Here is a 72089-nt window from a genome sequence, read left to right as displayed (position 1 = left end):
TTTAGGGAAACTCGTATCAAATCTGAATCGAGTTGTGCAATCCCGTGACCACATGAATTATACCTTTCTTGTCGAATCGTCGGTCGAAGTCTCAAAGTCGGAATGTCAACTCTGTCAAGATTAATCTGAAATGGGATAATGAATGTGCTATATATATCAAAACACAATTCAACCATCTTGTACAACTCAAGAATCACATTCGGTATAAAATCGACGGCATAACGACGTATTTCTTCGATACCGATAATACAATCTCACTACAACAATATCATAATCAATCCCAACAACTCATGATCTCATCAACACCTCAATACATAGGCTGAATCTATACAATCATAACATAACACATGCTGAAATTCGAAACAATAGCATACGGTATCTGAAAATCAATCCGGTAACGTTTCTATGATGCTCATAATATCAAGAACACATTTCTCAACTCAAAACATAATTTCCCCAACATATGAATTTCGAATCATGCTGGAATTATATAAAACTTACATCCTTTCATAGCCAACGATGCAAGGATCACAAATCTTAACTCGGAATATAAATCGGATGGCTAAATCATTCAAAACCACAAGTTCTAGGTTGAAGGAAATGGAAACTCTCCTTGCAAGCTCTCGGTTCTCTCACTCTGAAAACATGCAAATGAAGTGTCAATCCAAAGTATATATATCCCATGCCATGTGTCACTACGAAAATCAAAGGTGGCAATCTCGCATGCAGACCGCGGGTGCGGTGTCTCAAGAGCGCGGGTGCGCTATGCTCACGGCGACATTTTATTTCCTGAAATTCAATGACAGCGGGTGCGGTCTTTACATGACCGCGGGTGCGGTCTCACACCGCGGGTGCGGTCACGCTACCACCGCGGGTGCGGTGTCTGTTCGCACAATTTCACTAATTTCCTCTCAATGCACCGCGGGTGCTGTATCCTTAACACCGCGGGTGCGGTGTGGCTTCGGCCCTGCTGCTCAAAATCTCATAATTGTGCATTCTTATCTCTACAATTCCAACATCAATAGTATCGATAATTCTCGAGCCTTACATTTCTCCCCCTCTTAGACAGGAGTTCGTCCTCGAACTCACAAGCAATTACTCATGCAAGTATATACAAAATTGTAAAGTTAACACGGGAAGAAAGACTCACATCATACAAATAGCTCGGGATGCTTCTGTCTCATCTCAGACTCTGTCTCCCAAGTTGCTTCCTCGATGCCATGACGACTCCATTGAATCTTCACTAGCGGAATGGTCTTGGTTCTAAGCCGTTTCTCTTTCCGATCAAGAATCTGTATCGGTCTTTCAACGTAGCTCAAGGTCTGATCTAGCTCGGCTTCGTCAGGTTGAATGACATGAGAATCATCAGGCATGTATCTGCGCAACATCGATACATGAAAAACATCATGTATACCGGACAGTGAAGGAGGAAGAGCAAGTTTGTAAGCTCGATCGCCAATCTTCTCAAGAATCTCATACGGACCGACGTATCTAGGAGACAACTTTCCTCGCTTGCCAAATCTGACAACGCCTCTGAAAGGTGAAATCTTCAGAAATACTCTGTCTCCCTGTTCGAATACTAACGGTCTGCGTCTAATAATGGCGTACTTCGCTTGCCTATCATGTGCCATCTTCATTCTCTTCTGAATGATCTTCACTTTCTCAGTCATCGCACGAATCATATCAGGCCCCAACACTGGTACCTCAGAAATATCATCCCAGTACAACGGAGATCTGCACTTCTTTCCGTATAAAGCTTCGAACGGTGCCATCTCTATGCTCGTCTGATAGCTGTTGTTGTATGAAAACTCACACAACGGCAATGAATCCTGCCAACTAGTACCAAAGTCTAGTACTACAGCTCTCAGCATATCCTCTAAAGTCTGGATAGTCCGCTCTGACTGTCCGTCCGTCTGGGGATGATAAGCAGTGCTCAGGTGTAAAGTCGTACCCAAAGCCTGCTGCAAGTTGTGCCAAAAATGAGAAGTGAATCGTGGATCACGATCTGATACGATCGACTTCGGCACACCATGCAATCTGACGACCTCTCTGACATACAACTCGGCCATCTGATCATGTCGATAGGTCATCCTGTACGGAATAAAACACGCTGATTTGGTCAGTCTGTCTATCACAACCCAAATCGCGTCACAGCCCCGCGAAGATCGAGGTAACTTCGTCACGAAGTCCATGGAAATGTGGTCCCATTTCCATTCAGGAACAGACAAACTCTGAAGTAAACCTCCGGGCTTCTTTCTCTCTGCCTTCACCTGCTGGCAATTCAGGCATCTAGACACAAATTCTGCAATGTCTGTCTTCATCTGCTTCCACCAAAATTGTGTCTTCAAGTCGTTATACATCTTCCTGCCACCAGGATGAATGCTGAACCGACTACAGTGTGCCTCCGACATGATCTGTCGTCTCAAATCTGAAATCTCTGGCACCACTAAGCGGTTATTCACATACAGAACAGAATCTCTGACCTGATATTCTGATATATGACCAGCTCTGACCATATCAATCGATCTCTGCACGCTCGGATCAGTTCTTTGTGCTTCTTTGATCCTCGAAATCAGATCTGGCTCAATCTGAATCGCAGCAAGTCGCAACGGTCTACTCTCTGTATCAAATGTCAATCCAGACAAGCAACAATCTTCTACTAAACTCGATACACCTATAGTCGACAAGGACAAAGAACATACCTTTCGACTCAAGGCGTCTGCCGCTGCATTCGACTTTCCTGGATGGTACTTGATCTCGCAATCAAAATCTTTCAACAGATCAAGCCATCGTCGCTGTCTCATGTTCAATTCTGACTGAGAAAAGAGATACTTCAAGCTCTTATGATCGGAATAAATCTCGAATTTCTCGCCATACAGATAATGACGCCAGATCTTAAGTGCAAACACAATCGCCGCCAATTCAAGATCATGAATCGGATAACGAGTCTCGTGTGGCTTCAGCTGTCTAGAGGCGTATGCTATCACGTGCCCTCACTGCATAAGAACACATCCTAACCCTCTGTGAGATGCGTCACAGTATACAACGAACTCACCTGTACCTGCAGGAATCGTCAAGACAGGCGCACTAGTCAGCCTCTTCTTGAGTTCTACAAAACTGGTTTCACAATCTTCGGACCACACAAATGGCATATTCTTCTGGGTCAACTGAGTGATAGGCTTCGCTATACTGGAGAAATCTCGAATAAAACGTCGATAATACCCGGCTAAACCCATGAAACTGCGTATCTCAGGCACAGAAGTCGGTCTCGGCCAACTGATCACAGCCTCAACTTTACTCGGATCTACCGCAATACCATCTCCAGATATAATATGCCCCAAGAAGACAACCTGTCGCAGCCAGAATTCACACTTGGACAGTTTGGCATACAACCGCTCATTTCTCAAAGTCTTCAACACAATTCTCAGGTGATCTGCATGCTCAGTCAGACTTTTCGAATATACCAAAATATCGTCAATAAACACAGTCACAAATTCATCTAAATATCTCTGAAAAATACGGTTCATCAAACTCATGAAAACCGCTGGTGCATTCGTCAAACCGAAAGGCATAACAACAAACTCGTAATGTCCATACCTGGTTCGGAATGCAGTCTTCGGAATATCAACATCTCGAACTCTGAGCTGATGATACCCTGATCTCAAATCAATCTTCGAATATACTGAAGATCCCTGTAACTGATCAAACAGATCGTCGATGCGAGGCAAAGGATACTTGTTCTTCACTGTTGCCTTATTCAGCTGCCTATAATCAATACACAGTCGCATCGAACCATCTTTCTTTCTAACGAAAAGCACCGGAGCACCCCAAGAAGATACACTGGGTCTGATATATCCCTTGGATAAAAGATCCTCCAACTGTGCTTTCAACTCTTTCAGCTCTATCGGTGCCATCCTATACGGAGCTCTCGAAATAGGAACAGAACCGGGCATAAGATCTATGCTGAAATCAACCTCTCGAACTGGAGGTAACCCCGGAATCTCATCAGGAAAAACATCTGCAAACTCGCAAACCACTGGCAAATCTGCCAATGCTGGGCTCGACTTCAGTAAATCTACTGAATATACGAGAAAGCCCTCTGTTCCTCTCTGAAGCAATCTACTCATAGTCAGAGCAGATACTAAGGGAATCCGAGATCTGGAACCCTTGCCGTAGAATTTCCACTCATCTGTCATCTCGGGTCTGAATCTGACAATCTTGTGGAAACAATCTACAGTGGCCCTGTACTTGGTCAACATATCTATGCCAACTATACAGTCAAAATCAGCTAAACCAAGTACTACACAATCAAGATCAATCTCATGCCCCTCAAACTGAAGCATACAGTGTCTAACAGTAGTTACAGATATCAAACCACTTCCCAACGGAGAAGCTATAGACACTACTGTCGACAACGACTCAACAGGCAATGAATGTCTCAATGCAAAATGTTCAGATATAAATGTATGAGATGCCCCTGTGTCTATCAACACATATGCAGGATAACCGCAAAGAAAACAGTTACCTGCAATGACGTCATCTGGCGCCTCCTGCGCCTGTTCCTCTGTCAGGGCAAAGACACGTGCCTGCTGTCGGGGAGGCTGACTCACCGTCTGACTACCTCCTGGTCTCTGCTGGGTCTGTGTAGAGGGTGGCTGGAAGGAGTGTACAGAAGATGCTTGTCTCTCCATCTGTGGCGCTGGTGCTGATGATCCTGTGCTCTGGAATCGTTGTGCACCTCTCTGGGGACAAACTCTGGCGAAGTGTCCCTGTTGCCTACAGATGTTGCAGCGTCACATAACTCCTTGACACTGCTCCGTCGCATGTCGCCCTCCGCATGAACCACAGTATGCACCATTATACTCTGACCCCTGACCTCTCTGTCGAGATCCACTCGAACTCGATGAACTACTCCCGGACTTCTTAAACTGTTTGCCCTTAGCCTTCAGAAAATCCTTCTTGCCACTACCACTAGCTCCACTGTCAAAACGAGGAGGAGGTGGTGGAAACTGTACGGTAGTAGGCTGTGGCGGTCTCTGCCCCTGAACACCGTAGGAAGCCCCTCGCTGCCTGATCAAGCCAGCCTCTGCTCCCTTTGCTCGGTTCAGTGCCTCTGAAAAAGTACTATGCCGGCCCGTGTTCACCAAAGTAAAGACATCGGGATTCAGCCCGTTGATGAACTGATTGGCCACTGCCTCGTCGTTCCCGGCCACATGCGGTGCAAATCGTAGCAATGCAGAAAATTTAGCAACATACTCCTCGATGTTCCACTGTCCCTGCTTCAAATTCGCAAATTCAGCTCCTTTGTCTTTTCGGTAGGAGACGGGGAAGAAGCGCTGATAGAACTCATCTTTGAAGACTTTCCACGTAATATCAATGCCTCGGTGCTCCAAGGCTCTCTTCGTCGTCAACCACCAGCTCTTGGCAACCTCCTGCATCTGATGCCCTATCAGTTTCACACGTCGCTCATCAGTATAGGCCAACGACTCAAACAACATCTCGATATCATCAAGCCAACTCTCGCACTCCACTGCACTCTCTGTGCCCTTCAGGGTAGGCGGATGGAAAGACTGAAATCTCTTCAATAAGGTCTCCATCGGCGTAGCGGTAACATCCATCTGTACACCGGACGTGCTACCCTGCTCTGGCTGTGGCACTCGTCTAGGCGGCATAAATCTGATCATAAAACTGATTAGTACACACCCAATGTCATCTGTCTCAGCCCTCCTCTGATCATATACCTCTGATCGAGAATCGGTTCTGATTCAGGCTTGAAATGCTGTAAATCAATTCAGATAATACAACAACATATAATAGGGAAAGCAATAAACCATGCTAGCATCTCAAAAGCAAGGAAGATGACTCGATCTACCCCGCTCATTCTATTCTATCTCAGTCTACAGAACCTACTGCTCTGATACCACCTGTTGTGGGGACCCGGGCTCTAACTCAATTCTTGAGGGATTTAATTGGATCTTTGTTCGAAAATGTGGGTCAAAAATTTGCTTTTAACATTAATTCAAATGTATAGATAAAGCATAGCATGTCGTTAACTGAAATAAACAACATAATGTACATACATATCTGTCTAGTACAACCATACACTAGTGTTCGAATCTCAAATACAAGTAGTTCAAATCTAAACAGAAACTACTGGTAATCTGCTACTACACCCGGCATCACCACGCTATCAACTCTCTCATCCTCGTCGTGACCCTGATCCTGCCCCACCTGTTGCCATGCACACATACAGACACGACAACAGCCGGATAACTCCGGTGAGAACATATCCCAGTATAAAACATGGATGCATGCAATGTAATAAATCATGTACAAATGCATAACATAAATCAAGTAACATGAATATACATCTAAACATGTAGTAGAATACAAATCTGTATTCAACAATTCAAATCTTGACTCGACTCTTTTCTAATCTAGGGATCCCGATGTGAATAAGACGGTCTGTTACCTACCCAACCACTCGGGGCAACGGTACGTCTTATTCCTAGACTTCGGTCAACTCTGTATCGAGGGTCTACACATATAGCAAATCTGCTCCTATGCGTCGATACACCGAAACGTCTAGTTTTGGCAAGTCTACCAATCTCTCCTATCTCAGGACTCGAATATAAATCAATAAACAAGGCATTACATAATCAAATGTAATAACAATCTAGTATGTGATTTAGGGAAACTCGTATCAAATATGAATCGAGTTGTGCAATCCCGTGACCACATGAATTATACCTTTCTTGTCGAATCGTCGGTCGAAGTCTCAAAGTCGGAATGTCAACTCTGTCAAGATTAATCTGAAATGGGATAATGAATGTGCTATATATATCAAAACACAATTCAACCATCTTGTACAACTCAAGAATCACATTCGGTATAAAATCGACGGCATAACGACGTATTTCTTCGATACCGATAATACAATCTCACTACAACAATATCATAATCAATCCCAACAACTCATGATCTCATCAACACCTCAATACATAGGCTGAATCTGTACAATCATAACATAACACATGCTGAAATTCGAAACAATAGCATACGGTATCTGAAAATCAATCCGGTAACGTTTCTATGATGCTCATAATATCAAGAACACATTTCTCAACTCAAAACATAATTTCCCCAACATATGAATTTCGAATCATGCTGGAATTATATAAAACTTACATCCTTTCGTAGCCAACGATGCAAGGATCACAAATCTTAACTCGGAATATAAATCGGATGGCTAAATCATTCAAAACCACAAGTTCTAGGTTGAAGGAAATGGAAACTCTCCTTGCAAGCTCTCGGTTCTCTCACTCTGAAAACATGCAAATGAAGTGTCAATCCAAAGTATATATATCCCATGCCATGTGTCACTACGAAAATCAAAGGTGGCAATCTCGCATGCAGACCGCGGGTGCGGTGTCTCAAGAGCACGGGTGCGCTATGCTCACGGCGACATTTTATTTCCTGAAATTCAATGACCGCGGGTGCGGTCTTTACATGAACGCGGGTGCGGTCTCACACCGCGGGTGCGGTCGCGCTACCACCGCGGGTGCGGTGTCTGTTCGCACAATTTCACTAATTTCCTCTCAATGCACCGCAGGTGCTGTATCCCTAACACCGCGGGTGCGGTGTGGCTTCGGCCCTGCTGCTCAAAATCTCATAATTGTGCATTCTTATCTCTACAATTCCAACATCAATAGTATCGATAATTCTCGAGCCTTACCCATACACCGTTGGAAGGAAGATTATTTTGCAAATATTTTGGGACATGATCATAAGAATGATTGTTTTGTATTTTGTATTTCATTTGAATGATCATGTATTTATTTTGTAAACATTTTATGAAATGTATTTTGAAACTCCTTCCATATTTTAAAGAAAAATTTATTTCCGCTGCGTATTTTTATTGTTACGGGATAGAGGTGTCACAGAAGCCATCCAGGTTGAATTGGATTCGCTAAATAAACGTAATGTTTTTGGACCTATAGTCCTTACACCTGAAGGTGTAAAACCTGTTGGATACAAATGGGTTTTTATTCGAAAGCGAAATGAGAAAAATGAAATAGTAAGATATAAAGCTCGACTTGTTGCACAAGGTTTTTCTCAAAGACCTGGAATTGATTATGAAGAAACGTATTCTCCCGTGATGGATGCAATTACGTTTCGGTATTTGATTAGCTTGGCAGTATCTGAAAATTTAGAAATGCGTCTTATGGATGTTGTTACAGCTTACTTATATGGATCACTTGATAGTAATATATATATGAAAATCCCTGAAGGATTTAAGATGCTTGAAGCACAAAATTCAAAACCCAGAGAATGTTATTCTGTGAAATTACAAAGATCATTATATGGGTTAAAGAAATCCGCCCGAATGTGGTATAATCGGCTAAGTGATCACTTGATGAAAAAGGGATATGTAAATAATTCAATATGCCCTTGTGTTTTCATTAAGAAAACAACATCCGGATGCGTAATTATTGCTGTATATGTTGATGATTTAAACATTATTGGAACGAATAAGGAAATTCAAGAAGTTGTGTCATACTTGAAGGAAGAATTTGAAATGAAGGATCTTGGAAAAACCAAGTATTGTCTGGGTTTACAAATTGAACAAAAAGAATGTGGAATGTTTGTTCACCAGACAAATTATACAGAAAAGATCCTTAAACGTTTTAATATGGATAAATCAAATCCTTTAAGTACTCCAATGGTTGTTAGATCATTAAACATAGAAAAAGATCCATTCCGATCATGTGAAGAAGATGAAGATATTCTTTGTCCAGAAGTACCATATCTAAGTGCTATCGGTGCCCTTATGTATCTTACAAATTGTACAAGGCCTGATATATCTTTTGCCGTAAATTTGTTGGCAAGATTTAGCACATATCCAACAAAGAGACACTGGAACGGAATTAAACATATATTCCGTTATCTACGAGGAACGACAGACTTGGGACTTTTGTATTCAAAAGATGCTAATCCAAGTATAATTGGTTATGTTGATGCTGGATACTTATCTGATCCACACAAGGCACGTTCCCAAACTGGATATGTTTTTACTCGGGGAGGCACTGCAATTTCTTGGCGTTCACAGAAACAAACGCTTGTAACAACTTCATCAAATCATGCCGAGATTATTGCACTACATGAAGCAAGTCGTGAATGTGTGTGGTTAAAATCAATGACCCAACATATCCAAATCTCATGCGGATTATCATTCGACGAGAAGCCTGTGATACTATATGAAGATAATGCTGCATGTGTTGCTCAAATGAAAGAAGGATACATAAAAAGTGACAGAACTAAACATATTCCTCCTAAGTTCTTCGCATTCACCAAGGAGCTAGAGAAGAATAAATGTATTGATGTTCGTCACATTCAATCAAGTGAAAACTCATCAGATCTCTTCACAAAGGCACTTCCTACAACAATATTCAGAAAACACATATATAATATTGGGATGCGCAATCTACGAAATTTGTGAAGAATTGTTCATGTCAACATCAGGGGGAGTTTACGTGACTGCGCTCTTTTTCCCTTACTATGGTTTTTATCCCAATGGGTTTTTCCTAGTAAGGTTTTTAACGAGGAAGTATAAAAACACGTAATGAAAACCATCATTATGATCATCATCACAAGAGGGAGTGTTGAAAAATATATTTAAAATGTGTGTATTGAATATTTGAATGTTGAATATTTGAATGTTGAAAATAAGAGTTGTAAATATTGAAAATTAGTGTGTGATGATGTAGGTAATGATGTATTTATTTTTGGATTATTTGTAAAGATTTCCTATTAATAGATCTCTCATTTATGAAGAAAATCACAATTGACTAGAGAGAAAAATATTATAAAGTGTGTAGTTTGGTAAATTTTGAGAGTTTGAGATTTTTACTTTTTACCATAAATTTTTACTTTTTCACAACATATATATCTATAAAAATGTGATGATGAAAAAGATTTTTGTATTGTGAGAAGTCAATGTATTGCTTATTCATTTAATTGATGTATTTATTTTTGAACTTTTTAAACACATGAGAATCGTAGTAGTTTTTTATTCTTTTAATAGAAAATTGCAACATAACTAACTTTGAAAATAATATTACGTAAAAAATTAAATATATTTGATGATAAAAATATATTAGAGAAATCACATTTTCTTGATACACAAGTCTCAGAAAAAGAAACTTTGAAAAATAATGTTACGTAAAAATTGAATAGATATTTGATGATACAAATACATTAGAGAAACAATATTTTCTTGACACATCATTCTTAGAAAAAATATTTAAAAAATAGATTTTTACATTTAAAAAAATATATTTATCTACTATATTTATAAAAGTGTAAAAAGAATGACAACTTTTTTCATTGTAAATTTTCTACTATCCCTTTAAATTATATATTACTAGATTAATTGCATGAAAATTTTCTATACAATTTTTGAGAAATTTAATAACAATGATATATTAAAAATGAATATATGTTTGATAATAAAAATACATTTTTTATCTATATCTATATAAAAGTGTAGATCATAAACTCTAATTTTCAATTGTCAAAAGATAAAAACGACATCATTATCAATACAAATATAAATACTCAATAAGCATATATATGTAAAATTTAAATTGTTTTAAGGAAAAATAAAATATCAAAATTTTATATTTATTCCACCCAATATATAATTAATTAATAGTCTAAGTATTTCACATAATATATAATTAATAGTCTAACAAATGTTAATGAATTATCACTACAATATACATTGATTATAGTAATGTATATCATCAAGATTAAAATGTAACTCATATATTAATTTTCTCAAATAATTCATCTTTATATTAATTTTAAATTCTTTCTTTTTAATTTTTTTTCTACATGTTACTTTATTCTCCTAAAATATTTAGAAGAATTTATATCAATAATTATGAATGTTAATATATTAATAATATCATAAAATATGAATCTCTTATAAGAATTCGGAGAGTATATCTATAATAATAAATTTAAAGATGTTAGTATCACTATTTTTACAAAATTATATATCATAGTAATTTCAAAATACAAAATTTGGTGGTATTCGAAATATCTACTAAGAATGTTTAAGATTATTAATGTTGCAACTCTATGTATAAACAATATTTATTTTAATTATATTTGAAATTATTCTTTTGGCACATCTTTATCTGTATACACATGCTTGTTGCATATATAAAGTCCTTGAATATATAAATAATATGAGATGTTCATATTCTGAGTATCATAAAACTTATATTTGGAATACTGTATATTCTAAATAGTTCCTAGTCGATTCAGCCACCGTTAAGAAGGATAAAGACCGCTCGAGTTTGAGACTAGTATATGCGATGTGAGTACCATGTTTCATTGGTAGGGGATATTGTAATGTCCGAGCATACAGATAAGTGCTCCTTGTAGACTGCACAACCCTCCATAAAAGACTTTCCAAGAGTTCTCACTTATCGAGTGGAAATGTCCTAGTTTATAGTTGTACATCATTAGTCCTTATGACCCGGGACAACATTGAGACTCTATATGTTAGCATTGTACTTTGACTTGTTTACCGACTCTCATGGGATCATCAGGTGGCAAGGTTGGGTGTTTTGTCGAAACATATAAGGGTCGATGCATTGTAGTCGGAGATTCACTTCTTACCTTCGGGTATGGATATTGTAATGCCCGAGATTTTACATCGTGTTAAATTACGATTATTGATTTTTAATCGAGACGATTATGAAAGGGCTAACCGAGACACAAAATGAGATCGCGTGTGAGAATTGATGTGCGAGGACAGTAGCATCGGCGCACATGCGCGACCGGATGCGCGCACATGCGCCAAAAAGGCAGAAGACCTCGCGCATATGCGCGGAAGATGTCGCGCATATGCGCGAGCCTTTGCAGTTGAGTACCATTAGGCCTCGCGCATATGCGCCAGTAATGTCGCGCATATGCGCGAGTTGCCGAGATCGAGACCAGTAGGTCTCGCGCATATGCGCCAGAAATGTCGCGCATATGCGCGAGACATGCAGAAGAGAAAATCGACACTTGGATTTTGCATGTACGTTGGTATATATATATATATATATATATATATATATATATATATATATATAAACATGCGAATCTTCTTCAGAAAAGAAGAAAACGAAGCCGAGGAAGGAAAATAGCTTTTGATTTCAAAATTCGATTTTACGATCAATCCGTCCGTTAGATTTTAAATCCGACTTCGGTTGTGGGGACCCGGACGCTAATCAAGTTCTTAATCATAAATGGGACTAATTAATCAATTACAAACAGGGTCTAAATTTTTTTTTAAAAATGCGGAACGTAGTGAAATCAAACCATATATACATATCAGTATATATATAAAATACCAGTCCTGTATTTCAACATTTATTCAAACTAGGGTTTAAAACTAAAGTCAAGTGTTTAACCCTCCATCTAGTCCAAGTCCGGTGCCACCACTCTAATCACGATCTAGCTCTTCATCTCCCCGACCCTGAACTTGTCCCACCTGTTGTCAAGTACACATACAGACAAGACAACAGCCGGATAAACCGGTGAGAATATACTCCCAGTATAAATCAATGAAACATGCAATCATATAAACAATATAAAGCATGTAATCAGGTAACATGAATATGTATCTTAATCCGAAACATAAACAATACTCGTAGCTACATCATTTAAGACTAGACTCAATCCTAGTCTAGGGATCCCGGTTTCCAGATGTGGTATTCCTATACCGAATTCCGTAAAGGAGGGAACCATAATCTCTATTACTCGATATAACCAGTGCCCCGGTATTCCTATATCGAATTCCGTAATAGAAGAATTCCAACCCCTTTACTCGATATAACCAAATATGGTGTTCCTATATCGAATTCCGTAATGGATTCCATTACTCGATATAACCATACATCCAGTGTCCTGACCTATCCGTCATGGACTGTAGCCCTATCGCTAGCATCCTATCTTGTGACATCGTGCAATGTGCCGTGGCGATACCACCACTATCCGGCACGGTGTGTCACAAGACAGTTCGACTAATACCTGTCATCTAAATATCAAGAGCACAAGTATCTTAATCAAATAAATGCAAATATCAATGCAATAAATAAAGTATGTGATTTAGGGAAACCCAAGTCCAAGCCGACTCAAGTCCATCTCCCAATACCACATTGACTTATACCTTTCTTTGCAGTCTCGGTTCCTGGCTCAGTCGAAGTCCTCAACTCACAGCCTGTCTGATAATGACAATGCCAATAATCTTATGTCAATATACCAGTCAATTCCATAATAATCTGATCAATCTGGATTTAATTCAAAATCAACGGTATAACGGTACAATTCCAATATCCCCGTCTATACCAATTCACTAGATAATAGTTACAATCTACAACCCATATCCAATACAATCTCTAATCAATCCCTAATCCAAATCTGTCCGGTATCAACTGATTATAATCAGAAAATCATAACAATTCCATAATCAGTCTATTTCTTAATCTGACTTCGATTCTATGATGTCTACTATGTCAAGAACAACATATATGAGTTCCATTCAATTCTGACAATAGCATAATTTCAAAGCATGTCAAAACGTAGCAAAACTTACGTCAAAGTGTAGCCTACGTCGATAGGAACTCGGTACCGAAGTCAGAATCAAAATCAGACGGACGGATTGATCGTAAATCAAATTCTAAAATCAAGGATCCAAAGTTTCCTCTGAATTCTCCTTTTCTTCCTTCTGAGTACGGTTTGCATGTATATATATATATATATACCATCTCGCACTTGCTTAAGCCAAGTGGCTTATTTTTCGCAGCGCACGTCTCTCGCTCGGGCGGACATAAATTTCCGCCCGGGCGAGCAACTCTCGGCCCTCCTGCGCGATTCAGTCTCGCTCGGGCGGACAAAAACTTCCGCCCGGGCGAGCTACTTTCGGCCCACATCTTGGCTCTTCCTATTTCCTGGTCCAATAAAATCTCGGACTGGCCCGGCTATAACCACATTCAGTCATAATCAATAATCTCATATTAATCTCATCAAAATCTCGGGCATTACATTTCTCCCCCCCTAAGATACGATTTCGTCCTCGAAATCACGAGCATTTCATTCGTATCAATAAGGAGTATATACAAACACTGTATAAGAAATTTACATCAGTGAAATAATGCTGGGAATTCCTGTCTCATATCTGATTCAGTCTCCCACGTGGCTTCTTCAACCCCATGACGAGTCCATTGTACTTTCACAAGAGGAATCGTCTTTGTTCTGAGCTGTTTGTCTTTACGATCGATAATCCGGATCGGTTTCTCGACATAACTCAATGTCTCATCCAGCTCAGTCTCGTCTGGTTGAATCACGTGAGAATCATCAGGGAGATATTTCCGCAGCATCGATACATGAAAGACATCATGTATCTCAGATAATGAAGGCGGCAAAGCAAGTCGATAGGCACGATCTCCTATCTTTTCGAGAATCTCATAAGGACCTACATATCGTGGAGACAATTTCCCTTTCTTGCCAAATCTTCTAACACCTCTGAAAGGAGAAATCTTCAGGAATACTCGGTCTCCAGCCTCAAATACCAACGGTCGTCGTCTGATGTTGGCATACTTGGCTTGTCTGTCCTGAGCTGCCTTCATTTTCTTCTGAATCAATTTAACTTTCTCGGTCATATCTCTGATCCTATCAGGTCCAGTCTCAAGAACTTCAGAGATATCATCCCAATACAGAGGGGATCGACATTTCTTTCCGTACAACGCTTCGAATGGTGCCATCTCAATACTCGTCTGATAGCTGTTGTTGTACGAAAACTCACAAAGAGGCAATGCATCTTGCCAAGTAGTGCTAAAATCTAGTACCACTGCTCTCAGCATATCTTCCAGGGTCTGGATAGTTCGCTCTGACTGGCCATCGGTCTGTGGATGATATGCGGTGCTCAAATGTAACTTCGTACCAAGAGCTTGCTGTAAACTCTGCCAGAAGTGCGAAGTAAATCGAGGATCACGATCTGAAACAATCGACTTCGGCACTCCGTGCAATCTAACCACTTTCTTGACATAAATATCAGCCATCTGATCATATCGGTACGTCATCTTGTATGGAATAAAACATGCTGATTTGTTCAATCGATCAATCACGACCCAAATCGCATCACAACCTCGGGAGGATCTCGGCAACTGTGTCACAAAATCCATGGAAATGTGATCCCATTTCCATTCAGGAATGGACAAACTCTGTAACAATCCTCCTGGTTTCTTTCTTTCAGCTTTCACCTGTTGGCAATTCAGACACTTGGCTACAAATTCGGTCACATCAGATTTCATTTGTTTCCACCAATACTGTGTCTTTAAATCATTATACATTTTTCTGCCACCAGGATGAATACTGAATCGACTGTTATGCGCTTCTGACAATATCTGTCGTCTCAAATCTGAAACATTCGGCACAACCAGGCGATTATTCACATACAAGACGTTATCACGTACCTGATACTCTGATCGATGTCCTGCTCTAACCATCGATACTGATTTCTGTACATTCTGATCACCTCGCTGAGCTGCCTTAATTCTCATAATCAGCTCTGGTTCTACTTGCACCGTATAAAGTCTTAACGGTCCATAATCTGTTTCAAATTCTAATCCAGACAAACAGCAGTCTTCTATCAAATTCGATACACCTATCGTCGATAAGGATAGTGCACATACCTTTCGACTCAACGCATCTGCTGCTGCATTGGACTTCCCTGGATAATATTTAATCTCACAATCAAAGTCTTTCAGTAAATCCAGCCATCTTCGCTGTCTCATATTCAGCTCTGATTGCGAAAACAGATATTTCAAGCTTTTATGATCAGAATAAATAATGTCGCCATATCTTCAATGCAAAGACTATGGCTGCCAATTCAAGATCATGAATTGGGTAACGAGTCTCATGTGGTTTCAATTGTCTAGAGACATAGGCAATGACATGCCCTCGCTGCATCAGTATACATCCCAACCCTCTGTGAGATGCATCACAATAAACCACAAAGTCACCAGTACCTGAAGGAATCGTCAACACAGGCGCGCTGGTTAATCTTTTCTTTAATTCAAGAAAACTGGTCTCACATTCCTCAGATCAATTAAACGGGGCATTTTTCTGAGTCAACTGTGTAATCGGTTTGGCAATACTCGAAAAATCTTGAATAAATCGTCGGTAATATCCTGCCAAACCCATAAAACTGCGAATTTCCGGCACAGATGTAGGTCTCGGCCAAGGAATCACTGCCTCAACCTTACTAGGATCAACTGATATACCGTCTCCCGATATAATGTGACCCAAAAACACAACCTGTTTCAGCCAAAACTCGCATTTCGACAGTTTCGCATACAACTTCTCAGTTCTCAGAATTCTCAACACCGTCCTCAGATGATTAGCATGCTCAATCATATTCTTTGAATAAATCAATATATCATCAATGAATATGATCACAAAATCATCTAAGTACTTCTGAAAGACGCGGTTCATCAATCCCATAAATACCGCTGGTGCATTTGTCAAACCAAAAGGCATGACAATAAACTCATAATGTCCATACCTCGTTCTGAATGCTGTCTTGGAGATATCAGAGTCCCTGACTCTCAGTTGATGGTATCCAGATCTCAAGTCGATCTTGGAATACACAGATGAACCTTGCAACTGATCAAACAGATCATCAATACGAGGCAAGGGGTATCTATTCTTTACCGTTGCCTTGTTCAGTTGCCTGTAGTCGATACAAAGTCTCATCGACCCGTCTTTCTTCCTCACGAACAGTACTGGAGCACCCCAAGGAGATACACTCGGTCTGATATATCCTTTGGCCAGTAAATCCTTCAACTGTTCTTTCAATTCTTTCAACTCGATCGGTGCCATCCTGTAAGGAGCTCTCGAAATCGGAACTGTTCCTGGCATTAGCTCAATGCTGAAGTCTATCTCTCGAATCGGAGGCAATCCCAGAATCTCATCTGGAAAGACATCAGCAAACTCGCACACCACTGGCAAATCTGCCAATGCTGGGCTCGTTTTCAGTAAGTCAACTGAATATACCAGGAATCCATCCGCTCCCTTCTGCAATAATCGAGTCATATTTATGGCAGATATCAAAGGAATTCTAGCTCTAGAACCCTTACCATAAAATTTCCACTCCTTAGCCATCTCAGGTCTGAATCGAACAATCTTGTGGAAACAATCGACTGTAGCTCGGTACTTGGTCAACATGTCGATGCCGACAATGCAATCAAAATCAGATAAACCAAGAACCATACAGTCTAAATCAATCGTATGCCCATCGTACTGCAGTATACACGATTTCACAGATTTTACCGATATCAACCCTGTTCCTAACGGCGACGTGACAGATACTACAGTAGCTAAGGACTCAACAGGCAATGAATGCATTAAAGCAAATCGCTCAGACATAAAAGTATGTGATGCACCAGTATCAATCAGTACGTAAGCAGGATAACCAGAAATAAAACAGTTACCTGCAACTACATCATCAGGTGCATCCTGTGCCTGCTCCTCGGTCAAAGCAAAAACTCTGGCCTGCTGTCTCGGAGGCTGGCTCACGATCTGGCCCCATCCTGGCCTCTGCTGTGACAGAGTAGACGGTGCTGGCTGAAAAGTATGCACGACAGACGGTCGTCTACCTGTCTGAGCCGCTGATCCAGACGACTCAGCAGCCTGTGATCCCTGGGCACTCCTTTGGGGACACACTCGAGCAAAGTGTCCTTGCTGTCTACAGATACGACAGCTGTCAATTACTCCTCGGCACTGATCTGTGGAATGTCTCCCTCCACAAGTACTACAGTACGGTCCTGCATAGCTCTGGCTCTGACCGGTCTGTCTAGAGCCACTCGAACTGGACGAAGTAGTCCCTGATTTCTTAAATTGCTTCCCTCTAGCCTTCAAGAAATCCTTCTTTCTGCTACCGCTGCTGCCACCTTCAAATCGAGGAGGTGGTTGCTGTCCCGGTGCTGGAAGCACAACCAAAGCCTCTCTCTGCCTCATCAGGCCTGCCTCGGCTCCCTTGGCTCTGTTCAGGGCATCGGTGAAGTTGTTAGGCCTCCCAGTATTCACCAGCGTAAAAATCTCAGGATTTAGGCCATTTATGAACTGGTCTGCTACGGCCTCATCATGTTCAGCTACGTGGGGAGCAAATCGGAGCAATGTCGAAAACTTAGCCACATAATCCTCAATGTTCAACTGGCCTTGTTTCAGGTTTGCAAACTCGGCTCCCTTGTCCTTCCTATAAGAAACTGGAAAGAACCGTAGATAAAATTCAGTCTTAAACACATTCCAGGTAATTGCCGTACCTCGCTGTTCCAATTCCCTTTTTGTCGTAATCCACCAGTGTTTAGCAACGTCATGCAACTGGTGTATTATCAGTTTCGCCCTCTTTTCCTCCGTATACTCCAAAGAGTCAAACAGTGATTCAATGTCGTCCAACCAACTTTCACAATCCACGGAGTTCTCCGTACCTTCCAAAGTCGGTGGATGAAATGACTGAAACCGTTTCAGCAATTTCTCCATTGCTGTAGGTGTCACATCCATGGGAGGATTCGAGGTACTCCCTTGTTCTGGCATTCTCCTCGGAGGCATATCTGATAACCAAAAGGGTTAGCAATTCCAACAATAATCCTGTTTCAAGCCTCCTCGGATCATCTTACAGCTGATCCATTCCCATAATACACAATACCATATCAATAGCAGATAAGTCAGGTAACATGTATTAAAGCAGTAAACATGCTAGCAATCAAAAGCAAGGAAAGAAAATCTCATTCTACCCCGCTCACTAGCTCCTATCTCAATCTCAAGGATCTATCGCTCTGATACCACCTGTTGTGGGGACCCGGACGCTAATCAAGTTCTTAATCATAAATGGGACTAATTAATCAATTACAAACAGGGTCTAAATTTTTTTTTTTAAAATGCGGAACGTAGTGAAATCAAACCATATATACATATCAGTATATATATAAAATACCAGTCCTGTATTTCAACATTTATTCAAACTAGGGTTTAAAACTAAAGTCAAGTGTTTAACCCTCCATCTAGTCCAAGTCCGGTGCCACCACTCTAATCACGATCTAGCTCTTCATCTCCCCGACCCTGAACTTGTCCCACCTGTTGTCAAGTACACATACAGACAAGACAACAGCCGGATAAACCGGTGAGAATATACTCCCAGTATAAATCAATGAAACATGCAATCATATAAACAATATAAAGCATGTAATCAGGTAACATGAATATGTATCTTAATCCGAAACATAAACAATACTCGTAGCTACATCATTTAAGACTAGACTCAATCCTAGTCTAGGGATCCCGGTTTCCAGATGTGGTATTCCTATACCGAATTCCGTAAAGGAGGGAACCATAATCTCTATTACTCGATATAACCAGTGCCCCGGTATTCCTATATCGAATTCCGTAATAGAAGAATTCCAACCCCTTTACTCGATATAACCAAATATGGTGTTCCTATATCGAATTCCGTAATGGATTCCATTACTCGATATAACCATACATCCAGTGTCCTGACCTATCCGTCATGGACTGTAGCCCTATCGCTAGCATCCTATCTTGTGACATCGTGCAATGTGCCGTGGCGATACCACCACTATCCGGCACGGTGTGTCACAAGACAGTTCGACTAATACCTGTCATCTAAATATCAAGAGCACAAGTATCTTAATCAAATAAATGCAAATATCAATGCAATAAATAAAGTATGTGATTTAGGGAAACCCAAGTCCAAGCCGACTCAAGTCCATCTCCCAATACCACATTGACTTATACCTTTCTTTGCAGTCTCGGTTCCTGGCTCAGTCGAAGTCCTCAACTCACAGCCTGTCTGATAATGACAATGCCAATAATCTTATGTCAATATACCAGTCAATTCCATAATAATCTGATCAATCTGGATTTAATTCAAAATCAACGGTATAACGGTACAATTCCAATATCCCCGTCTATACCAATTCACTAGATAATAGTTACAATCTACAACCCATATCCAATACAATCTCTAATCAATCCCTAATCCAAATCTGTCCGGTATCAACTGATTATAATCAGAAAATCATAACAATTCCATAATCAGTCTATTTCTTAATCTGACTTCGATTCTATGATGTCTACTATGTCAAGAACAACATATATGAGTTCCATTCAATTCTGACAATAGCATAATTTCAAAGCATGTCAAAACGTAGCAAAACTTACGTCAAAGTGTAGCCTACGTCGATAGGAACTCGGTACCGAAGTCAGAATCAAAATCAGACGGACGGATTGATCGTAAATCAAATTCTAAAATCAAGGATCCAAAGTTTCCTCTGAATTCTCCTTTTCTTCCTTCTGAGTACGGTTTGCATGTATATATATATATATATACCATCTCGCACTTGCTTAAGCCAAGTGGCTTATTTTTCGCAGCGCACGTCTCTCGCTCGGGCGGACATAAATTTCCGCCCGGGCGAGCAACTCTCGGCCCTCCTGCGCGATTCAGTCTCGCTCGGGCGGACAAAAACTTCCGCCCGGGCGAGCTACTTTCGGCCCACATCTTGGCTCTTCCTATTTCCTGGTCCAATAAAATCTCGGACTGGCCCGGCTATAACCACATTCAGTCATAATCAATAATCTCATATTAATCTCATCAAAATCTCGGGCATTACATCGGTACTGTGTTCATATCAACGCAGGCTACTACGGGACGTAAGTTTATTACGTTTTGACATGTTTTGGAATTATGATGTTGTTAGAATTGAATACACGTCATATATGATGTTCTTGACATGCTAGACAGCGTAGAATCGAAGTCAGATTAAGAAACGGACTGAATATGGAATTGTTATGAATTTCAGAATGAAATTGACTAAAATTGATATCAGATTGGTACAGTGGTTGATTGTAAATTATTGGAATTGATATAGACTGATATAGTATTATCAGTATCGCAAGATTGTACTGTTGTACTATCAGAATTTGATAAAACAGAGACGTTGTGATTTGATTAGAATATTGATACAGAATATATTGATATTGTCATTGCCAGATTGAACAGTGACAGACTTTGAATCAAGACTTTGATTGTATCAGATCGATAGCAAGAAAGGTATAAATAAATGTTGATTCGGGATTGCACAACTCGAGTTAGGTTTGACTTGAGTTTCCCTAAATCACATACTTTATTTTATTGCATTGATATTTGCAGATTATCAGATTGATATGTTAATGTATGGACTTAGAACAGAGTCAGAATCCGAGTCTAGGGCAGACAGCCTAGCTAGGGCAGAACCGCCGAGTCTTTCTCAGAACCGATAAGACTCTAGACTTACGGTGTATCGAAGAGCCTTAGATGTAGATCGACGTCTATCTCAGACACTCGATACAGAATGCCAAAGTCTAAATTAGATTGGGATCCCTAGAATTGAGATAAGATAAGATTAGATCACGAGTCATTAATTCATGTAATCAGATTAGATACATATTTTGATGTTTGTTTATGCTTTTATATATGTTTTATATGATTGCATTTAATACATTGTTTATACTGGGATATTTATATCTCACCGGAGTTATCCGGCTGTTGTCTTGTTTGTATGTGTGCATGACAACAGGTGGGACAGGTACAGGGTCACAGAGATGAAGACAGACCGAGATTAGAGTGGTGATACCGGACTTGGACTAGAGCTATGGTTTGAACACTTGATAGTAGTTGTTGAACCTGAATATGTATGATTGTATATTTTATCAGATCTATACTTTTATACTGATATGTATAGGAGTTTGATTCCATTACCTTTCGCATTTTAAAAAAAAAAATTAGACCCTGATTATTATAATTGATTTGGTCCCAATGACGATTAAGAACATGATTAGCGTCCGGGTCCCCACAGATATCCTATGTGATCTCATGTGTATGTAGTTTTAAATCTCTGACCAGAGTGTTGGTGGTAATTAAGAAAGGGGTTTCTTAGATTATACCATCGATGCAACTACGACATGACACATAGTATCGATTCTTCGATAGCTCTCGATATATCAATAGTTGTCAAATCGGTCGGGATATATGAGATGAAGGAACTGTACTGTATGCTAACTATAATAGATTGGTTCTTGCAGGCACTATCATTTGATACCTAAGAAATCATGTAAGCGATGCTGCTAGGCGTTTAACATGATTGGTTGGGTACTATCAGAATTGAATTCTGACGTTCTTATTATCAAGGAGTTGATAAGTAAGAATGAAGCAATTGGGGTATGCTCGTATAAGGACATGTTTAGTCCCAAATCAAATTGAGATGTGAACCCGCAGCTAGTTGTATCATTAAACCTTTGAGGGTCACACAAGTGCTAACTTTTTAGATTTCGTTGAGAATGAAAATAGTTCAATGTGTTGAACGGCTTATAAAGGAGCTTATAAAGGAGTTTATAAGCGCAAATAAAATAGAAGTATGAATTCTATAAGAGGATTACGGGGAATGTAACTTTTAATTTATGGAAGTGTTCTTAAATTAAAAGATGGCTCAAATAAATAATGTATTTGAAAATTTTGATTTCATAAACATTATTATGGACTAAATTAAATTAATTCACGTGTTGAATTAATTAAACACTAGTGGACCTAGTAGAGTCCAAATAATTAAATTAATTCAAGTATTGAATTAATTAAATAATGTTGGGTTTTGTAGAGCCCAATTAGAAATAATTATTCAACTAGTGGGCTTGAGTAAATTCAAGTTAAGTTTAATTGGTCTCAAATTTGTTTGAGACATTTAAATTAAAGTCCATGGGCTTTGTAATTGTTAGAAGCCCAAATAAAATTGCATGTATGAGAGGTGAAGGGTTGAAGGCAACTTTTGAGTTAATGGCATGCATGCCTTTGGGATACACTTTTAACTTTTTGCACAACCAAGATAACTCATCCTTATCTCCTCCAAGCTAGTAATGGCCGAAATTTTTTCTTGTATTTTTCCTCAATTTTTACTTCTCAATTGTTGAGGAAAGTATACACTTCTCAAAGAAAAATGCTCTAATTTTTCTAGCACAAAATTAGAATGGATCTACCTTATTAGTGGTGGACCTAATTTGAAGGAAGAAGTCAATTTGAGCAGGAGTCATCAAGAGAAGCTTGTAGATTATCTACCATCAAGAGCTAAGTTGTTTACAATTTAGTTGGAGCCAAAAACATCAATCTTTGTGATTGATAGGTAAGAAATTACTACACACAGTATGTATGAAATTTTGTATTTATTTTATGGTATTTGCTACACACAATAAGTTGGGGTGCTCGGTTTTCTTATAAAATATTTTGTTTTTGAAACTTCCGTTGCGTATCCGAGCACCGTAGCCGATTCGCTTTCATAATTTATCCAAGAATTTCCTACAACCTGGAAGATCGAGATTTCAGCCGAGTTTTGATGTTGCCTCAGAACTTCAAAGAAAAAAGGTTGATGAAATATGATAATAAGTCGTATTCTATTACCTATAAAATTTCATATGCTCTATCTAATGCACATCATTTAGAATTGTTTAGTAGAAATGAGTTTATTGAAATACATGAGATACTTGGAAAAGTGGCTCAGGCAATTTATCTAGAAAGAGTTAAATTTCCCTTAATAATGAAAACATATATCCAAATACAAGACAAATCGATTTTACAGAGGAATCAAGACAACTATCTGTTAGAGTAGGTACCCGTCGAGCCAAGTGTTGACCTAGTGTTCACAATGAAACTCTATGTATAAACAATCTTTATTTTAATAATATTTCAAATTATTATTTTGTCACATCTTTATCTGTATACCCATGCTAGTTGCATAAATAAAGCCCTTGAATATACAAATAGTAGAAAGAATATGAGATGCTCATATGATGAGTATCATGAAACTCATATTTGGAATACTGTATATTCTAAACAGTTCCTAGTCGATTCAGCTGCCGATAAGAAGGATATAGGCTGCTCGAGATCTAGACTAGTATCTACGATGTGAGTACCATGTTTCATTGGTAGGGGACATTGTGATGTCTGAGCATGCAGATAGGTGCTCCTTGTAGAGTGCACTGAACAACCCTCTATAAAGGATTTTCCAAGTGGTTCTCACTTATCGAGTGGAAACGTCCTAGTTTATGGTTGTACACCATTAGTCCTTACGACCCGGGACAACATTGAGACTCTATGTGCTAGCATTTCACTTTGACTTGTTTACCGACTCTCAAGGGTTTATCAGGTAGCAAGGTTGGGTGTTTTGTCGAAACATATAGGAGTCGATGCATTGTAGTCAGGGATTCACTGCTTACCTTCAGGTATGTATATCCTATGTGTATGTAGTATGAAATCTCTGATCAGAGTGTTGGTGGTAATTATGAAAGGGGTTTTATAGATTACACCATCGATGCAACTACGACATGACACATAGTATCGATTCATTGACAACTCTCGATATACCAATAGTTGTCGAATCGGTCGGGATATATGAGATGAAGGGACGTACTGTACGCTAACCATAATAGAATGGTTCTTGCAGGCACTATCATTTGATACCTAGGGAATCATGTAAGCGATGCTCCTAGGCGTTTAACGTGATTGATTGGGTACTATCAGACTTGAGTTCTGACGTTCTTATTATCAAGGAGTTGATAATTAAGAATAGAGCAATTAGGGTATGCTCGTATAAGGACATGTTTAGTCCGAATCACATGGAGATGTGAACCCACGGCTAGTTGTATCAATGAACCATTGAGGGCCACACAAGTACTAGCTTTCTAGATCCCGTTGAGAAGTAAAATAGTTCAATGTGTTGAACGGCTTAAATAAAATAGAAGTATGACTTCTATGAGAGATATGTAATTTTTAATTTATGGAAGTGTTCCCAAATTAAAAGTTGGCCAAATAAATAATGTATTTAAAAATTATGATTTTCATAAACATTATTATGGACTAAATTAAATTAATTCAAGTGTTGAATTAATTATACACTAGTGGGCCTAGTAGAGTCCAAATAATTAAATTAATTCAAGTCTTGAATTAATTAAATTATATTGGGTCTTATAGAGCCCAATATTAAAATAATTATTCAACTAGTGACTTGAGTAAATTCAAGTAATGTTTAATTAGTCTCAAATATGTTTGAGATAATTAAAATAAGTCCATGGATTTTTAATTGTTAAAAATCAAATAACATTGCATACATGGGAGGTGAAGGGTTGGAGATTACTTTTTCAATCTCCAAGGCTTGGCATGCTAAAAGTGTTTTTGCTTTTTACACAACCAAGACTAGTCATCCCTTCCCCCATTCCACTCACCTTGGCCGAAATTTCTTCCCATTTTCTCTCAAATTTTTCTTCATTTTGGTTGAGGAAATTATACACTTCTCAATGAAAAATACCCTAATTTTTCTAGTGCAAAAATAGGGTGGTTCTAGTTAATTGGTGGTGGGCTTAATATTTGAGCAAGAAGTGCTCAAAGGAGAGCTTGTAGATTGTCTACCATTGAAGAGCCTAGTTGTTTACAACTTGGTTAGAGCCAAACATCAATCTCAAGAGATTGATAGGTATACTTTCTAAACACACTATGTATGACATTTTTGTGTTTTGTATTTGCTACACATCATAGTTGAGAGTGTTCGAAATTTTCATGTAAAAACCGAAAAATTTTGTAGCTTCCGTTGCCATTTTGAACACCTTAAAATCGATCCCCTTTCACTATCTTTTCAATTAGATAGAATTACGAGCTATAGGTGGGTAAAAACACATATTCAAGAAACCCAACGGGCACTAAAAAGCTTTTCGACAATAGAAAAGCTTAGATGTCTAGAAGGATGGAAGGAAGTAGAAATAATGTTGGAACATTTTATGTTCGCAATCTTGATTTTGATGTTAACAAAACTTGTTATTTTGTTTCTAATATATTTAACTTAGTGCGCAGGTAGTTGGAACTGATCAGGCTTCGAAATGATCAGTTATCGAGCCAAAACTAGAGCTGAAATCAGTTACGAGCTGTCAAAATCACAAACTGAAGACGTCCAACTGATCGCACAAACTGAACCAGTCGAACTGATATGTAAACGAACAGTTCTACCGATTTTCCAACTGATGGATGGTTCAGCAGAAGATCTTCAGAAGCCCGGCCAGCTGATGAAGTGTTCAACTGATGAGGATCCCAGCTGACCAGTTCAACTGACGATTCAACTGATTTCACCAGCCCAACTGAAGATCAGTTCAGATGAACATCAGTTAGGAATCATTCAGTTGCAGATCAAGACAAGCTTATCTTAGTGGATTCCAGCTACGCACAAAGATTTAAATATTTGTACGATCAAAGGTACAAATAATGGACGTTGCAGCAAAGATTAAATACGAGAGATTCCTGAAGACATGTCAGAAAAGTCAAGACACATATACCAAGGAACGCATTCAAAGCTGCAACGATTACATGTGATGAGTCTTGAAGTAAGGTCTCAATGTCTCTATATATAAAAGCTCAAGAGCTTCAGCAAGAAGTAGAAGAGAGAGCACATACTAGAGTGTGTGAAGAACAACATAAGGGCACGCATATTGCATATCAGCTTACAAGAAAGAGGCAATCAGCCCAGAGGGAACACTTCAACGGGTTATCATCTTAGTTTTAGAAACATATTTCCCTCAGTGTGTGAGAACACCTTTCGGGTAGTTTTCAGATATCAGTTCTCTCACACACACACACTCACCATCACTCAAATCTCGTCTTGCACACATAAGTAAAACATGTCTATGTAGTCTTTCTCATATAGACGTTAAAAAATTGTTGACTGGAAGGTGCTACCTTCAGTCTAGTCTAGGAGTTCAGTTAGACAGTGGGTAAGTCCTAAGCTGGGTGTGTTTGTACAAGTAGTTGTATAAATCAAAGTCTTCTAGTGAATCCTACCCGAGGTGGTAGAAGAGGTGACGTAGGAGCAGTTGAAGTCTCCGAACATCCATAAACATATCTTGTGTACTTAACTATTTAACTATTGTTTTCAAACTGATTTAACCAGTTAGAGCATCTGTTGGTTCAGTTCTCACCATAACTGAACTAATGAATGCAAAAACTAATCTAGTTTTTTGGTTATTCAGTTACACAGGATATACAAATATATCATTGTTTCTTAACGAAAGATTATTTCGAGTTTTTTCCACTTGATTCTATACCAAACTCGATCTAATTTATCTGTGTATACATTCTTAGAACACGAGCTATTGCAGCTCTTGGAGAATATTTTGTTTGAAGCACCTCAAGGTGCTCTGCAAATGATCCTTCAAATAATATTTGATATTACGAAGCAAATGAATCAATTTCCTTGTAATACCATATACTATTTAGAACAACTTATGATAGGAACTTACCAAGGGATGATTAACATTAGAGAATTGAAAGTTCATATCATTCCAGGAAAAGAACCAGATCAATTGGTTCTTGGGATAGAGTTTCTTGAGGAACATAAACCTTGGAATTGTCTAGAATATGGAATGTAGTTTATGGCTGAGAATAAAATGTGGAAAATTCAATGACCACAAGCTCATTCTCGATATAAATTCTAGTAGGAATTTTATACGAAAAATATAAGGCAGAATATTTTGTTTCTTATATTGATTCAGGCGCTAGAATGTGTACAACAAAAAGATGAGTTTTTCCAAATAATTTGGAAGAAGATTTACCTAAGATTGCTGGAACATATTTTTCTTAAAGGATTTTAATCTTATGTAAAGGGATTAAAATGACAGAAATGGTGATTGGAGGTGCTTAACAAATACCTTGGTATAAGAAAATTGCCAATTCAATTTCGCAGCAAGCGTGGTGATGAAAGAAAACTTATGAACCCAAAAATGAAAGATTCAAGATTATTTGGGGAAACAACGCTCCAATTAAGAGCTGATACAAAGCTTCAACCAGAAGAAATAGAATGTGTTAAGATAGTTCTACATCAGAATGAGGTAGAGTTTGAATCAAGGGTATCATTGAAAGATGTCAAGAAGAGGATCCAAGAAAATTATAATGAAGATCCATTTGCATGGCGGGATAAAAATCAATTCAAAACTTGTCTTAAAATTAAGAAAGTAAATAGTATGAATTTGTCCGATGCAAGCCTATCCAATGAACATAGTTGATCAAAGGGATATGCAAATCATAATAAAGGAACATCTGGACCTTGGTTTGATCAAAGCAAGAATTTCACCATACAGCGGCCCAGGTTTTTTGTAAGAAATCATGGTGAAATAAAAAGGAATAAACTCCATAATCTTATTAATTACCAAAAAATTAATAAGATTTTGGAGTTTGATGGGTATTTTATATCTAGTAGTAAACATCTAATTAGCTGCATACGCAATGCAAATATATTCTCTAAATTTGATTGTAAGTCTTGTTTTTATCAGATTTGGATGCAGGTTGAAAGCAATAAATTCACAGCTTTCTCCACACCACAAAGACACTATATCTGGGAAGCATTATCAATGGGATTGACTAATTCATCCCATATATTACAAATGAAAATGGATAATCTATTTAAAAATTATTTCAAATTTATATTTGTCTATATTAATGATGTTTTAATCACATCTAAAAATATGGAGGAACATATTAAGCATTTATAGATTTTCTCTAAAGTTTGTAAAAAGAACTAGTTTTATCTGGAAAAAAAAAAAGTAGTCATTGCCACAAGAAAGATTGAATTCCTTGGAATAGAAGTCAATGAGTATGGAATAATTTTGCAAGATCATATAGTAGAAAATGTGCAAAATTTTCCAAATGAGTTAAAAGAAAAGAAACAACTTCAAAGTTTTCTAGGAGTAGTTAATTTTGTTGGGATGTTTATTAAAAACCTAGCAAAACACATGAAAGTGTTCAGTCCATTATTGAAAAAAGATGCAAAATTTATATGGACGAAAGAATACACCTAAAAACTTAGCCAACTCAAGGAGATTTGTAAAAATCTTCCAAAAATGGTTATTCCCCAGGATGAAGATGATCTGGTATTATATACAGATGTCAGTGATCATTGGTGGGCGACATTTTTAACCAAGCTCACATCAGCCATGCAGATATTATAGTGAACTTTTCTCAGATGCAGAAGCCATAAGATGACATATCAATGGAAAAAAAATTTATGCAGTAAAAAGGAATTTTGGAAAATGACCATTATTTTTACTTACAAAGAATTTACTTTAAAAGTTCATAACACACTGGTAAAATCTTTCTTGAGGAATATAATAGAATCTAAACCCGAAAAGATCAGAATATTAAGATGGAAAGCGTTATGTCGAAGTTATATTTTGATATTGTGATTATTAAATCTCATGAAAATATTCTTGCAGATTTTTTGACAAGAGATGGACAGCAGTAATATCGATGTCATTATAAAAATACAGAGGCATTTGAGGGAACGCATTGAAATGCTTCAAACCGAGTTCAATAAGCTTGTCCTAAATGCAGAAGTTGCGGGTAGGATACAACAAGTCGATAAGAGAATTGTCTCTGATCGAATCACATGATGTTTACAAGCTTATAATCAGCTATGGTCTATAGTACAAAGGCCTATCATCCAACGCATTGAGAAGCCACTGGTTTCTCAAATGGAGAGTTTTCGAGTACATGACTCTATACCTGGAGCAGGGGATTCAAATACCCCTAGCACAAGTATTAAGTCGAGATCATCTCCAGATGAGTCAGCTGAAACAAAAATTGAAACTCTAGATTCATATCTCGAGTCTTCAAGTCAACCCTTCACCTCGGGGATCGAAGAGGGAAAGTTCAACATTAGACCTAATACAGACAAGGGAAAATCTAATGCTGATACTATGAAGCTACAATTTCTCCATTTTAGGTTTATCAACAAATATGAGAGAAATTAAAAACAAGAGTATGCATTAACCCCGTCACAATCAGGGTTGATGTTTCATGAAAATATCCTAAGGTATAAATGAAACCAAATTCATATCCAAATGAAGTAAAAGCCTGGTATGAATTCAGGGCTCTTGCCTCGGTTTATATTACATCACCTAGCTTCCTCGAAATTTCAGGACTACCCAAATGGATTCAGGAATCGGTTCATGAAACATAGGCAAATAATGACTATTTGTCCAGACGAGACATTCTAGAGCTATACTTCTTTAGTAGAGCACCAGAAACACTAGGAAAAGGTTCTCACGAAGCCTTTCGTTTCAATCAAGTTAAGGAGGCAAGATATTAATGTGCAAAAATTTATCAAGGATCTTCTAATAGAAGAAACACCCCTTGTTGCTTCAATAACTGAAAATGACATTTTCACCAGAAGAGCATGGGGTTTATGGGTCTGTCTAACCGAGATGGACAAAGTCAAGTTTCCGTTAAATTTTATCATAAGTCAGTAAACAGATCATTCCTGTTAAATACGATGACATGGAAAATAAGTTTTGCAGAAGATTTATTTGAAAATAAAAGAATTTTTTGTGGAATAGCAAGCTATCGAGAGTAATGAAACTCGTCGGAAATTCTGCAACATGGCTCATGTGGGAAGATGGTCAGAAAAGATCTGCCAAGAATGCCCAAATCAAAAGGAACCAAAATTTGGCAAGGGCTTCAGACCTCGGTCAGATAGGAAGCATCTTTCAGAGACATGACCAAGTGGTGAAGGACCACAGCCACGTTTTCCTCGGAGACACCAAAAGTTTAAGATTCTCCGGAAAAAAATAAGTGGACATGTGACCACAATCACTTTTCCTTGGGGATGTAAGTTTCCCACTAACTAAAAGACTTGGACCCAAATACAACTATAAATACAGAGTAAATGAGAACAAGAAAATCACAAGAATTAAAACGAATTTCGGAACCAAAGAAAATGTATCATACATATTTCAAGGTTTCCAAAAGACAGATGAAGGCAATAAGAAAGCATATGGTAATCTTCAAAGATTTATACAAACTGTTAAAAGAAGAAGAGAATGAGATTTCAGTTGATATGACCCAAACACATATCTACTGGTTATGCCAGGAGATAAAGATGAAAGAACAAGATATTTCTAGATTAATGATCTAGAAAAAGAAAATTCAAGAAAAAAATGGAGGAACCATTCAACCACCCACTCAAGAGATAATGTCAAACACATCTGGAAGACATTAAAGAAAAGCCAAGGTAAGTTTTGAAGTCCGGAATTCATATCCGCAAATGACTTCTATAAATACCAAGATGACTTCTATAAATACCAAGACAGAAGGAAGATGCAAACATTATTCAACCTCTTCATTTTCTTTCAAAATAAATTTTAATATTTTCTACAGGAGGTTACCTTATAATAATAATTTGTATATTTGAATAAAAAGACCAAGGCTTTTGCTCCTCTCATATATTAGTTTCAAATTGAATTACTTTATTATATACCCTGAGGTAGGAAACAAAATAGGATTGTGCTAAGTGTTGTTGAAAGAATCTACGTCAGAAACCATAAATTGTGATTGTGTGGTTGAGCTGTAAGGAGTAATCTGTAAAACTTGGTGGATATAATGCGAAGGCACTCTGGTCAAAAAGGTAAATTGTTCAATTTATTATACGGAAGCATGATGAGCCATTTAAAAAAAAATCGATCATCTGAATATGATATATAGGCTGGAAACCTTGCGTAGCTATATGTCTTGAAGCTATACGCCTTGAAGAACATGCTTGATATGTAAAACAATGCCACGTACCATAATTATGAAGAGTAAGGGTAATTTGGGAAATTATAAAAAAATTGGGGAGTTAAAACGAAGATTTGAGGGGATGGAGAGTCAAGAGAAAGTAGAATATGGAGATGAGATTTATTGTAAAGTTGCCCATATATTATAGACATGATTATTTAATTAAATTGTATGCCTAAAAAGTTATATGTATCTGCTCGTCAAAATCAAACATCAATCAAAACCCTAAATATATAATGCCTGAAAAAGATATATTAATGAACAACTAAAAAACACGGAAGTTATTTCTAATATATATATATATATATATATATATATATATATATATATATGACCTAATCTTTATAATAAATATAAATTATAACGATCATTTATTAGCATTTATCAAAGTATTAGAACTTTTGCACGTGATATTTTAATATTTTGAAATCAAACTAACTAATTCAAAATATAAAAAATAATATTTTTTTTAATGAAAGTTAATTTTTTTGTTATATTTCAAAAATTTTGTTGAAAATCATATCGGTAGTTTAAAATTTATATTTAATAATTATTGACGAGTTTATTTGATTTTATTTGATATTTATCATATAATCTTATTTAAATGTGTATTTCACTACATATGTCGATTTATTTATTATTTTTGTATATAACAATAAATTAATAGTCATTAATATAGTCTAAAAAAATCGATTTTGATACAAAATTAATTATCTATTATATAGAATTTTAAAAAATATATATAAAAAAGTTATGTATGATGTTAAATATTTTTTAAATATAACATTATAGGTTATATTTTACTATTAATATTATTATTTCATTAGTTTTAATATTGTTATAATGAGATACGAAATTTATTTTATATATATATATATATATATATATATATATATATATATATATATATAACATAATTCTTATATTAAATATAAATTATAATGATCATTGATTAACATCTATCGAAATATTATAACTTTTACATGTAATATTTTAATATCTTTATTTAATTATTTTTAAATCAACTAACTAATACAACAAATTCAAAAAATATTTGTTTTAATGAAAGTTTATTTTTTAGTTATATTTCGAATTTTTATAATAAAATTCATACCAGAAGTTTAAAATTTATATTTAATAATTATTATATGAATTTATTTGATTTTATTTGATATTTACGTGTATATAATTATATATGTTGATTTATGGGTAATTTGTAGAAAAATACATATGTCCAAGATTTATTTAAGATTCAGTACCCAACAGTTTTTTTTTGTAATTTAGTACCTGACAAAAGACAAACTTAGTTTTTACTACATATTTCATGCATTTTTACATTTCTACCCTTTTAATTAATAAAAAAGTATATAAATACTTATTTTTTTGGACATCTTCTCTTTCCACTCATCAATCCCAATGCATTTGGATGACATGTATATTTAATTTAAATATTTTTTTATTAAAAAAAACAAATTCACAACTAATTGAATTTTTTGAAATACTTAGTTTTACTTGTGAAATACTTAATTTCAATTTTAAAATACTTGATTCAGTAAATGAAATACTCAGAATGTTTATTAAAAACTGGATAATCGAATATGCATTAAAAAAAAAAAAAACAAATTCGCAACTAATTGAATTTTTTGAAATACTTAGTTTTACTTGTAAAATACTTAATTTCAATTTTAAAATACTTGATTTAGTAAATGAAATACTCAGAATGTGTATTAAAAACCTGGATATTCGAGTATGCATTTAAAAGAAAACAAATTCGCAACTAGTTAAATTTTTTGAAATACTTAGTTTTACTTGTGAAATGCTTAATTTCAATTTTAAAATACTTGATTAAGTAAATGAAATACTCAGAATGTGAATTAAAAACCTGGATATTCGAATATGCATTTAAAAAAAAAACAAATTCGCAACTAATTGAATTTTTTGAAATACTTAGTTTTACTTATGAAATACTTAATTTAAATTTTAAAATACTTGATTTAGTAAATGAAATACTCAGAATGTGTATTAAAAAGCTGGATATTCGAATATGCATTTAAAAAAAAAAACAAATTCACAACTAATTGAATTTTTTGAAATACTAAGTTTTACTTATGAAATACTTAATTTTAATTTTAAAATACTTTATTTAGTAAATGAAATACTCAGAATGTGTATTAAATACTGGATATTTGAATATGCATTTTAAAAAAAAAATAAATTCGCAACTACTTGAATTTTTTGAAATGCTGAGTTTTAATTGTGAAATAATTAATTTCAATTTTAAATACTTGATTTTGTAAATGAAATACTCAGAATGTGTATTAAAAAGCTGGATATTCGAATATGCATTTAAAAAAAATCTCAACTAATTGAATTTTTTGAAATACTTAGTTTTACTTGTGAAATACTTATAATTTTAAAATACTTGATTTAGTAAATGAAATACTCATAATGTGTATTAAAAACTGGATATTCGAATATACAACGCAAGTTCACCAAATGCTCGCATTTCCATCCAAGATCCATTTGGATGACATGTTCATTTAAACAAATTCGCAACTAAGCATTGAACTTTTTCAAGTACTTAGTTTTACTTGCGAAATACCTAATTTCAATTTTAAAAATACTTGATTTGGTAAAAATAGATACTTAGAATGAGTATTAAAATACTGGAAATTCGAATATGCAACGTAAGTTCACCAAATACTCGCATTCTATCCAAGATGCATTTGGATGACATGTTCATTTTATTTAGATATTTTCTTTATTTTTAAAAAAAAAATTCGCAACTAAGCATTGAACATTTTGAAGTACTTACTTTTATTTGCGAAATACCTAATTTCAATTTTAAATACTTGATTTGGTAATTGAGATACTAATAAAAGTTAATAAAATACTGGATATTCTAGTAGGCAATGTAAGTTCACCAAGTGCTCTCATTTCTATCCAAGATGCATTTAGATTACATGTACATTTCATTTAAATATTTTTTTTTAATTTTTAAAAGAAAAACAAAATCGCGACTTAGCATTGAACTTTTTGAAGTACTTAGTTTTACTTGCCAAATACCTAATTTCAATTTTAAAATACTTGATTTGGTAAATGAAATACTTAGAATTATGTATTAAAATACTGGATATTCGAATATGTAACGTAAGTTCACTAAATGTTCAAGGACTTTTCAGCAGCCACAAGACTTTGAAAAAGAAAAAAGGCTTAGAGAGAAGATTTGAAGATTTCCGGACAATGTTCTTCGAGATAATATCTCGTGATTGAAAGCGGACCGGTTACGGAGGCCGGAAACGCAACGGAAGCGAAAAATAAAAATTTTAAGAGCAAAATTTCGGCCCCCAAGATTCTTGTGTAATATTTGCAAAATCACAAAAACATGCATAGGATGTTTGTAGAAATTTACCTATCAACTCCTTAGAGTTGATGAAATGGCTCCAACTAAAGTATGAATACTTTAGCTCTTCTTTGGTAGACAAATCTACAAGCTCCTTCTTATTCCCCTTCAAGAATAAGGCCCACCACTTAGCTATGTAAATCCCCTCAAGTTTTGCACTAGAAAAACTCAAGGATTTTTCAAAGAGAATGATTTTTGCTCCAAGAAAATGAAGAACAAAAAGGAAGAAAAATGTGAGAGAAATCCTCTCAAGAATTCGGCCAAAGTGAGGTGAGTGGGAGTGGGAAGATTAGCCTTGGGTGTTACAAAAGTTGTTCCCCAAAAGTTGCATGCCTTTTGAATATTTTAATAAAAAGTAATCAAGGCTCTTCACCTCCCAAGCATGCAATCCCTACATGTCTCACTTATATATTATATGGTTTTTAACACATCAAAAACCATAGACTAAATTTTATTATCTCAAACACATTTGAGATAAATTAAATATTACTTGATTTTACTCAAGTCCCACTAGTTAAATAATTATTTAAATTGAGCTCTACAAGACTCAATATTATTTAATTAATTCAACACTTGAATTAATTTAATTATTTAGACTCTACTAGGTCTACTAGTGTTTAATTAATTCAACACTTGAATTAATTTAATTTAGTCCACAACAATGTTTATGAAAATCACAATTTTCAACTACATTATTTACTTGGCCAAATTTTAATCTTAGGAACACTTCCATAAATTAAAATTTATATTTCTCTCATAGAAGTCATACTTCTATTTTTCTTTACGCTTATAAACACATTTATAAGCCGTTCAACACCTTGAACTATTTTTTACTTCTCTTCGGGATTTACAAAGCAAGTACTTGTGTGGCCCTCAATGGTTCATTGATACAACTAGCCGTGGGTTCACATCTCCATGTGATTCGGACTAAACATGTCCTTATTCGAGCATACCCCAATTGCTCCATTCTTACTTATCAACTCCTTGATAGTAAGAACGTCAGAACTCAAGTCTGATAGCACCCAACCAATCACGTTAAACGCCTAGCAGCATCGCTTACGTGATTCCCTAGGTATCACATGATAGTGCCTGCAAGAACCATTCAATTATGGTTAGCGTACAGTACGGTCCCTTCAACTCATATATCCCGATCGATTCGACAACTATTGGTCTATCGAGAGTTGTCAATGAATCGATACTATGTGTCATGTTGTGGTTGCATCGATGGTGTAATCTATGAAACTCCTTTCATAATTACCACCATACTCTGATCAGAGATTTCAACCCACAGATACATGAAAAACACATAGGATATCCATACCCGTAGGTAAGCGGTGAATCCCCGGCTACAATGCATCGACTCCTATATGTTTCGCCGTAACACCCAACCTTGCCACCTGATGACCCCATAAGAGTCGGTAAACAAGTCAAAGTGAAACGCTAGCATATAGAGTCTCAATGTTGTCCCGGGTCATAAGGACTAATGGTGTACAACCATAAACTAGGATTTTTCCACTCGATAAGTGAGAACCACTTGGAAAATCCTTTATAGAGGGTTGTTCAGTGCACTCTACCAGGAGCACCTATCTGCATGCTCGGACATCACAATGTCCCCTACCAATGAAACATGGTACTCACATCGCAGATACTAGTCTCTAACTCGAGCGGCCTTTATCCTTCTTAGTGGCGGCTGAATCGACTAGGAACGGTTTAGAATATACAGTATTCCAAATATGAGTTTCATGATACTCATCATATGAGCATCTCATATTCTTTCTACTATTTGTATATTCAAGGTCTTTATCTATGCAACTAGCATGGGTATAAAGATAAAGATGCGCCAAATTAATAAATTGAAATATTATTAAAATAAAGATCGTTTATACAAAGAGTTTCATTGTGAACAGTCGGCCAACACTTGGCTCGACGTGCACCTACTCTAACAATCTCCCACTTGCACTAGAGCCAACTACCTATATACTTTAGACCCATTGATTCGCGATGCTTCTCGAACGATGGTCCTGGTAAAGGCTTAGTTAGTGGATCAGCAACATTATCTGCGGAGCCGACTTTGTCAATCACGACATCTCCTCTTTCCACGATCTCTCTGAGGATGTGGTACTTTCTCAATACGTGTTTGGACTTCTGATGAGACCTTGGCTCCTTCGCCTGAGCTATGGCTCCCGTGTTGTCGCACATCACCGGGATAGGAGCAACTCCATTTGGAATGACGCCCAACTCTTGGACGAAATTCCTAATCCAAACAGCCTCCTTTGCTGCAGCCGATGCAGCAATGTATTCTGCCTCAGTGGTGGAATCCGCAGTACTGTCTTGCTTGGAACTCTTCCAAGAGACAGCACCACCATTGAGCATGAATATGAATCCGGAGGTTGACTTCGAGTCATCAACATCGCTTTGGAAGCTAGAGTCAGTATAGCCTTCCAATTTTAGTTCTCCACCCCCATAGACCAAAAACAACTTATTGGTCCTTCTCAAATACTTGAGGATGTCTTTCACAGCTTTCCAGTGTGGAAGACCAGGGTTGGATTGATATCTACTCACTACACTTAGTGCAAATGCCACGTCAGGACGTGTAGATATCATCCCATACATGATACTACCAATAGCCGAAGCATACGGAATTCGTGTCATCGCCGCTATCTCTGCATCAGTCTTGGGAGACATAGACTTGGATAGGGACACGCCATGACACATTGGTAGATGTCCTCTCTTGGACTCATCCATCGAGAACCGCTTCACGATGGTATCAATGTATGTGGACTGGGTGAGACCAAGCAATCTTCTTGATCTATCTCTATAGATCTGTATTCCCAATACAAAAGATGCTTCACCCAAGTCCTGCATTGAGAACTTACTTGCTAACCATATCTTTGTTGATTGCAACATTCCTACATCATTCCCAATGAGTAGAATGTCATCAACATAAAGAACTAGGAATGTCACAGCACTCCCACTGACCTTCTTATATACACAGGGTTCCTCAGGATTCTTAGTAAAACCAAACTCTTTGATTGTACTATCGAATCTGAGGTTCCAACTCCTCGATGCCTGCTTAAGACCATAAATAGATCTTTGAAGTTTGCATACCATATGCTCACTTCCGATGGATGTAAACCCCTCAGGCTGAGACATGTAAATTTCTTCCTTAATATCCCCATTAAGGAAGGCTGTCTTCACATCCATCTGCCATATTTCATAGTCAAACCATGCAGCTATGGCTAGCAATATCCTAATGGACTTGAACATCGCAACTGGAGAAAAGGTTTCCTCATAGTCAACACCTTGCCTTTGAGTATACCCTTTTGCTACCAATCGCGCCTTGAAGGTCAATACCTTCCCATCCGCCCCAAGTTTCCTCTTGTAAATCCATTTACATCCTATGGGAACAGTTCCCTCAGGTGGATCCACAAGATTCCACACTTGGTTCGAATGCATGGAATTCATCTCAGATTCCATTGCTTCAAGCCATTTGGATGAATCGGCATCCGATAACGCTTCCTTGAAGGTCCTTGGATCACATCCAAGATTAGGCTCATCATGGCCCTCTTCAAGAAGCAGACCATACCTCATAGGTGGTCTCGAGATCCTCTCGGATCTCCTAGGAGCTTGTATCTCCTCACTTAGCTCATTGGGTGTGGGTTCTACAACTGTGGGTGCCTCTCGAACCTCTTCGAGTTCTATCATCTCGCCTTTTCTATCTAATAGAAATTCCTTTTCCAAAAAGGTTGCGTTCCTAGAAACAAACACCTTTGTTTCTTGGGGATGATAGAAATAATATCCAATGGAATTTCTTGGATATCCCACAAAGTAGCATAAAATGGATCGACTATCCAATTTATCTCCCACTGTCTGCTTCACATAAGCAGGACACCCCCATATTCTAAGATAAGAATACTTGGGAGGCTTACCCATCCATATCTCATATGGAGTCTTGTCAACTGCCTTTGTATGGACATTGTTCAACAACAGTGCCGCTGTTTCAAGCGCATATCCCCAAAAGGATGGCGGCAACTCCGTGAACCCCATCATAGACCGAACCATGTCCATCAAAGTCCGGTTACGACGCTCCGAAACACCATTTAACTGTGGTGTAGCGGGCGGAGTCCACTGCGAGAGAATCCCATTCTCTCTAAGATACTCTTGGAACTCGGCACTCAAGTACTCACCACCTCGATCCGATCGAAGTGTCTTGATGCTTCGTCCCAATTGCTTCTCTACTTCACTTCTGAATTCTTTGAACCTTTCAAAGGCTTCAGACTTGTATTTCATCAAATACACATACCCATACCTCGAATGGTCATCGGTAAAGGTGATGAAGTAGGCATGTCCATGCTTAGTGGTGATGCTAAGCGGACCGCACACATCGGTATGGATCAAATCCAATAACCCTTTGGCTCGCTCCGCATGGCCCTTAAAGGGAATTTTGGTCATCTTTCCTTTTAGACAGGATTCACAAGTCGTGAGAGCATTAATATCGGACATATCAAACATGCCAACTCCCACTAACTTGTTCATCCTTCTTAGGGATATATGACCTAATCGAGCATGCCATAATTGTGCCGAATTAAGAGTATCTTGTTTGCGCTTATTTGTTGTTGTTATCGTTTGGACATTGTTAAGTGGAATATCTTTTAATTTTAAGGTGTAGAGATTGTTTTCAAGTTCACCGGTACCAACTAAACATTCATTCTTGTAAATATTGCAAACACCTTTGCCAAATAAACAAGAATATCCATCAATATCAAGCATAGGAATGGAAATAATGTTTTTAATCAAGTCTGGTACGAACAAAACATCTCTTAATACAAACTTAAAATCATTGTTCAAAATTAAACAAATATCTCCTACGGCTTTGGCAGCAACTCTTGCTCCATTGCCCATCCTTAAGAAGGTCTCACCCTCTCGGAGCCTCCTACTTCTTCCCATCGCCTGCAAGTCATTACAGAGATGTGAGCCACAGCCGGTATCCAATACCCAAGAAGTAGAGTTAATCGAGATATTTACTTCAATAAAGAACATACCTTTGCCAGAACCCTTCTGCGCAAGATATTCCCTGCAGTTACGCCTCCAATGTCCAGGCTTCTTGCAGTGGTGACAGATGTCAACAGTCTTTTCAGCCTTCACTGGCGCGGCTGCCACAACGGGACTCGGACTCTGCCTCTTCAAGGGCACGCTCTTCTTGGTACGCTGGAAAGAACGCTTCTTTCCCTTCCCAGGTGGACCGGTCTTCGTGCCAGATGAAGAGCCCACATAAAGAACCTGCTTCTCCTTTTTGATGGTGGACTCAAAAGTAACAAGCATGTTCACCAACTCTTCAAGGCTGGGCTCGAGCTTGTTCATATTGAAGTTCACGACAAAAGGATCGAAAGAGCTAGGCAGCGACAGCAACAATACATCCGTGGTCAACTCCGATGGCAAGATCAAATCCATGCCCACGAGCTTGTCCACGAGCCCAATCAACTTTAGGCCATGCTCATGGACCGAAGTCCCATCTCGCATGCGTAAAGTGATGAGCTCCTTTACTGTTGCATGCCTCAAAGGCCGAGTCTGCTCTCCGAAGAGCTCCTTGAGGTGCATATGAATGTCAGCAGCATTCTTTGCATCCTCGAATCGCCTTTGCAGCTCATCGTTCATTGAAGCCTGCATATAACACTTCGCCTTCAAGTCATGGTCGCACCAATCCTTGTAGGTCTGCAGTTCCTCGGGACTGCAGTTAGTCGGAGCCTCATCAGGGGGCGACTCAGTCAGTGTATATGCGATTCTCTCCGAGTTTAGGACGATCTTTAAATTTCTTAGCCAAGTGATATAGTTCGGTCCGGTTAGTATGTGTTTTTCGAGAATGACCGAAAACGGGTTGCGAATTGATGACATGTCAAAGATTGTACTGAAAAGTAAAACAGATAAATGTTAATGACTATTTTAAAATATTTAATAAGATATAAAGTTTGGACTTTTACTTTATAAATAATCGCTCCCACTGTTTTGACATTTTCACTACCCTCTAGTGAAAACGGGAAACACTTTCCTCAGAAGGTACGTAAGGTCCAATTAGCGAATTGTGATCCCGAATAATATCGGCCATCACAATTCCTAAAAGGTAGTTTCCAATTGCATTGCCATGCAACCCTCTACGTAAACTTTTGTCTCACGTTTGATTAGGACCCAATAATATGACGTCGTTCATCTTTACGTGTCAAGCCTAACCCATCGATATTGAACCTTAATGGACGGTCGCCATGAGTTCCCTCAATAATATGAGCCGAAATCATGGGAGTTCCACGTAGTTCACATCACCATGTCAATGGATGTCACAGCTTTCCGGCACCCAGGGCCCCCTCAATAATATGAGCCGAGCCCCGAGTACGGGTAGCGTTCATCATGCATCCATTGTCGATGGAAGACAAGGAAATTATAAACAACTTTATAATTCCCCTTTTCGGACTTGATATTAATTTTGAATCTTATTCAAAATGAGGGTTTTTAATTTTGAAAGGTCTCATCATTAATTTTATTTTAAAAGCTCGCCATGTTTGATCGTATGTTTGCCGGATTCATGCAACTTTGTTATTATAATAATAATAACGCACATACTCATTATTTATAACATATCATGCATATATTATAAATAGAAAACAGTACAAGGATGATCAATTGCCCCAAAACTAATGGCCCGTGTGAGCCAAACACGGGCCTAGGTCCAATCCTAGGGTAAATGCACGGGATGCAATGCAACTATACTATTACATTAGCATCCTATATTACATGTCTTCGATCTTCATAATCACCAAGGCCACCATCTTCCAATCTTGATCTTCCCCTATTCTAATATTTACAATTAAATATCCATGGCACATAGGGATACATCTCATGGGGGGTGGGAACGGGCCATAAACCAAGCCCACTTTATAAATTGATAATTATTACAATCATACAACACAAATATCCTAGCATACACCTAGCAAATTGGGCTTGGGCTTTTGATCATCCTTCATGCATAATATCACATATCATACACCATCAATTAATTATCACTATAATTAATTGATCCAATATTATATATCTTGATCCAATCACTAACCGCCACAATTATAAATTAAATTAACAAAGTATACAAACACCTTTGTCTACTTTCAAATTAATTTATTTATAATCGAATTTCTTGTAAATCACAATTTACTATAAATAATTAAAGTCCAACTTCAATTATTTATTTTATGAGAAAATATGTGCAACAATTGTAAATTTAAACTTAAGGGCCCAAAAACCATTTTTCACCAAAAATATTTAGGCCCATTTAAATTTCACAAATTATGTTGGCCATCCAATGGCCCAACATCTCAAGGCCCATGACACTAAGATTGTCCAAAACACTTTTGGAAACCCTAGCCGTCATCGCCGTCGCCGGAGCTCCGTCGCCGGATTCCGGCAACAACAAAATTTTTTTTTTTTATTTTAAAAGCTGGACTTATTCGGGCAGCCCCTCGGGCTGCCCTTTGCTGCCCGAAATTTCAGGGCAGCTCGGGCAGCCCTCGGGCAGCAACATGCTGCCCGAAAAATCATTTTTTTTTTTTTTGTTTTTCTTCAAAATTTTCGGCCCTTTGATTTTCTTGCACAAAAAAATCTCAAACGGTTAGAAATCGATCTCAACATAATATTATGCAAATATTACACAAAAACCGTAACCTTAGCTCGGATACCACTTGAAAGCGGACCGGTTACGGAGGCCGGAAACGCAACGGAAGCGAAAAATAAAAATTTTAAGAGCAAAATTTCGGCCCCCAAGATTCTTGTGTAATATTTGCAAAATCACAAAAACATGCATAGGATGCTTGTAGAAATTTACCTATCAACTCCTTAGAGTTGATGAAATGGCTCCAACTAAAGTATGAATACTTTAGCTCTTCTTTGGTAGACAAATCTACAAGCTCCTTCTTATTCCCCTTCAAGAATAAGGCCCACCACTTAGCTATGTAAATCCCCTCAAGTTTTGCACTAGAAAAACTCAAGGATTTTTCAAAGAGAATGATTTTTGCTCCAAGAAAATGAAGAACAAAAAGGAAGAAAAATGTGAGAGAAATCCTCTCAAGAATTCGGCCAAAGTGAGGTGAGTGGGAGTGGGAAGATTAGCCTTGGGTGTTACAAAAGTTGTTCCCCAAAAGTTGCATGCCTTTTGAATATTTTAATAAAAAGTAATCAAGGCTCTTCACCTCCCAAGCATGCAATCCCTACATGTCTCACTTATATATTATATGGTTTTTAACACATCAAAAACCATAGACTAAATTTTATTATCTCAAACACATTTGAGATAAATTAAATATTACTTGATTTTACTCAAGTCCCACTAGTTAAATAATTATTTAAATTGAGCTCTACAAGACTCAATATTATTTAATTAATTCAACACTTGAATTAATTTAATTAGTTAGACTCTACTAGGTCTACTAGTGTTTAATTAATTCAACACTTGAATTAATTTAATTTAGTCCACAACAATGTTTATGAAAATCACAATTTTCAACTACATTATTTACTTGGCCAAATTTTAATCTTAGGAACACTTCCATAAATTAAAATTTATATTTCTCTCATAGAAGTCATACTTCTATTTTTCTTTACGCTTATAAACACATTTATAAGCCGTTCAACACCTTGAACTATTTTTTACTTCTCTTCGGGATTTACAAAGCAAGTACTTGTGTGGCCCTCAATGGTTCATTGATACAACTAGCCGTGGGTTCACATCTCCATGTGATTCGGACTAAACATGTCCTTATTCGAGCATACCCCAATTGCTCCATTCTTACTTATCAACTCCTTGATAGTAAGAACGTCAGAACTCAAGTCTGATAGCACCCAACCAATCACGTTAAACGCCTAGCAGCATCGCTTACGTGATTCCCTAGGTATCACATGATAGTGCCTGCAAGAACCATTCAATTATGGTTAGCGTACAGTACGGTCCCTTCAACTCATATATCCCGATCGATTCGACAACTATTGGTCTATCGAGAGTTGTCAATGAATCGATACTATGTGTCATGTTGTGGTTGCATCGATGGTGTAATCTATGAAACTCCTTTCATAATTACCACCATACTCTGATCAGAGATTTCAACCCACAGATACATGAAAAACACATAGGATATCCATACCCGTAGGTAAGCGGTGAATCCCCGGCTACAATGCATCGACTCCTATATGTTTCGCCGTAACACCCAACCTTGCCACCTGATGACCCCATAAGAGTCGGTAAACAAGTCAAAGTGAAACGCTAGCATATAGAGTCTCAATGTTGTCCCGGGTCATAAGGACTAATGGTGTACAACCATAAACTAGGATTTTTCCACTCGATAAGTGAGAACCACTTGGAAAATCCTTTATAGAGGGTTGTTCAGTGCACTCTACCAGGAGCACCTATCTGCATGCTCGGACATCACAATGTCCCCTACCAATGAAACATGGTACTCACATCGCAGATACTAGTCTCTAACTCGATCGGCCTTTATCCTTCTTAGTGGCGGCTGAATCGACTAGGAACGGTTTAGAATATACAGTATTCCAAATATGAGTTTCATGATACTCATCATATGAGCATCTCATATTCTTTCTACTATTTGTATATTCAAGGTCTTTATCTATGCAACTAGCATGGGTATAAAGATAAAGATGCGCCAAATTAATAAATTGAAATATTATTAAAATAAAGATCGTTTATACAAAGAGTTTCATTGTGAACAGTCGGCCAACACTTGGCTCGATGTGCACCTACTCTAACAGTGATAGGAACAAGTAACTTAATCCATGGATTTAAAATTTCAAGATAAATATGAAGTCGGATATACGTCGATAGTCATAGTTCAGTAGGTTGAAAGCTAGTGGATTTAATAAAACGACATGCAATTCACCCTTGATAAATAATTAAAGAGATTTAATTACTTCACTGAGTTGAATTAGTTTGGCATAGCTTGAGAGGGTGTGTACAATTGGATATGAAATCTCGTCGAAAGCATAGATCATTGTCGAACGAATTAAGTAGATTAGCGAGTGGTAAATGAAATACTTAGAATGTTATATTATAATACTGGATATTCGAATATGTAACGTAAGTTCACCAAATGCTCGCATTTCCTTCCAAGATGCATTTAGATGACATGTTCATTTCATTTTCAAATACTTGATTTCGTAAATGAAATACTCAGAATGTGTATTAAAAAACTGGATATTCGAATATGCATTTTAAAAAAAAAATTAATTCGCAACTAATTGAATTTTTTGAAATACTTAGTTTTACTTGTGAAATACTTAATTTTAATTTTAAAATACTTGATTTAGTAAATGAAATACTCATAATGTATATTAAAAACTGGATATTCGAATATGCATTAAAAAAAAAACAAATTCGCAACTAATTGAATTTTTTAATGTATTTGTTAAAATTTCAGAATGTGTATTAAAAAGCTGGATATGCGAATTTGTTTTACTTATGAGATACTCAATTTTAATTTTAAAATATTTGATTTTGTAAATGAAATACTTAGAATGTTGTATTAAAATACTAAATCAAGTATTTTAAAATTAAAATTAAGTATTTCACAAGTAAAAACTAAGTATTTCAAAAAATTCAATTAGTTGCGAATTTGTTTTTTTTTTTAAATGCATAGTCGAATATCCAGCTTTTTAATACACATTCTGAGTATTTCATTTACTAAATCAAGTATTTTAAAATTAAAATTAAGTATTTCAAAAGTAAAACTAAGTATGTCAAAAATTCAATTAGTTGCGAATTTGTTTTTTTTTAAATGCATATTCGAATATCCAGCTTTTTAATACACATTCTGAGTATTTCATTTACTAAATCAAGTATTTTAAAATTTAAATTAAGTATTTCATAAGTAAAACTAAGTATTTCAAAAAATTCAATTAGTTGCGAATTTGTGTTTTTTTTTAAATGCATATTCGAATATCCAGCTTTTTAATACACATTCTGAGTATTTCATTTACTAAATCAAGTATTTTAAAATTAAAATTAAGTATTTCATAAGTAAAACTAAGTATTTCAAAAAATTCAATTAGTTGCGAATTTGTTTTTTTTTTTAAATGCATAGTCGAATATCCAGCTTTTTAATACACATTCTGAGTATTTCATTTACTAAATCAAATATTTTAAAATTAAAATTATGTATTTCACAAGTAAAACTAAGTATTTCAAAAATTCAATTAGTTGCGAATTTGTTTTTTTTTTAATGTATATTCGAATATCCAGATTTTTAATACACATTCTGAGTATTTTATTTACTAAATCAAGTATTTTAAAATTGAAATTAAGTATTTCACAAGTAAAACTAAGTATTTCAAAAAATTCAACTAGTTGCGAATTTGTTTTCTTTTAAATGCATACTCGAATATCCAGGTTTTTAATACACATTTAATACACATTCTGAGTATTTCATTTACTAAATCAAGTATTTTAAAATTGAAATTAAGTATTTTACAAGTAAAACTAAGTATTTCGAAAAATTCAACTAGTTGCGAATTTGTTTTTTTTTCAATGCATATTCGAATATCCAGTTTTTAATAAACATTCTGAGTATTTCATTTACTGAATCAAGTATTTTAAAATTAAAATTAAGTATTTCACAAGTAAAACTAAGTATTTCGAAAAATTCAACTAGTTGCGAATTTGTTTTTTATTTTAAATGCATACTCGAATATCCAGGTTTTTAATAAACATTCTGAGTATTTTATTTACTGAATCAAGTATTTTAAAATTGAAATTAAGTATTTTACAAGTAAAACTAAGTATTTCAAAAAATTCAATTAGTTGCGAATTTGTTTTTTTTTAAATGCATATTCGAATATCCAGTTTTTAATAAACATTCTGAGTATTTTATTTACTGAATTAAGTATTTTAAAATTGAAATTAAGTATTTCACAAGTAAAACTAAGTATTTCAAAAAATTCAATTAGTTGTTAATTTGTTTTTTTTAATAAAAAAATATTTAAATTAAATATACATGTCATCCAAATGCATTGGGATTGATGAGTGGAAAGAGAAGATGTCCAACAAAAATAAATATTTATATACTTTTTTATTAATTAAAAGGGTAAAAATGTAAAAATGCATGAAATATGTAGTAAAAACTAAGTTTGTCTTTTGTTAGGTACTAAATTACAAAAAAAAACTGTTGAGTACTGAATTTTAAATAAATCTTGGATAAATGTATTTTTCTACAAATTACCCTTGATTTATTTATTATTTTAAAATTATATTTAACAAGAAATTAATAGTCATTGATAAAGTCTACAAAAAATCGATTCCGATATAAAGTTAATTATATATGATATAGAATTCTAAAAACGAAATATATAAAAGTTCGTAAGAGTTTAAATATTATTTAAACAAAATATTATGAGTTATATTTTACTATCAATGTTATTATTTCATTAATTTTGATATTATTTTGATGAGTTACAGTAGTATTTTAAATTGATAATTATTTATCATTAATATACTTTAATTATGTAAATTATGATTTATATATTAATAAAATATATAAATTAGTTAATTTTTAGGTTATTATAATGAAATGGATTCAACAACTTAGAATTTTAATTTGGGAAACAATTTTAAAAGTAATTATATAAATTCTTAATTAATTTATTTGATATAACAAAAAATTAAACTAAGATAAATAACAAAATGATTTAGAAAATCAAAATTTTAATTTTTATTATATAAATGATATTTACGTGCTTCATATTACTGTAAAAAAATCCTAAACTGAACTACATACATGAAATATTTGGATGCTACATCCCAGAGCAGAAAGACTAGAAATAAATTTATACAGATTACGAATGGAAGAAACAAATCTCCGAGCCGAAAAATTTGAGTAAAACTTCCTATTTTCCAAATCATTCACATCCATATTTAATGTTGTTCTACAAAGCAAACCAAAGCTTTTATTACAGCAAACTAAAGTTGTAAAACATACGAAATGAGATGGTCTTGTTCAGTTGTTCCTGTCTCCTGCCAGAACTTGATACTGTGCGAAGAACAAGATATCTGCACCGATTATCAAGTAATATACCAAATATCAAATCCGTGTATATACATACACGTTTACAAGAAGATAAATGCAGGAAATTTAGATGCATACCAGCTGAATTATTCACAAGCAATTTTCGTGTCAAAGTTGCTAAGACATATGGCAAAAGCCTGGAAAGCTGATATTGGAAACCGGTAGTCCATAGAGAACACATCTTTCCCGACTTTTCCGAACTGAAGGATGACCTTACCATGTTCCGGTCCAACTTGCCCATTTTCTGGAGAAGCAACCAACTGAAAGTTTTTTACTGATGCAACAGTGACGCGACCATGGAAGTTCAGACACCAGCACTGGAGCTGCTCATGCCATCTGGGAGCTTTATTCCTCAAAATAAGTGAACCATCTCCTTTGCTACTTGAAAATCCAGATGATGTTTTATCCATGCAGTTCGATTTAGAACGGAAAAATGGGAATGAAGGATGGGACTCGAGACTGGTGCTAGGAAAATACATCTGAGTGGGAGCAACTCCTCCAAGTCTAATTGCAGAAGCGGGTATCGCATCCATAATACAATGCATTCTTCTTGGCCCTCTGTTTACAAAAATACGATTAATTGGACTAGAGAGTACAATTTCATCTCAAACGCCAATAAATCATGCATTCTTCTTGGCCCTCTGTTTACAAAAATACGATTAATTGGACTAGAGAGTACAATTTCACCTCAAACGCCAATAAATCATGCAACAATAGACATTTTCTTCTTACCTAGCTCCCAGTACATTCAACTCATATGAGATGTGAGCTACCGGATAGCTGCCAGTAGTAACTCGTGAATATGTTTGTTGAGTGGGCTGACTTTTTGACATTTTGGGTTCAGAATGATGGGACAAAGCATCGTACACAATAAACTTTGTTCCCAAGAAATTAGATCTGGAGAAATAAAAACCTTGAGTCTTTTATAAAAACAAGAATTGTAAAGCACTAAGCGTCTGCCAGATAGTAACGTTTTACTTTTAGCTCAAGCCTTTTGTAATTCAGGAGTCCAAGTGTCACGTTTTACTCACTATACTGTATAGGTAGACATATACAGGACATTCCCAAGCAATCTCTTTCCCAAAATCTTTCTAATTTGCAGCTTGTGGGAGGGAATAAAAAATGTGACCTTGACTCTGATTTTAATTGCATGACTGAGCACTTGATCCAACAAATTTTGATATTCGTATTACTCAAGCTCTAGAAGTAAACTGCACCTTAATTTTCCCACATACGCGCTCCTTCCTTTCTGCATATCATTGACTTGTAGTGAGATAACGTAATCAGTACACGTGGCTCGTCTACACTTACGAGCAGCAAGAAGAAACTTGCCATCATCAGCCAGCGCTGCCACACACAGCAAACATAGAAATCTAGGTGAACGATGTGTACCTACAAATAGTCAGCGACACAAAGTTGAGAATACAACAGCTATGTACCTTGACTTAAACTTGCAAAAAGATTATATGTTTGAGTGTCACGATTCCGCTTTATAAAACACTGAAAAATAGACTCCCTCGGGCCAGGCTGCAAGAACAGAAAAGAGTTACTTAAGCAACATCCAAAGTCGAATCCCAATCTCGGTCACCATCCCCCTACGACCAGAAATTAAAATTCTATACATGAAAAAATACATCCAAATATAAGCTTTTTATCTCTTGATGTTACCCTTATCCACAAAAATCATTATGTTCTGGTGAAAACCGTGAACAAAGTTGGAACACAAATTACATTCATTGTCTACCAAAGGCATAAGATGATCAAAGCAACATATCGACATACAGAACGTGCAATCCACACTAACATTATTTTCGACTATGAAAAGTTACAACCACACAAAAACTGGTAAAGAAAACTAGAAAACTCAAGAAATCAAATCAACCATGCATAACCAATAATCAAGAGCTAAAGTTACAGAACAAACCAAACGATGAATCAAGAAACAAGCTTTATACCCCAAAACCAGACCTGCTTCACAGAAATTGGAAAAGTGATTCTCCCAGAAATCTCAGGGACTTTAACCAACTCCTTCATCACCTCCCTCCAGCTTCTACACACACCAGCACACGCCACTACGTGCTTTCTCCGGGGCCATTTGGATTCAGACTCCTCGATTCTCATCAACACTTCCCTCAATAGCTCCGGCGGCAGGTCGGACCAAAAATTACAAGTTTCCTTCTCATTCTCGCCCGCATGGTTTTTAATTATATCAGATTTTGCTTTCTCAATCCCAGCAAACGAGCTGTCCTGGACCACTCTACGTGACCTTGTTTTCAATCCCAGTATCATTGCATAAACTCAATTTCTTCGAATTCATTAATTTTCTAAAAATCCCACCAAAATCAAGTGTGCCTTCTACCTATATTCCTACTCAGTGAAGGGCTTCACAGAGCACAAAGAACAAGACTCAGGCTCTTGGGAAAATCCACGAAGCAACGAACTAATCTTCGAGAAAATTCAAGGGAAAATCAAGATCCCACAAGCACACGACCAATCTGGATCAGAAAAGGGAAAATACAACCCAAAAAAAACTGCGCTTGACAGGTGGAAATCCAACATTCAAAATAAGGATTCAGACTTCCTAATTCTTCTCATAATCTGATGCGAAATGGAAGCAAATTGGGTCTGACAGACAAGAAAAAGTTGGTGAGATGTGATTTCGCTAAGCGAAAGGATTCGAACCAAATTTTTATGGTATTCGTTGAAATATTAAGATACATATCAGATAATATATTCAAGCGGTAAGTGGATATGGATCATCACGATGGGACCCACTTCGAATAAAATATATATATATATATATGTGTGTGTGTGTGTGTGTGTGTGTGTGGTAATTTAATTGTTCTCTTGCTGATAATTGGCTTATTGCACTTCAATAAATTATAGTTTAATTTTTTTATTTTACTTCTTAATTTCAATATTTTTTTTAGAAATTATTTACAATTTTATGATTAATAAATAAAAAATTCTGAAAATAATAATTCTATCTTGTAACAAATCCAAATTTGACTTGTGAATAGTGATCCTAGCTAATTAGACATATAATCAAAATTTTCAATGATAAAATTTGACTGGAAAATGTTGAAATGTCCAATCAAAGACTCGATTGTTTATGAGCCATCATTTTTAATAAAACTAAGTCATTAATTTTTGTTGTTAATTATCAGGTTCACTTTCGAACAAGTTTTTATAAGAATTTAGAATTTAGAGTGAGTCTCCTATGAGACCGTCTTATGGATCTTAATCTGTTAGATTGGTCAATCCTACCCATATTCACCATAAAAAGTAATGCTCTTAGCATAAAAAATAATATTTTTTCATGGATGACTCAAATAAGATATTCGTTTCACAAATACGACCCGTGAGACTGTCTCGTCTCATACAAGTTTTTGTCAAGAATTTAATATTAATTGTTTTATATATAATTCGAGACTTGATTATAACGAAATCAGACGTTCACAACTCAATCAAGGTGCTCACCAACGTACGCCATATAAACATTTAAACTTTCTTTAGTTAATTGTGGTTAAATAATTGATCGAACATTTAGAATAATATTTCACATTTATTCTATGGAATAAAAATATAATATCCTAAGATTATTTTATCTCACTTGCAGAAAACGTATTAAAATAACAATAATTATTTGATACTCAGAAATTTAAATGATATCAGTGTTCAATAATTAATTTGGTGCTGGAAGTAAGAACGTGCCAAATATAAGTAAGTTGGAAGGCAAAATCATTTGTTGAATATATAATTATTATATCCTTTCGGTTTCTACTAATAAATTCGTGACTAATGTAATAATATGTAAATTATGTTATTAAAATAAATCGTCATTAAAATAAATCTCATATGACAATAGAATCGAACTATTAATATAATCGATGATGTGCTTGGTTAAATCAAATAATCTCAACGGCAAATATACAATATTCTTGCTTATTACGTTGAGGCATAAAATTGTAAGTCATATATTTCATTTTCAAAATCAATTATAGGAATTGACACGAAACCCACATTTTGCTAAAATTCAATTTGAGTGAGTCTCGTGTGAGATCGTCTCACGGATCTTAATTTATGAGACGGGTCAACCCTACCCATATTCACAATAAAAAGTAGTACTCTTAGCATAAAAAAATATACTTTTTCATGGATGACCCAAATAAGAGATTCGTTTCACAAATACGACCCGTGAGATCGTTTCAGACAAGTTTTTGCCAATTTAATAAGTATCTTGTTGTGCAGCTGTCACTACTCATATAATACTCGGATAACGAATTGCTCATACTTTCTCGACTTTGATTATGACGTGTTTATTAAGCCTCTTGTTCATATTCTTGATGTTCTTCATTGGAAAAATCAAGACATAGTCATCGATATTGAATGAAAGAAAATCGCGGTGCTTGAACTCGGGTGGCATGATGCCCTTTCCCTTTCATTTGCCACCACTACGACTTGATCCGGCTCCAGCCATTTGTATAAATTTGAAATTGAAGTAATTATAAAAAGAAATAAACAATTGACAATAAACTAATAATCGAGACTTGGTATTTTGATAATCAAGAAACAATTGAGAATTAGAGATTGAGAGAAAAATTGTTTGAAAAAATTGAAGGGGTGGGGAGTATTTATACAAAAAATTTCGGACAAAAAAAAATTTTCAAAGGTCAACTCACCGGTCTGGGTTCGGGCAGACCTGACAGGTTTGTTCGTTTCACAACGGCCACGTCATCGTGGCCGTTGATTTAAAACAATTGTTTTTATATATAAAAAAATAACGGTCGAACCGTCGGTCGACAATGATCACGTAATCATGATTATAGATCTGTAACGGTCACTTGATTAACAGATCGTGATTGTTCATCTAAAATATATATAAAAAATTGGTCAACGCGTCGGATCAAACCTGTCCAACCCGACGAATCAATGAGTTTACACTCGTAAACCATAATGTGACCGATTTAGGGAGGTTCTTGGCCACGGTTGTAAGGTCCGAGATTATAAAAATGATATTTTTTTTATCCGAGATTATTGAATTAGAGAATTATGGAGTGTTGAATTATATTCCAAGATGTTTGCAATTATTTAGGATTGAATTGAATTGAAAAGATTGAATAGGGACTGATTTGCAAATAGTGAAGATTTGAGGAGCTCAAGTGCAATTAGCACTTGAGGACACTTGTCATGCCATGCTTAATTGATATATATACATGTGAAAATCCCTCATTTCCATCAGAAAGAAGACCGAAAGATTCAGAAGAAATTCACAAATTTTCCTAAAGCCTAGAATTGTGATTTTGTACAATCCGTTTATCCGATTTTGAATCCGAACATGGTTATGAGATACTCTCGTCGATAGCTACTACAGGACGTAAGTTTTATTGAGTTTTGTTATCCTTTGAAATTATGATATTGGAGAAATTATTATTTGATCATTATTATGTGTTCTGGGAATACTACACATTGTAGAATCGAAGCCAGATCGAAGAACAGATTGATTATGAAATTGTTATGATTTTCTGATTATACCGATTGAAACTGGGACAGATTTGGATTATGAATTGATTATGGATTATATCAGATATGGGTTATGATTTGTAATTAATATCTGGTGAGGTTGTATTGACAAGAATATTCATATTGTTCCGTTAAACCGTTGATTTGAATTAAATCCAGATTAATCAGATTCAGTGTTGAATTGAAAAGGGAGTGAATTATTGATATTGTGCCTGTTTTATATTGATATTACCAGATTGGGAATGGACCGAGATAGAGTCGGGACTTTTTCTTCTTCGTCAGACCGAGAAGATAAAGGTATAAATTAATGTTGAGTTGGGATTGCACAACTCGAGTGAGGTTTGACTCGAGCTTCCCTAAATCACATACTATACTTTATTGCATTGATATTTGCATTGAGTTGACTGATGTACTTGTTTTCTTGATTATAGATAGCAGGTATCAGATGAGTAATCTTGTGACAGAAGTTCCTGATAGTGGTGGAATCGCCACGGGAACATTGCACGATGTCTCAAGATAACGATATTAGCGATAGAACTACAGTCTATGACGGATTAGGTCAGGACACCGGATGTTTGGTTATATCGAGTAAATAAAATTGGAATTTCTCTATTACGGAAATCGATATAGGAACACCATAATTGGTTATATCGGAATTCGATATAGGAACACCATATTTGGTTATATCGAGTAATAGGATCAGAGTTCCTTCTATTACGGAATTCGATATAGGAACACCACATTTGGAAACCGGGATCCCTAGGCTAGGATTGAATCCAGTCTAAAACGTAAAGTCACGAGTTTGAGTGACAGTTATATCGATTGATATTGATGGATGTTTAATTATGTTCCTGATATTGATACATGCTTAGAATATTATTTATTCTTGATATTGAATTATGTTCTGGATCAGGGTACATGTTTAGAATATGACTTATTCTGATTATTGATTCATATCATGATTTTGATATAGGATATGATTTGCTGTCTTATGCTTTTATATTGTTTATATGATGGCATGTATACATGATTTATACTGGGATATTTATATCTCACCGGAGATATCCGGCTGTTGTCTTGTTTGTATGTGTGCATGACAACAGGTGGGACATGATCAGGGTCAAGAAGAGAGCGAGGCTGGACTAGATAGCGTGGAGATCCGGGTTTCAGAAGCAACTTAGGATTCAGTACTGATATGTAGTTGAACCTAGTTGAATTATTGTAGGTCATACAATAATTGTATGTCATGTTTAATATGTAATTTGAATCTAATTACATTATGTTTCCGCTGTGTATTTTAGAAAAAAAAAATTTAGACCCTGTTTATTATAAATGATTAAATAATTCCTAAAGACGATTAAGGAATGAATAAGCGTCCAGGTCCCCACAACAGGTGGTATCAGAGCTGTAGGTCCTTGAACTATAGGTTCCTTAGCACTGAGATAGAGAAGAGTGAGCGGGGTAGAATGAGTTTTCTTTCCTTGCATGTGATTGCTAGCATGTGATTGATTATAATGTGGAATTACATTGTGTATGCTAGCATGATACTATGTTCTACTGCCTGGATTTATATGGCACATGAGTAAATATAATGTTGAAATTACATTGTATATACTAAAATTTCAGTATGTTTTTACTGTATATGAAGCTACATGTTACCTGAATATCTGAGTTTATTTGGTAATATGTATTATTGGAAACTGGATCAGAACCAATTCTTGATCAGAAGTAAGCTGATCAGGATTGGGATTGAGACAGATTTGTCTCCTGTTACTACTAACAGCTGTGATTATCAGATATTCCTCTTAGAAGGATTCTAGAAAGAGGTAGTACTTCGTCTGATCAGATAGATGTATCAGAAACTCAGATGGAAGTAAAGCTGAGAGAGTTCCAGTAACTGCAGCCGCCGATTCTGACTGGTATCGAGACGTCGGAAGATTGTGAGAACTGGCTTGATGACATAGAAATACTGTTCGATTTACTTGATTGTACAGATGAACAGAGAGTTAAACTGGTGCCCCATCAGTTACAAGAGGCCGCAAGGAGTTGGTGGATTACAACCAAAGGAATATTAGAACTACGTGGTACTGTGATCACATGGGAAGTCTTTAAAGCTGAATTTTATCGAAGATTTTTCTCAGGATCGTACCGAGAGGACAAGAAAGTAGAATTTAAGAATTTAAGCCAAGGTCAACTGAATATTGAAGGGTATGTTGATAAATTCTCTACTCTACTGTGTTTTGCTCCTCATGTAGCTGGGAATGATGAAGCTGTAACGGCTCAGTTCATTAGAGGATTGAACTCGGAGATAGTTGCATTGATGAATATGCAGCGGCCGTACCATTTTGTTGATATCCTGAGTAGAGCGAAGAGAGCGGAGACAAGTCTGATTAGACAACTAAAAAGGTTGTGTGCGGTGCAACCCCAGACAGAGCAACCTTCTCTCCGGGTTGATCGCGGTAATACGAGTGGAAAGCAGGATTTGCTGAAAGCTCGAAAGAAGCCATTCAAGAAAGTAGGAAGTGGACTGAGTGGTTCATCTAGCTCCAGTGGTTCTAGCCCGAGTTATACTGGAGTTTATTGCAGGAATTGCGGTGGAAGACATTACACGGAGCAATGCCAAGGAGTGACTGGTAGGTGCAATATCTGTAAACAGCAAGGACATTTTGCTAAAGCTTGTCCACAGAGGGGTTCCCGAAGATTTCAGGGAGCAGGATCATCTGGATGTGGTGATCGAGGAACAGACCCAGGACACACTTGATAACTTAATGGCAGGTACTGTTCTTTTATGATTATGATGCATATGTATTAATATATACGAATGGATTCTTGATGTTATCTTTGACTGAGTTACATTGATATATGTTGTACCTGTTGGGTCTGTATTACTGAAGTATTGACCTTATACCTTTTGGGGGGAAAGAATTATAGTAGTGAATTCTGTGATATATTATATACGACAATAAGTTGAGAATGAGATTGAATTAGACTAGCTTGTACTTGTATTGTCTGATGATGACTGCGTGATTGATATTGATATATCGAACAAGTACAGAGCTATTTTAGATTCTTGCCAGGAGATGGTAAGATTCGGACCTGAAATGGCCAAAGAATGAATGATATACGGTAAAGATTCTTGATTTTGAATTCCTTGATATCCGTATTATATATGATTCGATGATTATCGAAAGGAATGGAGTAATTCCTCGTATATACGTTGATTACTGAAGAGCCTATCATGAATGGATTCACTAGTAGCAAGAAGTTTGCTATAGTCTTTCAGATGAGATTTCAGGGTTGTTCTGTATCTGGGAGAATGATTTCAGCCTTGATGTGATTCCAGGTATGGGTTTCATTTTAGAATTTCTTATAGACTGATACTGATTGAATTGAGAGAATTGAGATATCAGTTGAAATATGTATTGCCTAAAGAGTTAGAGTTACATCTGATTATATGTTTCTCTGTAAAGTACTTCAGTTCCGTTTATGGGTTGATAAATCCTGTGCTCGAAAGTGTTCTGATGATTTTATGCTCGGTTTATCTGTGACATTTTGATATATTCGCAGCATATGATTGATTGAACTGAACAATTGAAATGGTATTGAATGTTCTGGGAACTGAGATTGTTGTTAACAGAAATGTTCGGATATGAATTTTGATTGCAACCGATTGTATTCAGAGTCTGTAATATCTGAAGATAGTATACTGATTGATTGTAGCACTATGAAACCGTGATCAGTGGCTTAGAACGACATTGACTATGACAGAATTTTCGAAATGTCAGAAATTTCGTTCTATGCAGTTATTAGATCAGTATTGCGTATTGATATTTTGAATATGATCCGATATTATTATCATTCTGAGTCCGTGTTTGATACCGATTGTTATGAACCGTTGAGCTTATATACAGTTCAGTCGTGTCAGAACTGATTTTGAAGATTAAAGCAGTTCAGAAGTTTGATCAGACTGTTCAGAACTTGATTTTGATAGTCAGAACCGAATACCAGGTATTGTCAGATGCACACAGTAGTAGATTCAGTATTATTCTGGTAACAAGAAATGTGTGATAATTCGGATAGAAATCAGTTATGTCAGAATTTGTATTGAAATGTCTCAATCGCTGACAGATGAAGACAGAAAGATAGAAACTTTCAGATTAATGATCTTGATTATTTATTTCTAAATAGAAATGGGAGTACATTTCTAAGGATTGTGTGATGACACTACTGTAATCTTGCTAAGATAGTGATTGTGATTGAACGATTGTCCAAATCTGTACATGTGATATTCTACAGGAAGAGGTACAGACATGACCAGATGATGGGGACTTATGTCAGAAACGGAGGTTAGATTGTATTAAATGCCAAAGTTAATTATGTCACACTGTGATTTTCGTTTGATTGTGTACTTTGGCAGAACGTATAGCATGATTTTTAATCTATAAATGATAAATTGAAACGATAGTAGGAACGAACTATCTAAATACTGGAGGATATCCAGGAACTGTAGTGCTGGATTTTAGCACTAATTGACATGATTGATTGTCAGTTATGAATTTTCGTACAACGAGAGCTATCAGATGAGTATTGAGATGTTGTACAGTGAGAACTTTCAATTTCCGTGGTATGGAGATTTATATTTCGATAATACTTGAGACTGAATCTGATAGGATCGGAGATCAGATAAAGAAAATGAAATCAACGCAGAATAAACGGATTAAATATACCAATGTCGGATGATGACTGTTAGTATTTGAAACCGAAGATTGAGTATGTTTTTGAATGGGATTAACAGATAATGATATTGATTGTTTTGAATTGTTGATTGGTGTATACGGATGTTGTATAGCCAATAGGGGCGATTGATTCCATCACAAGTTATTTCGAGTAGGATTATGATATTATACTCCTTGGATGATTATTCCTGTCCGGAATCAGAGATTCATGAAAGAAAGATATTTCCGGATGAAAAATATTTCGCTGTTGGAAGTACAGTACAGTCGTTGGGACATCGAAGAGGATAACTGAAAGACAGAATCTGATATGAGATTGAAATTTCAGAATTGATTCATTGAGATACGATTTCTGATTTACCTCTTGTATACGTTTCGTGTTGATATCTGACTTGATTACCTGTGATTTCGAGGACGAAATCGTATCTTAGAGGGGGAGAATTGTAAGGTCCGAGATTATAAAAATGATATTTTTTTAAACCGAGATTATTGAATTAGAGAATTATGGAGTGTTGAATTATATTCCAAGATGTTTGCAATTATTTAGGATTGAATTGAATTGAAAAGATTGAATAGAGACCGATTTGCAAATAGTGAAGATTTCAGGAGCTAAAGTGCAATTAGCACTTGAGGACACTTGTCATGCCATGCTTAATTGATATATATACATGTAAAAATCCCTCATTTCCATCAGAAAGAAGACCGAAAGATTCAGAAGAAATTCACAAATTTTCCTAAAGCCTAGAATTGTGATTTTGTACAATCCGTTTATCCGATTTTGAATCCGAACATGGTTATGAGATCCTCTCGTCGATAGCTACTACAGGACGAAAGTTTTATTGAGTTTTGTTATCATTTGAAATTATGATATTGGAGAAATTATTATTTGATCATTATTATGTGTTCTGGGAATACTACACATCGTAGAATCGAAACCAGATCGAAGAACAGACTGATTATGAAATTGTTATGATTTTCTCATTATACCGATTGAAATTGGGACAGATTTGAATTATGAATTGATTATGGATTATATCAGATATGGGTTATGATTTGTAATTAATATCTGGTGAGGTTGTATTGACAAGAATATTCAGATTGTTCCGTTAAACCGTTGATTTGAATTAAATCCAGATTAATCAGATTCAGTGTTGAATTGAGAAGGGAGTTAATTATTGATATTGTGCCTGTTTTATATTGATATTACCAGATTGAGAATGGAACGAGATAGAGTCGGGACTTTTTCTTCTTCGTCAGACCGAGAAGATAAAGGTATAAAGTAATGTTGAGTTGGGATTGCACAACTCGAGTGAGGTTTGACTCGAGCTTTCCCTAAATCACATACTTTACTTTATTACATTGATATTTGCATTGAGTTGACTGATGTACTTGTTTTCTTGATTATAGATAGCAAGTATCAGATAAGTAATCTTGTGACAGAAGTTCCTGATAGTGGTGGAATCGCCACGGGAACATTGCACGATGTCTCAAGATAACGATATTAGCGATAGAACTACAGTCTATGACGGATAGGTCAGGACACCGGATGTTTGGTTATATCGAGTAAATAGAATTGGAATCTCTCTATTACGGAAATCGATATAGGAACACCATAATTGGTTATATCGGAATTCGATATAGGAACACCATATTTAGGTTATATCGAGTAATAGGATCAGAGTTCCTTCTATTACGGAATTCGATATAGGAACACCACATTTGGAAACCGGGATCCCTAGGCTAGAATTGAATCCAGTCTAAAACGTAGAGTCACGAGTTTGAGTGACAGTTATATCGATTGATATTGATGGATGTTGAATTATGTTCCTGATATTGATACATGCTTAGAATATTATTTATTCTTGATATTGAATTATGTTCCGGATCAGGGTACATGTTTAGAATATGACTTATTCTGATTATTGATTCATATCATGATTTTGATATAGGATATGATTTGCTGTCTTATGCTTTTATATTGTTTATATGATGGCATGTATACATGATTTATACTGGGATATTTATATCTCACCGGAGTTATCCGGATGTTGTCTTGTTTGTATGTGTGCATGACAACAGGTGGGACATGATCAGAGTCAAGAAGAGAGCGAGGCTGGACTAGATAGCGTGGAGATCCGGGTTTCAGAAGCAACTTAGGATTCAGCACTGATATGTAGTTGAACCTAGTTGATTTATTGTAGGTCATACAATAATTGTATGTTATGTTTAATATGTAATTTGAATCTAATTACATTATGTTTCCGCTGTGTATTTTAGAAAAAAATTTTAGACCCTGTTTATTATAAATGATTAAATAATTCCTAAAGACGATTAAGGAATGAATTAGCGTCCGGGTCCCCACAACGGTAATGAGTCAAATCTGTTGACTGGTTTCGGTTCGGGTCCGAGTTTGACCCGACCTTTGGCCAAGTCTACGTGTTGTCGGGAAAAAACCAATTATCTTTGGTTCAGTAAAAAAGATGATAAGTGATTATTTATTAAATGATAATTTTTTATTATTTCTATTTTAAAAAATAAAAAATAAAGCGTAATGTAATTATCACCAAGTCAAACATTATTTTATTTGATCATGAAAATAATTATTTAAATTTTAAAACCTAAAACGATAGCTCAGTGTTAGTTTTTAAATATGATTATGACGTTTATCTAATCTAAATGACTAAATCCATGTAGAAGAAAGGGTAATTTTGCAATGTTTGGATTATTTCTTAATATTTTTTGAAAATAATTCGTACCCAGCACTTTTTGCTTGATAAAATTTATAATTTGTTGCAATGATGCAGTATTAATTTTTTTTAACTATTTCGCAATCCAAATACGATATTTTGATACTTCTTTCGATATAAATAAAATATTGTACTCGACAAACCATATATTCCTTATAATTTATGATAATCAAACGATATCGATTATAAAATCGAATGCTTATCGTTTTACGAAAATTAGAGAATCACAAAGTGTCGTACCTCGATTGGACGATCGTCGCACCTCAAGTTAATTTTTTTTAAATTTAAAAAAGTGGAAGATTTTATTTGATAAATATTATTAAAAATACATATAAACTAGTATGTTGACTGAAATTTAAAATTTTCAATTAAAATGTAAAAAAAATACTATAAATATTTTAAAAAATAATAATCGGATTGAATAGGAAAAACAGTGTATAAAAGTGGAGTGGTTCCACTTGTATGCCCGTAATATCACATTCTTCGTGTTCTCCGCCACCCTCTTCTCGTTCCCCGTCGATCCATTTTCAGATCCATTTCCCTTCTCATCTTGATCGTACAGAAATGGCGTCTTTCGCTGCTTCCTCTGTTATTATCTCTTCTGTTTCTTGTACATTCAAGCAAAATCAGGTTACAATCTGCGATGTCTGTTTCTTGGATTGGGCCTGGAGTGTATTTTTAAGTGTTTTCTTTTTGTTTTGTCTGCGTACATTCTGTTTAGTTTTGGAACTTTGTTTGTGAAACTTTTTTTGTTCTTTTTTGGTTGATTTTCTTATGAAATTCTGGAATTGGGAATCTGTGGAAAGATTTTTAAGCGTTGCATGTTATGATCCTGATTTTTGATTAGCGTATTCTAATAGATTGTCGGTATTTGGACAAAAATTCATTTATCATGTTATTTCTGTCCCAGTGATTAAATTCCATCTTTTTAGTCCATTAAAAGAGAACTTTGTTAATGCTAATACTCTTGGGAATTTTCCACTTCTTTCCACTTTTCAAAAAATTCATGGGTTCTGTTGTCGACGATTTCTTGATGAATTTTGTATTGGAGGCATTACTTTAGGCTATTTGAGCTTGCATTTATTTCCACCAATTCATGATCGATCAACTCTGTTTAAGATGATGGTTTCACATATGATCAACAGCTCTCAAATCTGAGGAAGGCATCACTAAAGGGCTTCCTGAATTGGAAACGTCCCGCCCTCCATTTCCGAGTTTCCTGCGCGGTATGTTTTTATATGATTATTATCAGTTCTTCACCATATTAAGCTTTATCATACTCTTCATGGCTTGCTTAAGTTTCTTGCTGTGAGACACTGCCGATTGAAGCAAGAAAAGAAATTGGAATCCTGTCAATCAACATTTGATTTAAACCACCAATTACAAGGAATCTCAAATTTTACATGAAGGGGCATATCTGGACAGGAATTAATTTCTTTATTCACTTGTGTATCTCTTACATGAGTTTCTTGCTGATTTGTTCGAGCAGGCCAAACCAGAAACGGTGAGCAAAGTGTGTGAAATTGTTAGAAAGCAACTGGCTCTTCCTGCTGATCGGGACGTCACCGGAGACTCAAAGTTCGCAACACTTGGTGCTGATTCTCTTGACACGGTAATCCTTAGCTCGAAATTAATTGGTACAAGGCAAACTTGTTTCTATCATCATTAGTCCTTTTGCTCGATTCTGTCATGCTGGAGACGTTACATTAACACAAACTGCTGGTTTTTTCAGGAAAATCTAAGGAATATCCTGTGTGATTACCATCATTCTTTTCTTAGTTGGTTTTCTTGACCTTTTTAGGTGGAGATAGTGATGGGGCTGGAGGAGGAATTCGGTATAAGCGTGGAGGAAGAAAGTGCCCAGAGTATCACCACCGTTCAAGATGCTGCAGATCTCATAGAGAAACTCATGGCTTGATACGGAAATGCTTATTAGCAACTGCAGATCTTTGGAGCTTCCTGCAAAGAATGTGTTGTGCTTGTTTAGCTTGTTTTGTTTACATTTTGTGGTAGGCTTGAATTGGGTTATGCCTAAATTACAGCTAATAATACTTGTTCTTCCTGTTTGGATTGAAGTTTGAGTAACTTGTATTCTCAAGTTTTAGCGAATATGAGGCAGATGCTTTTTTCCTATTGTGTTATAATGTGACAATTAAAGCAATAACACCACAGGAATCCATTTTCATTTGGTTTTAAAGTTTAAAAATGCTTACGTTTTCACGTAATCATCGTCTTTTGTAAATTATTTGATTTTTGTTTCTTTTGAACAACGTCCCAATCCGGGTGATTCTATGCTAAACTAGAAGAAAAACTCGGTGCATTTTTTGTACTAATATACCAAAAGTGTTTCGAGAAATCCACAATCCTGCTTGGATTACAAACCTGACGGAAAATGTATATCACAATAACTTGTTAAAAAAATTCATAAGTTTATACACACAACTCCATGCACATACACCGATACAAGACCACAAAATACACAGTTTATCTAATTGGATTCAAAGACTTTGGACTCGAGACAAATTTTGGATTCTGACTCAAGAGACCATGCTCAAGATGCACGATTTAACCATTCCTACTCACCACATTTAAGAAATCGCGTTTCCTTCAGGCGTTACATGATTAAAATACCCGGTGTCTGATACTGTGGCCTCTCCATCAGCAGCACTTGAAGACTTCAGCAATGGCCTGCGTATCATCCCAACTCATTGCTAGTTCGAGCCCATCTTCTTATATATTCCCACTTCGTCTAATCGAGCAACCAAATCCTTAAGACACCAGTTCATAATTATGTTATTCAGTCATATTTATACCCGATTGTTGCTTTGAGCACCTTGAACTCGCCACGAAAAGAATCGAATATACAGAGAGTTGAGAAACATAGTCAGTCCAAATCCTAGTCCTGATGCTATCAGAATCGATAAAACTGGTGACAAGTGAAGCTGCAGAATTAGCAATGAAAAGTAGGATAAGAAAAAAAGAGACATTAGTAGCAAACATGCACATTAGAGGATAAGTGTGCTCGGTTTCATTCATTCTCCTGTGTCACAAACTAGCTTTATTTTACGGGTTTTGCAAAAGGTTCAGATGAATAGAGCTGATTCACGAGTTTTTCAAACTAACTAAAATATTATTAAATTATTAAACTCAATGTTCGAATATACTTTGAAACAAATTTGAGATAAAATTAGCATGTTCCACAGCTCGTGATCTTTACTAAATAATTTTTTCATAAACATATTTCAAATTAATCAAGCTCGATCCAACTTGAAGTAAAATTCAAGCTTTGATTTAAGTTGAACTCAAATTCTCAGCTCCCCAAGAACGTTCGAGCTCAAGATCAAATTTAAACGGGACGAGAAGTATTTAGCTCACTTCAATTTGTTTCGGTTATTATGCCATACAGGTCAAAGAGAAATTATTGGCCCGAGGGACCAACAATCCTCCCAATCCAAACGGGAACAAGACAACAAAAAATAATTTTAGGTATGAGTTTGAGCTGTAATTAAATGATTCTCACCAGTGCATAGACAATATGGAGAATCAAGGCCAAAAGTGCAAACTCAACAGCTGTATAAGTCCATATGTACTCTTTAATAGCTGCACAACAAAAAAAAAGGTAAATTCCAAGATACAAACCAAACTAAACGTCACGGAGCATTTGCATACCTAGGATAACTGCAAAAACAGATCCCGTAAATCCCAACGTGAAAGCAAATGGCGCAGAAACTATAAGTGTGTTACTCTTCAAGTCAGGAAGCTGTAACGTAAAATAGAATGCTTTAGATATATAAAAATGTCATCCAGAATATGCATTGTCAGACGGCTTGGTTTGTACTTGATCTTCCAAAGGGAGGGGCGGTGGCATAATATGTAAGCGAACCAAATTAATTTCATCTTATTGCTAAATAACTTACCAATAACTGCTCAAGGAGGAAGAAATAGCAAATTGTGCTAATCAAGACGAGCACCACAAAGTCTTGCCAAGCACTGGATAAACCCATTGAAAAGACATAGTCAAGTTCCTTAAGCATTAATCTATAACCATATGTTAACCAAGAGGAAGAAATTTGGGTGTATTTGGTGTGACATGTATAAAATTATCAAAATACCATCGACACTTTTCAATAACAAGAATTTTGTTCATTAGAAATACATGCATCTATACTAGATATTAAGCAAAAGGTTTTCTTTGATATCTTTGGTTCCTCAACAACGAATTTACCAAAATAGCCATACTTCTTTTATTTCTATAAACAGGGTTAGAACTTAATTTTCTTTCATCATAAATAAAATTTTGAACCAACAAAAATAATCTGATTGTCACTGAAAAACATCAACAGCTTTTGGTATATCAAATTAATCTAACATAGACAAAAAAAACCAAACGATTCGCAACATGTAAGCATTGCAAGTGCAACGTAGCAAGTCCTAATAAAAGACGGTATCATAGTTGTCAATAGCGAGCGTCTCGCTATTGCGCGTAGCGACGCGAAGCCCCGTGGCTATGGGGCGCTACGCGCACTGTACTTTTAAGTAGCGAGCGCTATCGTAAAGCAAAACTACTATGGACTGTATTATGACATAATATTAATAGCAAACTTGATGAACTTCAATTGTCAAACAAAATAAGAATAGTGACAATCTGGAAGTATAAGCTTTTATGTGACAGAGAAAGATACCTAATCGAATTTTGTTGGCTCTGTTCCCGATTTTCTTCCTGAGTAGCATTTGGGACTCGAAGTATTATAACAGGTAAATTCGAAACTTCTTTCCCACAGACCTCACAAAAGGTGTTTCCTTTTGTGCTAAACCATTTTATCGCACATTCTTCATGCACCAGTTGGAGCGCACCTTTACAGCTGCATTCCATCTTGAGTGTGTTTCTTTCGTCACACGAATCAAGACAGATTCGGCAGACCGCTTCCTCTTCTGGAATCTCATGATCCTCCGTGACAGGTTCAGGTGTTATTTGATCTAATTTGCACAAAGCAATCAATTTCATAGATGGAAGGTCATGAAAGCTTTAGCCAAAAAACTCAAAAGTGCAATATCAAAATGAAGTACAGCCGAGAGAAATCATATTTAGAACTAACAGAGTATGCATGAAATTTACTGCGACAGATAAAAAGAGAAATAAAATAACATAGTGCATATTTATGCAACATACCAGCATCATTATCAGTAGCAAGATTTTCCTTGGTGGCAAAAGATGAAGATCTTACAATGACAAAATTCTTCCCAGGCATAGAGAGAGATCGTGAAACGGTAGCTTGAGATGTGCTTGCCTACAGTAAATATGCAAAATATTACGAAAGTTCAGCACACCTCTTATTTAATTTCTAGTCAATTTTAAGATATATAAACAGTAAATCATTTTCTTAGGTAATGGACTTGAAGGAAAGCCAGCCGATGAGGAACAGAGAAAGATAATTATTTTTTTTAATTTTATCCATCTAAAAATATTGGATGAGGTAAAGCAGTTCAACAAGGTAAAATAACCGAACTAACATTCCACAGTCCATTGAGTGAACAGCAATTTTTAAAGGTTATATTCATTACGTAGCGATGGAAACTTATGAACATTATAATCACAAAAAGATTTCAAAAATGGGCATCCAATCTTAACAAATAATTTTAATTCATATTCAACATATAAAGAACACAAATTTGAAAAAAAAAATGAAGGTATGCTTATAGACCTTTTCATCAATCTTTGTCACCAAACTTGAATGAGACATTCACATCAACCAAAAAGAGGTATATAACTCATATTACCTGAGTTTTTTGTCTTTCACTCGGTGCTATGGTCGATGAAGGGGTGGTGATCAAAGGGGACAAGTGTGATGCAGGAGTCACCGGAAGGGACGTACACATTTTCCAAGTCAAATTTCGCATGAGATTTCTCAAGGCGGGACTTTCAGGAGTTGCCTTAGAATCTGGATTTAGAAGATGACTTCTTTCACCATCTAATGTTGTCGTCCTTTTTTTAAAGCTTAAACCACGAAAATACCCTCCCGCTGAAGAATTTCCATTTAAGACACTTGGAGACTGAGGCAAACCCTTGCCAGTTTGGATGCTCGAAGTACTGGTAGTTCTTGGAGGTATTTGAAGAATTAAATCCAGACGACGATTGATAGGCCCTGAATTTGTCTTCGTATTCCTGGATTCATTGCCAAGACAGTGTACCTGTGTAAAGAAAGAAACTTTTCTCCAATATAACTTTGCTTCACATGACATAATCAAATAAAAAGAAACTTTAGAGTGTGTCAAGAAATAATATGCTTGACATGGTTGTCATGCCGAGGGACATGATTAATTCTCGAGTGCACATAAAAATGGCAATTATTTCAACCAAAAAGACCGCATCACTTTGTTCAGATCTGAACAATGATTAACATATATATAAATCAAAAACATGAGATTTACCAGACATTCACTGAGATTAATACAATAAATAAATAATTAAAACAAGGTGTCAGCAAGTAATATTATTTCTCTTCCATGTAAAGGAAACATGGGCACAGCCTTATGTTCACCAAAAATATCTAGTAGACGCCCTAGCTCCAAATTAGTAATCTGAGGTCCTTCATAGGGAGAAAATCTTCTCGACCAATTGACCCGCAAAACTTGGTTATAAATCAATATCTTCCTCTTTCTTGGTTTTTCCCCTTTCCAGAGAGCTCAAAAGAGTACCCTTTACGAGAATTGAAAAGCAATCTATTTAATAAAAATCAAACATGCAGAGTATTCCATTTTATCCGGATGACAACACGTATAAAAGACAACTTTCGACAATTTCAGCAAAAAGAAAGCTGTAATCTTGATAAAGAAACTCATTTACAAATATCCTCAAATCCAGACAACCCCTTGATCATATCTTAATAATTATGCTGACCGGTGATGTTTCTGCTATTTTATCCTCCGAAATTGCATTATCCATTCCATTTCCACCCGTTGCTAGTTTTGGATTCTCCATTTTCACAGAACAAGAGCCAAAATAATTGAGGAATACAATCAAGACTTTGGACAAATATGTGTCACACGATCGACAGAAAATTTGTAGGATATGTGCACAGCGGCGAAATTATCTTGTCCCCCTCTCGTCTCTCTGGAGAGAAAATAAGGTGATCTGAGGTCCGTACGAACGACCCACATCGGTGGCTGCTATTATCAAGAACGAAATAAAATGGCCCATGGCCATGTTGCGCTCTGCAATTTCCATTTGCTATTTTTACCAGACTTGTAATTAAATTTAATATATTTTTACAAAATTTAGTCAAAATTTTAATTTTTATAAAATTGATCTGTATGTTGAAAAATAATATTTAAAATATGTGTATTGAATATTTGAATGTTGAAATAAGAGTTGTAAATATTGAAAATTAGTATGTGATAATATAGGTGATAATGAATTTATTTTCGAATTATTTGTAAAGATTTTCTATAAATAGATCTCTCATTTGTGAAGAAAAACATAATTGAGTAGAGAGAAAAATATTATAAAGTGTGTAGTTTGGTAAATTTTGAGAGTTTGAGATTTTTACTTTTTACCATAAATTTTTACTTTTTCACAACACGTTATCAGCACGAAGCTCTAAAAGTCCTACATATTTTTCAAGCTCCAAACAGAAGAAAAAGGTAACAAAAGTAATAATATTTATTTTATTGTTATTTATTTATTGTGTATTTATAATATAATGTTATTATTAGAAATAATAAAAATAAAATTTTCAAAAACTTGTTATAAATCCTGGGAGGATGTTAAGACGACATATCAAACTCCCGGTAAGGGATACGACAAGTATAAAAGCCTATAAGTTTTTAAACAAAATAAATTATGACACCTTATTATAATAATGTGATATGATATACATAATTATTTAAACATGACTAATATTATATACATCATATTATTACCATAAAATTATACAAATACATACATTTATTTTTTGTATAGCAACGGTCATAAACGGTAACAACACGACTAGTTTTTGTCCTATAAATATGATATCACAAACACATTCAATCACTACAACTTTCTCTTCTTCTCTAAAAATTATTCTTCATCAAATTTTTCGAAGAAAAAAGAAGATGACTTTCTGAAGGTTATTTTTAATTATTTTGGTTATCATACTCACGAGTCTTGTATTTATCGGAGAATATCCTCCTCGTGTGTTTTCTTTATTTTTACAAATGCTGGTACTTGTTGTTTATCCGTTAATTTGTATTGCATATTTATTAACTAATAAAATGCATCGTAATTTTTTTTAGTACCACCATGTCAAATTTGACAAAGCTCGAATTTGTTGCGCTCGACATCACGAGAAAAAATTATATGACATGGACTCTTGATGTAGAAATGCATCTTGAGTCATTGGGTCTAAGCGAGACCATTAAAGAAAATGGTATATCTTCATCACAAGAAAAAACAAAAGCTATAATATTTTTGCGTCGACATCTCGATGAAAGTTTAAAATGTGAATATCTCATCGAAAAAGATCACATGGCTCTGTGGAACGGATTGAAAGAAAGATTTGAACATATAAGGAAAGTTATACTTCCGACCGCCCGTGATGAATGGAATATGTTAAGATTCCAAGATTTTAAGAAATTCAGTGATTATAATTCAGCGATGTATCGAATAATCTCGCAGCTAAAATTTTGTGGACATGAGGTCACAGAATCGGAAATGCTTGAAAAAACATTTTTCACGTTTCATGCATCAAATATTACTCTACTGCAACAATATAGAGTACAATGATTTGCGAGATATTCTGAACTCATCGCCTGTCTTTTTGTGGCGGAAAAGAACAACGAGCTATTCATGAGAAATCATCAATCCCGACATACTGGATCAACAGCATTTCCAGAAGTAAATGTTGTAAATAAAAATGAATTTAAACCTGAAACCAAAATCAAATTCAAAGACAAGGTTTTGGTCGAGGTCGAGGTCGAGGTCGTGGACGTGGAATTGGTCGTGGTCTTGGACGCGGCCGTGGTTTTGAAAATAATCGAGATAGTTACTTTTATAACTCATCTCAAAAGAGCGTCTCAAACCATCCACTGAAAAGGGATAATGAGAATACAAGTGTTAATGAGAATCACCCAAAAAGATATGAAAATTCTTGTTTCAGATGTGGTACTCCAGGACATTGGTCACGTATTTGTCAAGCCCCTGAGCACCTTTGTTGTAATGCCCAAGATTCTGGTAGATAGTTGAATATGAAGCGCAAGAACAGACGGGGCAAAACGATGCGATAAAATATGAAATTTGGAATGTGCAACACCGCACCCGCGGAAGAATTAGACCGCACCCGCGGTGCATGGACAGTAGGGGGCCCAAATTTGAGTTTGCAAGACCGCACCCGCGGTCCTAACCATACCGCACCCGCGGTGCTGAGATCGCACCCGCGGTAGTTACATGACCGCACCCGCGGTCGATGCATTATGGAAAATAATAGGGTGGCCGAGAGCATGGCGCACCCGCGCTCCTAAGATCACCGCACCCGCGGTCATGCGTGGCCTTTGAAGAATAAGCCATGTGTTATAAATCATGCAAGGTATATATAGAGGTGGCATCATTTCATCCTTGTTCAGAGAGAATAGCCGAGAGAGGGAGAGAAAAGGAAAAGCTTGGGGGAAAAAGGAGAAGTCTTGCTCTTGAATTTAGATTTCGCATGATTTAGCCATCCGATTTTAAATCCGAGTTTAGATTATTGATCCTTGCATCGACGGCTACAAAGTGATGTAAGTTTCATTTAATTTCAGCATGGTTCGGATTTTAGATGTTGAGGAAATTGGAATATGATAGTTATATGGTGTTCTTGCCGTATTGAACATGATATATTCATAAACGGATCAAAGAATGGATGTCAAATGTAATTGTTGTTATTTTCAGCAGATATTGTGATGAGATTATGCAGCTTGTACGATCTTGACATAGATATTGTAATGTTTTTGACTTGAGGATATAGTCTTGTATTGAGTTTAAGATTTGGATTGACCGGTATTACGAATATATGTTGTTATGCTGTCAAATTATATCGAGATCACGTAGTGACTTGGATTTGTGTTGATTAGATGAGAGATTGATAGATTGTATATCCACATTTCCATTTCAGATTTATCTTTACGACCGTGACAGCGACTGTGCGACGAAAGGTATAGTACATGTTTTGTTGGGGAATCACGACTCAAATGAGATCACATTTGAGTTTCCCAACCAAAATCACATACTTGTTTTATTGTTTATATCTAGATATGATTATGATTGTTTATAGATTTGTTTATAGAATTTGTATACAAATCTTGCTATGCTTTGTTTACAGATCATGTGGCATTGCATTAGAAGGATTATGCTTGTTTACAGATTGTGTATTCATGCATTAAGATAGGACAGTCTGGAGATCAGGCAGACTACTAGACGTTCGGCGATATCACAGCTTAAGGGAAGATCACCGCCCCTATTGTAGACGCGGATACAGATCAGGCCGAAGTCTAGGAATAAGACGGACATCACCTCGATTGGGAGGGTAGGTGACAGTCAGTGCCGTCTTATTCATAACGGGATCCCTAGAGTTCTAGTCGAGTCGCGTCTAGATATGATTAGACTCGCATTATATGATTATATATGAATGACATTCATATTAGCATGTTTCATGTTTTAGATTGTTTAATGCATGTATACATGTTTATACTGGGATTTGTTCTCACCGGTTTTCCGGCTGTTGTTATGTCTGTATGTGTGCATAACAACAGGTGGGGCAGGATCTGGGTCTAGACAGAGATGATCGTGTTAGCGTGGAGATCACGGGCGCAGCAGATGGACCA

At 36.0% G+C, this 72089-nt stretch overlaps 3 protein-coding genes across 5 annotated transcripts; 1 reads left to right on the top strand and 2 right to left on the bottom strand.

The window, feature by feature from the left end:
- Positions 1-47994: 47994 nt before the first annotated feature.
- LOC140833152 (tubby-like F-box protein 6) lies at positions 47995-50951 on the bottom strand. Of its 2 annotated transcripts, XM_073197618.1 has the most exons (6): positions 50222-50951; positions 49693-49780; positions 49471-49600; positions 48986-49150; positions 48332-48811; positions 47995-48237 (listed from the first exon to the last, which is right to left on the bottom strand). In XM_073197618.1, exons 1-5 carry the CDS (start codon positions 50540-50542, stop codon positions 48340-48342), a joined length of 1176 nt encoding a protein of 391 aa, XP_073053719.1. In that variant the 5' UTR covers positions 50543-50951; the 3' UTR covers positions 47995-48237; positions 48332-48339. The 2 variants fall into 2 exon arrangements, with proteins under 2 accessions (XP_073053719.1, XP_073053720.1); XM_073197619.1 differs by lacking the exon at positions 48986-49150.
- A 10739-nt stretch (positions 50952-61690) lies between these two features.
- Positions 61691-63389, top strand: LOC140833151 (acyl carrier protein 1, chloroplastic-like). 2 transcript variants are annotated; one of them, XM_073197616.1, is made up of 4 exons: positions 61691-61886; positions 62402-62482; positions 62746-62868; positions 63058-63389. In XM_073197616.1, exons 1-4 carry the CDS (start codon positions 61719-61721, stop codon positions 63172-63174), a joined length of 489 nt encoding a protein of 162 aa, XP_073053717.1. In that variant the 5' UTR covers positions 61691-61718; the 3' UTR covers positions 63175-63389. The 2 variants fall into 2 exon arrangements, with proteins under 2 accessions (XP_073053717.1, XP_073053716.1); XM_073197615.1 differs by having other exon boundaries at positions 61706-61901.
- A 236-nt stretch (positions 63390-63625) lies between these two features.
- Positions 63626-68458, bottom strand: LOC140833150 (uncharacterized). The gene is made up of 8 exons (XM_073197614.1): positions 68155-68458; positions 67035-67445; positions 66427-66544; positions 65939-66233; positions 65174-65246; positions 64926-65016; positions 64777-64856; positions 63626-64198 (listed from the first exon to the last, which is right to left on the bottom strand). Exons 1-8 carry the CDS (start codon positions 68233-68235, stop codon positions 64064-64066), a joined length of 1284 nt encoding a protein of 427 aa, XP_073053715.1. The 5' UTR covers positions 68236-68458; the 3' UTR covers positions 63626-64063.
- Positions 68459-72089: the final 3631 nt, after the last annotated feature.

Source organism: Primulina eburnea, chromosome 5 (genome assembly GCF_022965805.1).
Source record: "Primulina eburnea isolate SZY01 chromosome 5, ASM2296580v1, whole genome shotgun sequence".
NCBI classification, from domain to species: Eukaryota; Viridiplantae; Streptophyta; class Magnoliopsida; order Lamiales; family Gesneriaceae; genus Primulina; species Primulina eburnea.
This window is presented reverse-complemented; position numbering and strand designations above follow the sequence as displayed.

What these genes read in the sequence shown, in the direction of transcription:
- LOC140833152 (XM_073197618.1), bottom strand. Translation starts at nt 50,542, where the DNA reads ATGATACTGGGATTGAAAACAAGGTCACGTAGAGTGGTCCAGGACAGC. An exon ending in TTCCAATTTCTGTGAAGCAG is followed by an intron (nt 49,781 to 50,221) that starts GTCTGGTTTTGG and finishes CTGTTCTTGCAG; the next exon opens with CCTGGCCCGAGGGAGTCTAT. An exon ending in GCGTATGTGGGAAAATTAAG is followed by an intron (nt 49,151 to 49,470) that starts GTGCAGTTTACT and finishes TTATTTCTCCAG; the next exon opens with ATCTAATTTCTTGGGAACAA.
- LOC140833151 (XM_073197615.1), top strand. Translation starts at nt 61,719, where the DNA reads ATGCCCGTAATATCACATTCTTCGTGTTCTCCGCCACCCTCTTCTCGT. An exon ending in ATTTCCGAGTTTCCTGCGCG is followed by an intron (nt 62,483 to 62,745) that starts GTATGTTTTTAT and finishes TTGTTCGAGCAG; the next exon opens with GCCAAACCAGAAACGGTGAG. An exon ending in GTGCTGATTCTCTTGACACG is followed by an intron (nt 62,869 to 63,057) that starts GTAATCCTTAGC and finishes TGACCTTTTTAG; the next exon opens with GTGGAGATAGTGATGGGGCT.
- LOC140833150 (XM_073197614.1), bottom strand. Translation starts at nt 68,235, where the DNA reads ATGGAGAATCCAAAACTAGCAACGGGTGGAAATGGAATGGATAATGCA. An exon ending in AAATAGCAGAAACATCACCG is followed by an intron (nt 67,446 to 68,154) that starts GTCAGCATAATT and finishes TTCTTTACACAG; the next exon opens with GTACACTGTCTTGGCAATGA. An exon ending in TGTTTTTGCAGTTATCCTAG is followed by an intron (nt 64,857 to 64,925) that starts GTATGCAAATGC and finishes TTTGTTGTGCAG; the next exon opens with CTATTAAAGAGTACATATGG.